Genomic DNA, 72,089 nt, shown 5'->3' with positions numbered 1-72,089 from the left:
GGAGAGCCATTGCTGGATGAGGAGGGAGGTTGTCCTAGTAGACAGATTGCAAGGGAGATGGGGGCTGATGTGAAGGACTTCATGGCCCAGGAGGGGAGTGCAGATGCAACGCCCACCCATCCCTTCGTGCCACACCTTAGTGCATCCACCCAGAGTGAGGAATTGATTGTCTTGTCCGACACTGAGGATGAAATGACTCAGGCCTCCGACGATGATGACAATGGTGATGATGATGACAATGATGATGATGATAATGATGATAGAGGGGATGAGGAGAGTGTTGGACCTTGTGATCAGGATTCAACTGATCCTAGGGACAGACCACCACCACCAGCACCATCACCAGCACCATCACCAGCACCAGTAGTACGTGAGAGTCAAGGGGGGAGGACGACCACCGAGATTCATAGGCTAGAGTTAGTTCACCCACGCAACACAGGATTCAGACCCTACTGGAGCTACATCTCGAGGAAAAAATGTTTCCTCTACATATTCGAGGAAGGGGAAGGGGAGACGACATGACTATAACACAGAGGACACCCCATCATATGGGTCCTACCGTCCAGTTGATGCCGAGAGCTTGGTGGGATCTATGAGATCGATGAGCATAGATGATTCCAGAGACTCCACCTTCAGAGGATCTGGATGGCATGGGCCTGCATAGTCCTCATATGATACTGCTGTGGAGAGTATTGGTTTTACTAGGTCGACTTATGGAGCTTATGGTTATGGACCATATGGTGTCCCTCCTGGCTATCAGATTCAGGGTCAGCCACTAGTGGAGCCTTATGGTGTCCCTCCCACTGTCATCTATTGGAGCTAGCCATTGGAACCTTATTGTCAATATAGACCTTATGCTGACAAACAAGGTGTTCATTCATTTGTTGAGCAGATCTTCCACTCTACACCACAACCAGCACCAACCTTTCCATATGCAATTGAGCCATTTCCTTATCTGAAGATTTAGAACTTCCCATCATCAGGAAATCTTAAGCGTGTGGATGAGACCACGTACAGAGCTGTAGTTGCCAACTACGTCGACAACTATATGGGGCAAACATCATGGGACTTGTATTGTCATTTTATGGGGTGCAGACGGAAGAGGGAGACATGGAATAGAGTAGACTTGTAATTGGTAACATTCTCGCTTCTTCTCATATGTAGTATATAGTTGAATGTTACATTTTTAATGGTTTTTTTTTTTTGTAAACTAGTAGTTTTATAGTGTTTATTATGCTTGAAATAGGTAGTATGCAAGAATTCAAATCATTTTTAGTCCATATGAGGCCCGAAATTGAAGTTTGAATTTCCAGAAAAAAAATCACTAATTTCGACCGAAACATTGAAATTTTTGCATTTTTCAAGATCAAAATTCTAGTTTCGACCGAAATATTTTCCTTGGTCGGATAGTTTTTATTTTCTTAAGTAGATTCTTCTAAATGGGTATGAATACAAGTTGAATTTAAGTTTTATTGACTATTTGTTAACATCTTTGCCATTTTATCTGTGAGGACTAAGTTTGAAATTTAAGAATTTAGCCATTTTGGTAGTTATTTTAATAGAAAATCTAGAAAATAGTCACATATCTCAAGTAAAAGATCTAAACAAATAAGAAAAATAAATCCAAATAAGTGATTAATCGGATAATTAAATTGGATGGATAATAACCGGTAAGAAAGGGGTATTACCATATCCGCACCCTATTAGTAAGGGTGTCAATATGGTACCGAAATCGTTTAATCATACCGTACCGTGCCGTTTAAAACCGCACCTGTACCGATTCAAATCGGTACAGTATGTACTGAAACGGTTTTCTGGAATTCGGTACGGTACGGTTTCGGTTTCAGACGGTATACCATCGGTATATATCGTATATCGTATTGAATTACCGAATACCGAACCGTAATGAATACCGTTTTTGGTAAGGACTCATTGTCTTTTCCTATAATTTATTGAACTACTGGTGTTCAACATGAATGAGTTCTAATGGTTGTTGGTAATAAGAAAACAGAAAAAAAGAATAGTTATTTATGTAGAATAAATGGATACATGGAGGCCTTTGAACATGTTTATTTGTTCCGCTATAGAAATAATTAAAGGACTTTTTTGTTGCCGTGAGATTTATCTTTAAAGATCTATGGAAGATTTAAGAAGCAGAGGCAAGAGTAATGTAGTAAAGGTTCAACAACTCATTCAATTAGGTCACATTATCGTGGAAATTCCAACAGATTCACAACAGATGCAAACGTGAGCAGAAAACCCTTGGCCCTTGGGAACTTCTATTGGGTTTTAAAAGTTCAGAGCTTCCTCAAATTTCTACTGTTATAAAAGCGTTTAAAACTTGTAACATTTTTAAAGCTGGACAGATCCACAATTAATGTTGCTCATAATTTAATTATAGACGTAGCAAGATATGAGGTATAATTCACTGATGGCCTTGTGAACAGTTTATATAGTAATCTTTATCTTATAAAAAATAAAGTTCCACTTCAACATCATGACATCTAAACAGTAACACTAGATGGTCTATGTCGAGAAGTTCAATGAGAAAGTCAGCGCCTACTCTCATCAGATCTCTTCTTCTTCTTCTTCTAAATAAGGGTTCATTAGCAAAGTGATATGATTTTATACCGAATTCGTACCGTACCATATACCGAACCGTTCCGATTTCATACTTAAACCGTTTTTAAAATACCGTTTCATACCGTACTGAATTTATTCGGTTTTGGTTGGATGATTTGAAATGCAGTACAGTACCGTACCGTATCGAATTACCGATACCGTACCGTATTGATACCCTTACCTATTAGTAATCGGACGGATTCGGATATCCCTAAAATGGATGTGGATGCGAAAGCGAATTTTGGTTATCCATTTACACCCCTAATTTAAACCATCACCTTTACAAGTTCCTAAGGACCTAAGGAAAGGATTTTCTAAGTCATTGAAAATGATAAATCCATTTTTTTTTCTGGTTTAACCCCCTGTATTCAGAACCTCACCACTAAAACTATACCCTCTGTTTTGTACAGTATAATCAACCCTCGTTGGTTCCAGAGTCCCTGATGCATAACCATTGGAATCGAGATTTGTTATCTCGAGTTCTACCTTCCCACTTTGCTGGCAGTATTGCCAACACACCCATCTCTGACTCTCTTGATGCCTACCATTTTATCTTCTCTCGTGATGGTCGTTTTTCAACGAAGCTGGCGGCCAAATGCTTAAACTCATCCTCAGATGGTCGAAATTCTTTTGAAAATTAAAAGAATTACTTTCTATTAACAATTTTGGAATCCATATGGATTATGAGATGGATCAAATCAATTCAGTATTGAATCTCTATACGTGAAATTCCCTTGATTATTCTCTTATTTTTTTTGCTATATTATTTTTAATATAATAAAATAATATATGTTTCATTTTATTGGATTTATAAGTGCGGAAAACTTTCCTTAATTTATTTTAGGAAAGTGTTTTTTATGTAGTCTCACATTGGAAACCGAGGTGTCGGAATCCAAGTTAATTAATAATAAATACTACCTATTAACTTTGATTTATAATAATGAGATACGCCAATGCGTGTGCAGTGTATGAGCGAGGACGGTGTATCGTCCGAGCGCGCTCGCGCGGCGTGGGCTGTTTAGGCTTTTATGGCACACACACGCTTGCATCGCTTCGAGCGAGATCAGATCTGAACCGTGTATTTTGATCAACGGAAGATCTAGGGCGATGGAAGTAGATCCATAAATATCTTTTTGATGGTTCAATTTGAACTGTTAGATCGTGTGGCCGAACGATCCAACGGCTCATATTTGAATGTCAGCATTCGTATCCCTACAGAGAGGTGCATCCATACGAACAGAGTCATGACCTGTTCAGAAGAGGCACCTCAATGCCTATAAATACCTTCTAGCTTCACAACAGCAAGATATACGGAAATTCCGAAGTCTTCTAGCTTCTTGAGTTTTGTCTGTGCTTAACAAAACTTGGGAGATTTAACTGAAGTTGGGCTTCTTTGTATCCTGGGAGACAGTTCGCAGTACCTCATAGCACCTTGATGTGAGGGCAAATTATATCTTAAGGAAAGCAACGTTGTAACACGCCTAGAAGTTCCTACTTCCATATTGTGATCTCTTGTTCCGTTTTTCTTACAATTTTTAAGACATAATTCCTTTTTTGAGATGGCACAGTCACTGAAGCAACTTGCGATGGACATCATCAAGTTGGATCGTTTTGATGGAACTAACTTCAAGTGCTGGCAGAAGAAGATGCATTTCCTGTTGAGTCAATTAAGTGTAGTGTATGTACTGACGACACCCAAGCCATAAGAGAAGGAGAACGAAACAGTCGCAGAGACACAAAATAAGTAGAAGTGGGAGACTGATGACTACTGCTACAAAGGTCATATTTGCAATTCTTTGTCTGACACTCTGTTCGACATGCACCATGAGAAGCAATCTGCAAAAGAGATATGGGATACTTTGCAGAACACCTATCGAGTGGAAGATGCGACGAGCAAGAAGTTCCGTATAAGTAAGTTTTTCCGATACACTATGGTAGATAATAGAAAAGTGATGGAACAGTTTTTTGAAATAAAACAAATCCTCAATCATTTCTTTCAACATGGTATGAAAATGGATGAAAACATTGTTGTCTCAACCATTTTAGACAAGCTGCCTCCCTCCTGGAAAGACTATAGGAAAAGTTTGAAACACAAGAAGGAAGATGTCACTCTTGTAGAACTAGAGAGTGATATGCAGATTGAAGAAGATGACAGAATCCGTGATGGAACTGATACCTCTAAAGTTCTTGTAGTGGAGGAAGGCAAAGACCCTAAAGAGAAGAAAGATTCTGACAAAGGTAAAATGAAGAGGAAGGGGAGCTCGAGTTATAATCCCAACAAGAAACAGAAGTTTGATCCGAAGAAAAAGGGTCCCTGTTATCACTGTGGCAAGATGGATCATATCAAGAAGGAATGTCGGCTTCTGAAAAAGAAATCAGATAAATCAGATGAAAAGAACAACCATAAGGAGAACCTAGTGGCTATGATTTCTAAAGCTAATGTTCTTGGTGTTGATACTTCTTGGTGGGTCAACTCTGGTGCTACCAGACATGTTTGTAATGACATAAGTTTCTTTTCTGAGTATAAGTCAGAAGAAGATGAGAGTATTCTCTATATGAGAAATGCTTCCACTGCTAGAGTGAAAGGCAAAGGGAAAGTGCAACTTGAGTTCACTTCCGGAAAAACCCACACTTTGATAGATGTTTACCATGTCCCAGAAGTTAGGAAGAACCTTGTGTCTGCAAGTCTTTTAAGTAAATTTGGGTTCAAATTTGTATTTGAGTCAGATAAATTTATTCTGACCAAAGGTGGTTTCTTTGTGGGGAAAGGATGTGTATGAGGGTATGTTTAAGTTAAACATTGATCCTGTTTCAATGAATAAAGTGAATAATTCTGCTTACATGCTTGGTTCGTTTTCTTTATGGCATGGTCGATTAGGGCATGTGAATTTTCGTAAAATGAATGATATGGTTAAACTAGACTTGATTCCTAAAGTTAACCATGATGTAGATAATTGCAAAACATGCATGCTGACTAAGATTACTAGGAAGCCTTTTCCTAATGTGAATAGAGATTCTAACATTCTAGATTTGATACATAGTGACGTTTGTGATGTGCACAGTACCCCTACTCAAGGAGGAAAGAAATACTTTACAACATTTATTGATGATTGTTCCAAATTCTGTTATGTATATCTCTTGAATGCCAAAGATGAAGTTTTGAAATATTTTAAAATATTTAAAAGTGAGTCTGAGAATTTTTTTAAGATAACCATCAAATGTTTTAGGAGTGATAGGGGTGGGGAATACTATGACCCTGAATACTTTGAAACTATAGGCATAGTACATGAGGTTATAGCACCTTATTCTTCTCAGCCAAATGACTTGGTAGAAAGGAAAAATAAGACTATAATGGAAATGGTGAATGCTATGATGTCCTATTCTGGTTTAAGTAGTGGTTTCTGGGGTGAAGCGTTATTAACAGTCTGTCATATACTAAATAGGGTTTCTTTCAAGAAGAGCCCAAAGACCCCATATGAACTTTGGAAGAAACGAAAACCAAATTTGGTGTACCTTAGGATTTGAGGCTGTAGAGCTATTGTGAAAATTCCAAAACCAAAAAGGAAGAAACTAGGTGAAAGAGGTGCTGAGTGCATTTTCTTAGGATATGACAAAGCATAGCGGTTCATGGTTATTGAACCTAATGACTCAATAGAGTTGAACACTATTATTGAGTCAAGAGATGCCATTTTTGATGAAACCAGATTCTCTTCCATCTCTAGGACCACAAGTTCTTTAACTGTGAGAGATATAAATGAAGAGTCTCAAACACCTAGTGCAGAACCAAGGAGAAGCAAAAGGAAAGGGACTGGAAAATCTTTTGGCCCAGAGTTCTTTACGTATCTAGTTGAAGGTGTTGTATTATTTTTAATATAATAAAATAATATATGTTCAATTTTATTGGATTTGTAAGTGCGGAAAACTTTCCTTAATTTATTTTAGCAAAATGTTTTTTATATAGTCCCACATTGGAAACTGAGGTGTCGGAATCTAGGTTAATTAATAGGTACTACCTATTAACTTTGATTTATAATAATGAGACACGCCAATGCGTGTGCAGGTATGAGCGAGGACGGTGTACCGTTCAAGCGCGTTCGCGCAAGTGCGGCGTGGGCTATTTAGGCGTTTATGGCGCACACACTTAATACACACGCTTGCATTGCTTCGAGCGAGATAAAATTTGAACCGTGTATTTTGATCAACGGCAGATTGTAGATCTATAAATATCTTTTTGATAGTCCAATTTGAACCGTTAGATCTTGCAGCCGAACGATCCAACGGCTCATATTTGAATGTCAGCATTCGTATCCCTACAGAGAGGTGCACCCATACGAACAGAGTCATGACCTGTTTAGAAGAGGCACCTCAATGCCTATAAATACCTTCTAGTATCACAACAGCAAGATATACGAAAATTCTGAAGTCTTCTCTGTTCTTGAGTTTTGTTTGTGCTTAGCAAAACTCGGGAGATTCAACTAAAAGTTGGGCTTCTTTATATCCAGGAGACGGTTCGCAATACTTCATAGCACCTTGATGTGAGGGTGAATTACGTCTTAAGGAAAACAACGTTGTAACGCGCCTAGACGTTCCTACTTCCATACTGTGATCTCTTGTTCCATTTTTCTTACATTTTTTACATAAATTTTGATACAATCCCAAATGTTTTTATCTTCCTGAAGACTCTTGGAATAACCTTTTGGTTGCGCAAACCCAAGAGAATGATATTTTTGGATTGTACCTAGTCGAAAATCAAGTGGATTTATTTTTTCACCCATACTACACTAAAACTCTAGATTTATATAGCTTTTTTTTTTTTTTTCAATCCATTCTGGTGTTCAAGGTAATTGCACATTGCTTAATTATCGGACTAATACTGACACCACCTGCATTTTTGTAAGCACATTGAGGAATCTTTATGGCATGTGTTCTGTGTTGTTCCTAGTCTACTGATACCAACCTGTATCTTGTGCTTAGAGAAAAGAAGAAATTAAGAGGGAGAGAGCAGCAGCTTAGAAGGAACAGGGGGTTGGGGAAGAAGACGAACACAGATGTGAGAGAGAGTTAGAATTGGAAATATCATTCTTCATTCCCCTCTCATGACATACCCTAATCCATTTACATACTAAGACTCTTACTATAATGACCATACAAACCTTTACTAACCCTGGTCTATTTTCCATTAAAACATTCTAACCCACACTTTCTTGTAATAAACCCTATATGAGGGCCCCACCCTTAACCAGTATCATAACATCTACACACATCTGTGCTGCAGGTTCATTAGGACTTTGTCCTTTATATATTAGTTTTGCCTCATTTCTGCATTTCTATTTCCAGATTTTGTGTCAACCATGGCTGGGATAATAGATTACTCTCTTGGATCTTCTTGGTTTTAATGATACCTTGCTATTATATTTGAAACTTGGTAATAAGAAAATCTTTTCAAATGACAAACCCAATCCTAATCACTGCATATACTTGTTGTAGTCAAGACCTGCACCCTCCCTCTTCTCCAAATTGGAATTTAATTACGAAAACTGCACTGTTATTGCAGGTATTATTCCCCTGCAGAGCCTGAAGGTTGGTGGATTTTTTGTATTATGTATACTGGAAGCTGCTGCATTACCAGGATTGGACAGCTAGTTTCAGGACAGCTATGTTTTGCTCAGTGGATACCATGAAGGGCTTCGCACTGCTACAACCGCGAACCTGCAAATCTGAAATCTCTTCTCTTGTGTCCCACGCTGGTTCCTTTGGTTAACAATCCCAACCATCTCTTGGCTGCTACCCTTGGTCCCCTTGTTTTTAGAAGTTTCTTGTTTGATATCACAGTATCCTTTTGTAATTATCCTGTATATGTCAATCATGTACATCAAGTTCTGTTCTTGGCATTACAACAGGGATGTTATACATGGTAAGACCAGTACAGATACTTTGTCGATTTCAAAGATACCCTTGATGACCAATCCAAAACTAGAAGTCAAAAAACTTATGTTCCTTCCAATAGTTCTTAAGACTCAAGAAATTTACTTTGTTGGAGTTGAATCTTGGTGTACGCCTTGCTAAGCTTATTAAGAAGGATATATCCTCAATAATTTTGCCTAAAAATAGTAATACTTAGTTTCGTGAAAGCTAGCATTGTGGACTTATATTAGCCTCTCTTTTTTTTTTGGTAAAATTGGTACGTCCAAAATTTACAAAAAAATGTGTTCGCAACCTCACAAACATTTTGCAAAGAAACTGTTTTAGTATTCCAAACTGGTTGCAACATTGTAAATTAACTATTGCGCTTTGTAGTGGGTGCAAGTTTGATCTGATGACCCCAATATGTTTTGGTCCACCTTGTTTGAGTTCAAATTTTTGACCTTGAGGGTCAAGTTAAGCTAGGCTAGGGTGACCCTAATTAGGTTGAATGTTTGACTAGGTCACTAGGGTCGACTTAATTGGCTCAGCCTGGCTCAACCTTGTAAGATTAGGGTTAGGATTTTGAAAAACTTGGTCAAATCTCATCCTGTTGCAGCTGTAGTGCTTTAGCTTGCTGGCTCAAACCGAATCAATACTGGCAGCCCATCTTCATATGTAGATGCACGAGATCTTGATTACATACATCAAGAAGCTAGCAATCGAATATAGACCATATTGTCTTACTTGCCAAAGTTGGGGCATTTCTAGCTAGATTATCCGCTACCATATTAGCGGATCTAGAAATAGAATAGATCGACCATCCGTAGTTAGGTTGTTGTGCTCTTTTTTTGGGGGAAGAACCTCCACATACATGCAATTTTCAAGCCTCAACATTTTTTCCAACTATCTAACAGAGAAAATCTCTTGGTAATTAATCAATATTAATTAATCATTTATGACATTAATTTTCTATTAATCATTTATGACATTAATTTTCTAGTACCAATTATTTTTACCCTAAAAGCCAACATTTATTAAGGAAATAAATCCGAGCCAGCAAATTCTATTCCATATAACTAGAAGGCTAATCAATACGATTAGCTGGATTGTGTGAAATTAAGGCTAACCTCAGATTCTCCCTAAAATAAGGAAATAAATATCAGCTTTGTAATGGAAAATTTCAAGTAACTGGAGAACAAGATAGCCAACCAAGAAATTTATTTCTTCAAATATTTTTTAATCTTTAACTTCCCTATATATTGGCTTATACTTGAAAGATTGAAATTAAATGATATGAAGGCAAACGAAATTTGAGTATATTTAGACATATTTGAGATATTAAATGATATTGAAGGAAAGAAGGCCTATAAATCCACCCACCATCTTTAGCTTGAATCTGAGATCAAAGAAGAACAATTTCTCTTTCTTTCTATCTATCTATCTATCTAGTGTTTCTCTTTCAAAGAAATGACAAAGAAACAAAGCAAGGGTCGGCAAAAGATTGAGATCAGAAGGATCAACTGTGAGGCTTCTCGACAGGTGACATTCTCTAAACGCAGATCAGGACTATTCAAGAAAGCGAGCGAGCTTTCTACTCTCTGTGGTGCCGAGATAGTCGTCCTTGTTTTCTCTCCTGGAGGGAAGGTGTTCTCTTTTGGCCACCCATCTGTGGAATCTACAATTGCAAAGTTCCTGCAGAACAATGAAAACATTATTAATCCACGACGGGAAACTCATGAAACTGTTGAATTGCCTCTTGTGGAAGCTCACCGTGGAGCTAGTCTTCGTGAGCTTAACAGAAAGTACACAGAAGTGCACTACTTGTTGGAAATAGAAAGGAAGAGAGCTGCGGCATTAAACCAGTTGGACAAAGAAGCTAGGGAAACCGAAGCATGGTGGCTTGGACCCGTCGAAAATATGGGATTGCTTGAGCTTCATCAGTTGAAGATTTATATGGAGGAACTTCAGAAGAACATGACCAAAAGAGTTGAAGAGCTTGTGGCTAAATCTGCTATCACCTCCCCTTTCCTGTCTATCAATTCAATGGGGATGGTAGATCGTCAATATGCAGCTTCAAGAGCTTCTCTAAATCCAAATCATGCTTCTTCAATCCTATCTGATCGATATGATTTTGGTTTTAGTCTTAGATAATGTCTTTTTTGAACTACTCTTGTTCACTATTAATTTCCTTGTGTGTTTGTTTCTTGTCGTTTTATAATTGAGTCTATATGGTTCCGGTTCTTATATGTTCATATGAATAATATTGCATGAATTTTTTTTTTCGTTTTCAGTTTGGTCTTTTAAATTATATAAAGTTGAGAAATGGAAACAAGATGAATATCGAAAGAGACATGGAAATAGCCTCCCCACAAACTTGGGTGTAATTGTTGAGATAGTTTTGTGGCTTTTATCCACTTGAACTCAGGAGGGCTCATCTATATCGGCTCTTGAAAACGTTGTCTTATTCATCTCCTCCAGCGCCTCCTTCTATTCCTATAGAGGGTCTAGGGATCGGCAAGATGGGTTTCTCAGAGTTGGACCTTCATAATTTGGTGGCAACTCACTTCTCTTCATCTGTTCAGGAGAAAGGTAAAACGACATCAACTTTTGAATTGCTTCCTTGTAAGCGAAAGTTGCTTCTGCAGGAGATGCCCAGAAATGGGATGTCGGAATTGATGGGAGAAAAAAAATAAGAAAATGAAAGTGGATCAAATATGGTACAAATTTGAAGTGTTCGGAGGTATTGATGACCAACCTCAATGGGTCATCGGCAGGAAAATGAATGGTGTAATGCTCAACTGTAGAGGGCTGGGTCGGGCCTCTATCCAGAAGGAAATAAAGGTTCTTATCTCAAAATTCCGGCCCTCTTTTGTCTTTCTGTCTGAAGTTAAGTCGGTCAAAGTTGATGTTGGTGTGTTCTGTAAAAAACTAGGGTTTTCTAAATGTGTGTCGTCTCCTCTAGTGGGCAAAGCTTGAGGTCTTGTATTTTATTGGCTTGACTCTGTTAATGTGGATGTGGTGTGGTTTTCTTCGTGGTGTGTTCATCTCCTTATTTCGGATTCTGGCAAATTGTGGTATTTCACTTGCATTTATATGAGCTCTATTCCTTCCATTCAACAATATCAATGGCAAACTCTTTCAAATTTGGCTTCTTTTATTGATAAGCCATGGGTTATAGGTGGAGATTGGAATGCTTATCTTGAATTATCTGATCGGCAAGGGGGCGGCCTTTAACCAGCATATCTTTGGCCCCGTTCCAGGGATTTACAAATGAATATGGTTTGATTACTATTCCTTTCATAGGGTCCAAATTTACGTGGTCAAATAAGCAACAAGTTTCTCATCGCATTGAGGGGTGCCTTGATCGAGTCATATGTAACATGGACTGGCTAGAGATGTTTCAGGAGGCTCATGTTCAACATTTATTGGTTTCTCATTCTGATCACAAGGCACTACTTCTACATCTTGATAAAGCTCCTAGTAAGAAATTTAGACCATTCGGATTTGAGATGTTTTGGCTGCAAGAGCATTCCTACCTTGACTTATTGCATCATTATTGGACTCTACCTCTCAAAGGCTCTCATTCTTTTGTTTTGACATTCAAACTGTCAAAGTTTTCTTGTGCTCTTCGATCCTGGAACAAGAAGACAGTTAAAAAATTGGAACTCAAAGAAGAGGCACTGAGACATTCCATTGCTTCTCATGAATCCACAGATTTGGCTTCTCGCTCAGAATTCTAGTACATTGAAGAAAAGAGGAGACTTTCTCTCTTAAAGTTGAACTTAAAACAACAAACTGACAAGTGGAGCCAGAAAGCACATATCTCATGGCTGTTGCAGGGTGATAGTAATACTAGATTTTTTCATCAAAGTACTATGGTGCGCAGGGCTAAAAATAAGATTCGGCAGATAAAACACAATGGCACTATTTTTCGAAATCATGAAGATATTGCCCATGTGTTTGAAGGGTACTTTAAGAATATTTACTTATCTTCCCAGCCTGCCATCCTGGAGTCTTATCTATCTCCCATCGCCAACCCCCTTTCTGGCAAAGACAAGCTCTCTTTAATGTGACCCTTTACTGATGAGGAAATTCAGGACGCAGTGTTCGGTTCTAATGGACTGAAATCCCCTGGCCCGGACGGTTTTCCAAGTCTTTTTTATCAGCATGCATGGGAGTTAGTTAAACCTGACATTACATCGATGGTCCATCAGTTCTATAATACAAGTACTTTCTCGTTATCTCATAATGCTACTTTCATCACTCTCATTCCCAAGCATGACTCACCACAGGAAGTTAGTGATTTTAGACCGATCAGTTTATGCAATTCAAGCTACAAGATTATTTCTAAATTGTTGGTGAATAACCTGAAATCAGTTATTCCTCATTTGGTCTCTTTTCCACAAAATGGCTTTGTTAAAGGCGCCATTCAAAATAATATTCTTATTGCCCATGGAATCATGTCCAAAATACATCATCATACAAAGTGAAAGAAAGGGCTTATGGCAAATGAATTAGATATGAGCAAAGCCCATGATAGACTGGAATGAAGGTTTATCAAGCAAGTGTTACAGTCTTATGGGTTTCCGACCATGTGGATAGACTGGATTATGTTCTGTGTTCAAACTGTATTTTATTCGCTTCTTATTAATGGTTCAATGGAAGGCTGTATCTCGCTATCCCGGGGACTTAGACAAGGGGATCCTCTTTTCCCCTATCTGTTTATTTTATGTGTTGAACTGTTAACTTCTCATTTAGAGTTGGCCGTGTCACGCTGCAAACTTAAGGGCATTCAATTGTCTCATGGTGGAGAGAAATTATCTCACCTTGCTTTTGCCGATGATTTGATACTCTTTGGCCAGGCTACAAAACAAGAAGCATATCTTTGGCAAAATCATTCAGACATATTGCGCGCACTCTGGACAAGAACTCAATTTGCATAAAACTAGAGCTCATTACAGTCCTAGCACATCATCAAGTATAAAGCGAGATCTATCTTCATGTTTCCATATCACCCCCACTTCGAGGCTGATATTTATTCTGGGAATTCCTCTCTTCTCGGGTCGACTGAAGAAAAAACATTGCCTTACTCTATTGGACAGAGTCAATAAACGACTTCAGGGTTGGAAGGCAAAACTATTATCTTATCCGGCGAGAGTAGTTCTACTCAAGGCCATGCTCGCAGCAATTCCAAATCACTTTATGTCATGTTTTCACATGCCGACAACAGTGCTCAAAGATATGGATAAAGGGATGAGATCCTTTTTTTTTTTTTGTCTAATGGAGAAAAACAACATGTTCACACAGTGGACTGGTCAACAATTTGCAACCCCAAGGCATTTGGGGGTCTAAATTTTCAAAATCTTCAAGCTTCAAACCTGGCTCTTCTCGCTCAGAAGGCATGGGAATTACTCATCCATCCTCACTCTTTATGGGGTCGAGTAATGACAGAAAAATATTGTAAACATCACTCTTTTATGGAAGTACAACCCCATCCGATGGACTCTTGGGGATGGCGATCCATTTTGAAGGGAAGAGATCTTCTCAAGCAAGACATTTTTCTACAAGTTGGCAATGGGGATCTCATCAACCCTTGGACTTCTAATTGGCCCCCTGATCATCCACCTGATGTGGGTTGCTTTCCTTTTGCAACCAATGGTCCAAATACTATGCCACAGTTTATTAATCCATGTTCACATAGCTTCTCGCTTCTTGGTGGCCAGCAACAGTGGAGAAAATTCTGGCTATTCCATTACCACACTTACCCATCCCGGATCGTATTATCTGGCGTTGGACAACTTTGGGAATTTTCAATGTGAAATCGGCATACAGGTTGGCTTTTAACTCTCTACATGCTCAATATTTGTGTCCTTCAAATCCGAAGGTTTGGAGTAAACTGTGGAGACTCCCTATTCATCCTCGATCACTCCATTTCCTATGGAAATTGTTGCATCAAAAGCTGCCCACTGCATCTCTTCTTGCAGCTAGAGGAATTCCTTGCCCCACTCAGTGTCTCTTTTGTGGGTATCATGATTCATCATTGGATCATATTCTCAGGTTATGTCCTTCTTCTAAACAAGTTTGGAATGATCTGCACTGCTCAGAAATGACTATAGGAGATTCGATAACTGATAAGGTTGTCCAACTCCTAACTCTCTGGCCTTATAGGGTTGCTAGCAGGAAAACATTGGACATTCTTCTGGTACTCTGGCTCCTATGGAAATCCTATATAGCTCTATTGAAATCAGACTCAAATAGGCAGGTGGAAGCCCGCAACTTTTTGGTTTGGAAAGGCCTTCAATTTTATTCTCCAAATACATAGAAGGTTCTAGAAGTGAAGCACCATCACTCTTTGATCAAATGGATGGCACCCACTTACCCTATTATAAAGATCAATGTTGATGGGTCGTTATTTAAAGAGACACATTGAACTGGTTTTGGAGGTATGGCTCGCGATCATGTGGGTAAGATGTTATTTGGTTTCGGTCAAGGTACGAAATGCCAGGATGTTCTTACTACTGAAGCGTTGGCCATGCGCCAAGCAATGGTATGGGCAAAAGACTTCTCCTTAACCCATGTGACCATGAAAAGTAATAATTTTGCCCTAATTGCTATCCTTAAGAAACAGCTCACGGAGGTGCCATGGAAAATTTTTCCCATCATCTCTGATATTCAAGGAATGTCACAGGAATTTCAGTTTGTTTCCTTTTCTCGTGTCCCTAGGGAAGCCAATATGGTGGCTGATGCTCTGCTAAGGAGGGTGCTACCACTCAGGAAGCCTTTCTTTATACCCAGATCCCTCCCCCTCATTTACATTGGCTTTTGTTTTTTGATATACTGTCTATCGGTTGTACTCGTGGTTTTCTTTATAATAAAGTTTGGTTATACCAAAACAAAAACATGATCCATATTTACATTGATCCAAAATCAAATTAATGAAAAATGTTCGTGCTTGAATTATCAACAAGACCTGTTATATTACTAGGAAAAAAAGAAAAAAGAAAAAGAAAAAAAGTGATCATTTTAGTGGATTCGCTACGTATTAATGGATAAAGCATGAATGAAAAAGGAGACATGGAAAACGCCTCTTCAGAAAGAGGGCAACAGTGAAGTGCAAATTGTAGCCTTCACCATTTATAGTTTTTTCTTTGCTCTGACATGCTTTACAAAATTAACGCCAAATATGTGTTTGAGTTGTCAAATTAATCTCATCAGAATTATTTATGACCTCAAAACTGTAGTTATAAACATCCTACATCATAAATGACTTCCCCTAACTACGTTTGATCATGTCAACTCACTAGGTCTTTTAGAAGGCTAATAGAGTCAGAAAACCTAGTTTTTCAATTATGACTAATTTTTAATTATTCATTTTTCATGTTTTAAAATAATATTTGATGCACTCCTAATTCTTCTCAAAAATGAGGAAGCTTTTGACATTTTTTTTCAAGAACCAGCTTTTGATATTCTGGAATGGGCAACCAGGAAAGAAGAGGCAATTAAATATTATCTCTTGGGAGAAATTTTGTCAACCTAAAGAAAAGGCGGAATGGGATTCAAGAAGATGGAAAATTATAATTCAGTTTTGTTACTAAAACAAGACTGGAGATTAATCACTCAACCTCAATCATTGTGGGTCAGGGTTTTGAGAGCAAGATACTTCAAAAATTGTTTGTTTTGGATCCCAAAATGGGTAAAAGAAAAGGTTCCTGGATTTGGAATAGTATCTCAAGTACCTTTCACAACTAAGAACTATGGTGAGTTGTCAGGTGGGGAATGGAACTCCACAACAGGGAAATGTTGTCAAACTTACAAGACTTCTCACTTTGGAGAAAGCAGGCCATGGTTGTTGAAGTGTTCAACGACTTGCAAATGCTTGACGAGGGGCTTTCTTCAAACTCTTCTAACCTTGCCCCATTATAAATTTGCCACTCACTTTGACACCAACATGATTTATGGTCATCTCGGCTTCCCCCGAATGGGGAATTTTCGGTTAAATTAGCTCTCCGTGAGATAGTTAATGCTCGTTCTCCACTAGAGGCAGATTAGTTTGCTGTATGGTGGAAGTTTATGTGGAAATTACAAATTCATCCAAAATTTAAAGTCTTTTTCTAGTGTGTTTTGCATGTGCCAAACTTGCTCAATGGATAAATATTCAACCTGAATGTGTATTATGTGGGAAGGGAATTGAAACTATATGGCATATTTTTATCTCTTGCAATTGGGCAAAAATAATTCATGTTGCTAGACCATTAGGCTTGTGGACAGAAAATTAGAATGATACATCTCTTTTAAGCATTGTCAGAACTTCCGTTTTCAAATGGATAAGTCAAAGGCTACCTGGCTATTCTCAATTTTTATAATCACTTGTTATTTCATATGGCAAGAAAGGAACTCTCGAGTATTTACACAAAAAATACATAATCCATTGATGATACTCTCTCAAGTAAATTGATAGATTGTAGCACTACAGCTACAAGAAAATATGAATGAGGCCCCTTATACACAACAAAATGCCACACATGATAATACTATGTTACCTACATGTGTAGACGAGCATATTTGTCAATTTATACCACATTATACTAATATTGTGTTAATGTGTGCATGGATATTTAACAAACGGATGAAAGTTGCAAATATGCTCATCTACATATTGTATTAATCGTCGGAAGTGTTGAGTGGAAAATCGGTGGGAGGAGTTGAGTCTTTGGATTGGGGTTTTAAGAAACGGGCAGATATATATGGTGAATGAGTCTCAACTCTGGGTTTTTCCCACTTGAAATCAATCTTTTCATCTTAGCCTTCTATTCGATATATTACACATGCCACTTCGTGGTAATGCACTATAGTGCGCAGCAAAGGATGTTTAAAAATAACCTCTACTTCCTGATATTTCAAAATGACCAAATTACCTTTTAATTTAGTGTTTTTTTTTATTGTCTTCAGGTTCTAACAATTGCTGATTCCCTGCTACTTGATTAAGATCTCGTGTTGTCCACAGGTCTTAGACCTGATTTTCGTGCCTCCAAGGGTTCTAAAAATCAAACGGGCACAGGAAAGAGGGAATTAGGAAGTGCTGAATCATTTCTTGTGCAACACCTTCGCACTTGTCATATGTTGAAGAAGCCTATATACAGCCATACAGGTTGTAAATTTAGTTATTTAATTCATTCAGAACTATTCGATCACACTAACACTAGGGCAGACCAATATGCAGAGCCAGAAGGGGTGAAGGTGATGGGCAGAGAGAGACCAGCGGATACTTGCACATAGATCTTTAAACCATGAGATGAGAGGATTTTCCTTGTTGCTCTAGCCAATACCTCAGTTACTGACTTGCAGGAACAAATCCAACCCATGAGTTTTGTTCGTTTTGTTCTCCAATGTATATGCTCTTTCCCCATAGAAGAGCAACATAAGTAAATTTAATACCAAAAACACTACCATGAATGTCAAAATTATGATTCATACATCACAATTCCAGTAACATGGAATTAATTTGGGGTTACCCAATTGGAAAATTTCCGTGATCACCGAAAAGCTAAAAGAAAAAGAAAAAGGTAAATCCCTGCAAGATTACACTGGAAGAGCAAATCCTCGGAGATACTTGGAATCCACCCCTGATTCACGGACCAGAGCGACACGTCCAGTTCGTGCAACCTTCAAAAGGGAAGAACATTTGCAATGAGACAGCAGAGGAGACCAAAGGCAGAATCACAAAGCAAAAAATATATGTGGAAATATTAAAAGAAAAATGAACTGGAGTTCCTAAATCTCTTGTCGGTTGTGCATTTTGGGGGCTCAGGAAAGCAATAAGGCCTCAGAACAGCCTCAGTTACCCAGTTAACATAAGAGTTCTTCCAGACCAAAGTCTGGCTTAATAATCTCCAGTTCTGGCCCATGGATAGCTCCAGATTGTCTTGGGTTTGGAATTGCTGGAAAGCCCCAAGACTACTATCAGGACCAAGGCCACCTAAGAAGTCTTGTGGGCGAAATCCAGACCAAAAATTTGGTTTTTATGATTTGTTTTGTCCAAAATGCAACTCTGGGAGGTCAACACAGCATAAAACTGCATTTACTGAATTATAAATGAAATCTGGCAACACGCTTATATTTTAGTCTTGTGTTTCATCTTCAGTTCATTTTGAGGTTACTCGGGGAGAACCAACTCCATTCCACTGCCAACCCCACTCCCCACCCCGAAAAAAAAAGAGAGGGAAATCAGGATCAAAATCTAGTGTAACGTCCTGGATTACAGCCTGCACAAAAGTAGTCAGCACTCAGCAATGCTGATAGACCATGTATGGAAGACAGATTTTCTTTTTCTTTTTTGGTGACATAAGGAAGACAGATTCATAGGCCACATAAACAAAACTATAGCATATAGACCAACTTTCAGAACTGAGACTAGTTCATCAAGCAACAACAGAATGAGACGATACTTGCCAAGACTTAACTCTAGGGCCTAAACCAGCAAGCATATCTATTAGTGGAAAACATCCGTGACAAACTGATATCTAATAATAGACAAAAGTGCAACCAAGATGGACCTGAGAAGCATGGTTAGTTGACTACTAAACCCAAATGGAACAATGATGAACTTGAGTTTCGTTAGAAGACAAACCTCGCAGATACCATACGGTTCCAACAACCTCTGCAGTGCAACCATCTTATCCAAATCTCCAGAAAGCTGTAATGCATAAGGAAAACCTTATAGTCGGTACCAATGACAAAGAGAGAAAAAGCAGGGTTACAAGTTCATTAGCAGCATGACCATATGCTTATTGGACTCTCTAAGAAACTATTGTCTTCAGTCATCAGCTGAATGCGGTCAAGAGTTTTCACATTAAGTGTTGTTGCAACCTTATACAAGTCTGGCCAGAGTCCTGGGAAGAGTGGACTGGGGTTGTTCCTAAATTCTATTTATTAACTTATATTGTTGCACTAAGTTTGGCTATTCATGTATCAATAAAGAGTTAAAAGACAAAATGGTGATCTTTCTGGCCATCTCTATATCTTTCCAAGATCATCTTTGATAAATAGATAGCTAGTGATGGGGACCAACCAAACCTAAAGCCAAAATGGTTCACTGAGATATGAATATTCATTCGCAAATGGGTTTCTATAACTCTCTCCCAGAAGCTTCATGGTCTGATTCATTAGCTTGATGCTAATCCAGTTGAAGCAGCTATGGATATCACCTTTATTTGTTGTAGACTGAGAGAACAATACTTTTCCTCCATTCATTAGTGCCTAACTTGTGCAAACAATTATGTTACACAGATTAGTTAACCAATACACCCGCAATCTCATAAGGTTTTCCATGCTTCTGGTAGGATAGTATCATATTGGCTTGGTGTCTTGCTTGCTTTCATTATTTTGGAGGCTATTTTAACTTCCACCACACTAACATTTGGTACTAATCTGTGATGTGTGTTCTTTATTGAATACGTCAGTGTATAGTATTCATTCACTAATACGGCTTATTAACAGTCGTGTTACACAGATTAGTTAACCAATACACCCGCAATCTCATAAGGTTTTCCATGCTTCTAGTAGGATAATATCATATTGGTTTGGTGTCTTGCTTGCTTTCATTATTTGTGAGGCTATTTTAACTTCCACCACACTAACATTTTGTACAAATCTGTGATGTGTGTTCTTTATTGAATATGTCGGTGTATGGTATTCATTCACTAATATGGCTTATTCCACTAAAAATTCTAAAAAACCACACACACGATCCAATTAAAACAATTGAAATATGCATTGCATGTGAGTAATATGGAAGAAGAATACAAATTTTTTGTATGAGTTGAAACCAGTAATGTGAACAAAATAGGTTGAAACTTTGATCCAAATTGTGAATTTTATATTTTTGAAACACTACAAAAACGATATTTTTGCCCAAACTATTGTTTTTTTCTTTTTCTTTGGGGGGGGGGGAATCATGTAAGGTTTTGTTTTGACATCTGGTGAAACAAAAATATTTGGATACCACTTCAACTAATAGGGATGTTGCAAAATCCAATACAACCTGATAACGGTTTCAAGAATAAAGAGAGAAATATTTATTTACCTGAAGGGTGATTGTATGATCTGACACATCAACAGCTCTGGCTCGGAAAATGCTTGCAATGTCAAGAACATCTCTTCTTGCAGTTGTGTTTACAGCAATTTTAATCAGCATTAGTTCTCGCTCAGCAAATGGCAAGTGAGTAAGATCTTGAACCTGAAACATCAAGTGCGGTTGTCTTCTGAGCATCTGAACACTCTACATAAACTCAATGTGGGTGGTCCAAATAGATGCCGACCCTGACTAAAGATATTTCCGAAAATAAAAACAAGAGGATAATTGCCAATTGGAATCCTTTAATCAGTAGCATCTTCTTTTGTATTTCAAAAAGAAATGAGAAATACCCAGATTGGGGTTCAACAACTGGGTGAACTTCAGGTTAGCCAGTCAACTGAGAAGAACAAATTAATTTTTTTGCTAATCCCACAGTAGCTCCGCAATTTGGTTGGATAGGAATGAACATAGAAAACCATTTTAATATCCCATCGGTAATATTTAACGGGAAGTACCACAGCTTGGTATCTAGTGCAAATATCACAACATGCCAAAAAATCATGACCAGTGGAGTGAAATACGAAAGTCGAGTACTCCTGACCTCATGAATGTCAACAAGCTTATACAGTTGTTGAACCAATTTTCCAATTGACTCATCAGTTCCAGGTACAACAGTTGTAATCCGAGAAGTTCCTTCCTTTTCTGCAGTACCAACAGCAAGACTCTGAAGCAAGAAGTGAAGACACTCAGAAACATAAGGATGCCATGAACAGGAAGGAAGAAAGGCACTAAAAGGTACCCACTAAAATTATACAGACCTGAATGTTATACCCTCTCCGAGCAAAAACTCCTGTAACAAGGTTTAAAACCCCAGGACAGTCGTTTACAAGCATAGACAAGGTGTGTGAACGAAGCCCACTAGACTGCAAGCAGCAAAATCAAGTATAAGAATAACTGGCAAAAAGTTAACTACCAGGGAAACAACCAATTGAGCAAAGAGTTGATCAAACAGCATCCACTTTATTAGGACCTGAAGAAATTACAAAAGCCCAATGAAATACAACTAGCACAGAAGATTAAATCAGAGGGGTAACCAAGATAATAGAAAAGAACACCTCATTTCCTCAAATAGTAGTTACTCTACATGAAAAAGAGAAAAGAATCCCCCTTAAGGATACATGAAATTTCTTACATCTTCATCATCAAGAACACCCCAATGAGCATCCAGAACCTGATTCACTGTGAAGCTGCCCTCGTAAGGTTCCACGGGATAGACATCACCCTTCATGTAACAAAGGAAAAATTAGCATATAAATAAATCTTCATAGTTGACATGAAGAAGATAAAGCTAATAAAAGGATAAACAATACCATAGCGTATATTCAACAAGGTATGGTTGGAGATTGTTAACAAATAGTGGATGACCCTTGTGTACTGTGGGGTGCACATGGGCCATGTACATGCTCATTACTACCTTTTTCTTCTTCTTCTTCTTCTTTTATTAATATTTTTTTCCCATTCTCTCTATCTTCAGTTTGTTCCTTTTTCTATTTTTCTTGTTGGTTGGATGTCAAGCAAGTCTAGGTTACAATAACAATATTTGTTTATTTTTCAGTATCTGTAATCAGATATGAAGATATGAACATCTTTCTAATCTGGAAACTTTGACTTATATAATACACTACAAGAGGTGTGAAACTCTCCTTTTCCTCCTGCTCCGCCACTTCATCCACTTCATTCTTCTCCGCTATGCTGCTCTCTAAGTGGCCTCTATCGACATGGTATCAGAACATTGAAGAGATCCTTCTCAACCCAGAACTGAGACTTCAGTGACTGCCAGTTTCAGAGTCTTCTACAACAACTCCCTGCTTCTTTACCTGCCGCAGCAACCAGCTGCTGTTGCTGCTACATGAATTAGATCTAACTAAGTTCTACATGAAGGTTTAATCTTCAAAGTCTGACTCATTCCTCCAAGGCTCCAACTACCTAACATTACTGTTCTGGTTGGATTCCCACCCCCCCCCCCCCAAAAAAAAAAAAGATTACAGGCTGTCTTGGTTCCACCTATTCAATGATGCTGCTCTTTTGAGGATAGATTCCACATTCCAGAACAGAGACTGAATTCAAATTTTGTAGGATTCTCATGGTTTGACCATCTCCAACTGGCATAATAGCATGTTGCTGGCAAGGTGTTCTTTTTTCCTGGTTGTGCTTTCTACTGATGCATGATCTTCAGGTGATATCATTTTATCTCTGATTATGAACCTCTGTCAGATTCTTCTTTTCTTTATTAGTACAGCTCTTGTGTGCCACTTCTTGCTGGTTATACTGCACTTATGATTCAAGAATTTATTCCTCTGTTCTTGGGAGTTGACCTTAGGTTGTTGCATGCTCTTTGTGAAAATTTTCTGCCACTTCAACTATGCCTAATCCTAAACCTCCAGCTGATTTGCTTAACGTCCAGATTTCCACTGTTGATGATTACATCTTATCATGGCCAAGACATGGTGGATAAACTTGGCAATGTGCAGTTCAGTTGTTGACAATATAGGTTTTATTCATTTCTCTTTGTTGCAATATATATATATTTAATATATTTATTTATTTATTTATTTGTTTATTTATTTTTATTTTGTTGAGGTGGCGGGGGATAAAAAAATTCATTAACCAAAAGAAGAGAGGGGGGGCGGCAGGGGGAAAATTACAACAAGAGAGCGAAGACCCCTTCTGAAACCAGCAAAGCAAAGAGAAAGAAACTACGCACAAAATCAATGACTTTAGCTAGCTTTTCATATTGTTCTTCTTCTTCTTTCTAGAAGACTTGAGCTTGACAATGTATCTTCATCCAAGTTATAGCATCCTTTATTCGAATGAATGTTTCACCAGTTGCTACTAAGTGGAGAGGGGGTGTAACTATTGGAAGAACCCCCCCCCCTCCAGCCTGCCTGCAGTCAATGACACCCGCGTGCACCAGAATAGGATCATATTATGTGACAGAGCCTCAGTTAAAGAGGAGAAGCAGATGGGGAGCAGAATAGGAACCTGGGAAATAAGGGGATGGGTTGGATTGGTAGGGAGAGCCGAGACAACGAAGGGGTTGGAGTGGGAGGTGGAATGAGCCTAAATAAAGGGGGAATGGGCTGGGAAGCAGGGTTCGAAGAGGTGAGAGAGACAGGCCAAGAGGCCAGGGAGGGCAAGAGGGGTGGAACCACGACAGACGCAGAATGAGAGGGAGGAGAGAGTCAACGGGAGGGAGGAGTGTATAGGGTTTATGTAAAGGGAAAAAACAAGAAATGCAGGAGGTGGCTGAGTAGCTGGAAGGGGAAGGAAAAGGCTTGGCGGTAGGGAAAGCAATAGGGGGCGATCGAGGATAGGGGTAGAAGAGACGACAGAAAAGGGCACTGGGAGAATCGCAGGAATGGTAGAACGGTCAATAAACAAGGGCTCAACTACAGGAAGCAGGTCAGCTAAAGGAATAGCAGGTGTAGACAGGGGGCCAGCCATGACACGGTGGCAGATTCACGAGAGCGGTAAGGTCTACAGGGCAAGAAGCGGCAGATCCACAGGGTAGGGACTCTAGTTGGCGGATCCTCAGAAGAAACAACAGTATCCAAGGTAGTTTCGAAAGCGGTAGACAGCAGGAGAATGAAGTTGTTCTAACTCATGGCAGCAACCGGTGATTTTGCAGGCCAGCTACAATGACTTTTACGGTTTCTTTGGAAGTGGCAAACTGTCATTTTTCTCCTAACGGGTTCTCTGGGACCATCATCAGGCGAGGGTCGGATTGACAGTAACCAGGGGGGTGGTGGTGCCGGGGATGCTTGAACCAGTCATCTTTGAGAAAGTATGATGATTGAATAATTTGCATACGTTGCACTATGGAGGTTTTCAGTTAAACATCAAGGCCTGGGTGAAGATGAAGCCAGATTCTTCAATGACCAAGACAGACGAAGGCAAGGGAGCATCTGCATGAATTTCTACACATATGTGGGCATAGGAAAATCTATCTTGTTTCAGGGTCGTGGCATCAGAATATAGAGGGTTCTGTAATGTTGAACCAACTAAGCTCAGGCCTTCAAAGCAGTGGTAACAGAGAGGCAAACCAGGGAGGGAGACCTAGGGTGGAAGCAAGGAACCGTCTTTCTAGTTAAGTTGCAAGTGACGGTGCCATTGTCGGAAGAAGAGGGTCGCCTTTGAGGACCTTATGTTTGTCGTCATCATCAAAGAAATCGAAGATGATGAAGCAGTCATCCAACAGGAAGATATGCAGTGTGCCGGCATCCCCCATTGCTTTGATAGTAAAGATTGCACAACGGGAAGAGCGGACGAGAACCCAGAAAGTGTCCCACAAGGCAACAGATCCAACAGGAAGCTTCAATATCAAGTATACTGGTGGCAGGGCAGAAGAAGGTTGTCTACCAGCCATCCACCAAGGGACATGGAGTCTGGCGGAGAGGAAGACCAGCATGGGGGAAGGGAGGAGAGGAGAATATAGATGACTAAGGGGCGACAGGCGCAGAGGATGTTATGTAGGACCCACGGCCAACCCAGGAAGACCCAAGGAAGGCCTAGGGTGGCTGCCCAACACCTTTGGCTCTGCCAGCAGCCTAAGAAGTTTTCAACCAGCATGAAGGGTATTTTGGTAATTTGGGCAGTCCTAAGCAAGCCCAGTTAAGTTTAGTTGCAGTCAGAGTTTTGTTTGGAGTCCAAATATGTTTCTATTTTAATATTTGAGTCAGCCTATGACAAGTAAGCATCCTAGTCTAGTTAGAAGTTCTATCTAAAACAGAATTCCTTTAGTCATTATCCTAATTTCGGAGCCTAGTCCTACTCTTATTTGTAATTCGAGTCGGTCTATGCTGAAATAAGTGAGAGTCCTTACCGGAATAGGAGTCCCAATTAAAGCAGAAGTCCATTGTTTTGGTTTCAAGGTTAAGTCCAAGAACAAGTCCTTCAATGTAGGCTATAAATACAGCCTTACACATATAACCAAGAGGATACCTTTTTTACAGTCTGATTAGTTCCTGTCACACCGGCAATGGAGTATCTTTTTGGGACCAGTTGAAGCCTGCACTTCTGCTTGTTTCAACCAGCTGATGGAACCACATATCAGGGGTTTATCTACTACTCACAGGGACTTTTCGATGCAAAGACATATTACAGCCAGCTATTTTTTTCCAATGATTTCTTGGCATCCATTCTTTTATTAAGGTAATATTCGTTATCGTTTCCTTCGCCAATTGAATGCAAAGCCTTGAAGCTTTCCAAACATTTGCACAAATGATATCTAATGGCTGTTGTTATTCCAATCAAAGACTCCTTTGACAGCTGTCTCATGTGAACTCATTAAGAGAGTATTCATATATTTTTAAATTAATGATCAAGTATGGGTGCCTCCATCTGATACTTGTCACACTATTTTCATTTATTTAAATTTATCTTTTCCAATGATTCAAAAGTTTCAGTCAAACGATAAAATTTTGCAAACTATTTTGTTTTCAACCCAATTAGAAATGAAATGTATATCAAAATTGCGGTGTTTATATGGATCTAAATTTGCCAAATGGACCATCACTGAAATACTTACGTTTCAACAAACTGAAACACAGTCAAAATCCAAATTTTTAAACCTTGTTCTTATTCACAAAAGAGGGGGGAAGAACTGGACACTGTTGGTAGGAATATGAAGTTATAAACAGTTTACCTACCCCTGAGGATACATCAGAGTCTTGACTAAGTGTTCTATTAGTGGCCCCAACAAAAGCATCTGCCTGCATTGAACTTTCAAGGTCTGGGTAGGAAGCTGCAGAAAATCTCCAAAAGGGAGCACTTTCCCCTATCTTTTCCCGTCTCAAAGCAATCTGTAATAAGCAAAAGATTAAGAGTCTATTACATGGAAACTGATTAATTGCAAACTTTTTTAAAATAACTTAAATATCTATCTGCAATAAATACTGAATGGGAGGCAGATTATCACGTCAATGACTTAGATGCAAACCTTTCCAGTTCTTGCAATTTCTCTAACTCCGAACTTGCTAAAGTTTTTCAAAACAGCAACCATCTTTCCAGGATCCCCAGTTACCTGAATCAGTGACATCAAAAGTGACCAATGAGTATAGGATGTTAAAAGCAGAAGAAAACAAAAGGAGACATAGATTTATGGACGAGTAAATATTAATTACTTCTAGAAGAAAAGAACATTATCATCAGATCAACAAAGGAAAACTAAAATAACGACCAACCTTTTTCGAAATCTAATCCCACCAAGGTTTGAAACCTTGGTTTAAACACAAATACTTCGGGAAAGAAGCAAAATCTGCTTCAGGTGATGGTTTCGAAGGCAATTTTGGTGGTCAAACAGCCATATTTGGTCTGAAACTTCAGGGAAAAGAATCATAGAACCTTTAGAGTGTTAAAAATTCACACCCAAAATGGTGGTTCGATTTCCATAGTTGTCATGGAGCCTAGATAAGCCAAGGAGTTAGATAAGATCAAAAGGAAAGTCAAAACCAACAAGGCGGGAATGGCATCGAAGGCACCTGCCAAAGACCAAGGAGCCCAAGTTGGTTACAACCAAAACCAGATTTTTGTGGGAAGCATACACTTACAGTAAAATATAGAGATACAGAGATCAAACTAAGATAGCAATATCAAAGAGAGCTTGAATCAATTTAGTTTATTTAACTTGTTTCCATCTTGACCCAATTTTTCCCAAAAAAAAAAAACCTTCGCAAGTTCTCAAACCATGGGTAGTGCAAGCTGCACCATGCTATATATGTTCTCAGATATAGCCTACTCTACCCATAATTCAGTATTAGAACTTTCAAAATCCAATCTGCTAGAAAACAAGCATTAAATAATCAAAACAGCAGCTGAACTTGAACAAAGAAAAGAGAAGAAGAAGAAGAAGAAGAAGAAGAGAAGAGAGATGAAGAACCAGTAGAAGAGGCCTGTGATTCTTGGCTAAAGAGTCTAGAATCGCAGAGTCCTTTCATTTATAGCTTCTAATGAATTTAATACAACTTGAAAGACAAGAAATTGTCCTCTAGAAAAAGGAAACAAAAAATTACAGCTTTAGTAACTTCCTAACTCCTAAAATAGAAAGTTCTGAAAATAGAAACTACCACCAAAATAGAAACTATGATTTCTAAAAACTCCCAAAACTTATGTAGCAAGACTTCTATAATAGAAAGTAGAATAACATCAATAGCACGATACTATTCATGTGAACAGTACCGTGAACAGTAAAAAACATATTTTATTGTTCACATGAACAGTACCGTGAACAGTAAAAATAAAATTTACTGTTCACGTGAACAATACCGTGAACAGTAAAATAGCCCAAAGTACATATACTTCAACACTCCCCCTCAAGCTGGAGTGTACACAGAAAACTTCAGTTTGCAAAATAAGAATAAACTTGAAAAGTAGCACCAATCTTGAATCGTGTAGTAATAGCAAACGTCGATAAACACTGAGAAAACTTCACCCATGAGATAATCGACACCAACTTTAAAAAAAAAAAAAAAAAAAAATTCTTCATGTCGTAAGAACCATATCGACGATGTTGAAGACGAACAAAGTCCATAAAAATAGCAGGATCAAAGACACTATCCACATAATGCCGGTAGTAGCGAGAAACATCCACACTAAATCTTCAAATTGTAACTCCAAAGTCCATATAAATGCTTCGTAAGAAGGCAAGTAGTAGGTAAGAAGAAGGCACTATTCACATAATGCCGGTAGTAGGGAGAAATATCCACGCTAAATCTTCAAAATTGCAACTCCAATGTCCATATAAATGTTTCGTAAGAAGGCAAGTAATAGGAAAAGTATGGGTAGGTAAAAGTCAATATTGATTACTGTGGACCAAGTAGGTAGGTAAAAAACAGTATAGGTAACTAAGGACCAAGTATGTAAGGTAGTATGGGTTACTACGGACCAAGTAGGTAGGTAAAAGACAATATGGGTTACTGCGGACTAAGTAGGTAAGGTAAAGACAGTATGAGTTACTGCGGACCAAGTAGGTAAGGTAAAAGACAGTATAGGTTACTGTGGACCAAGTAGGTAAGGTAAAAGACAGTATGAGTTATTGTAGACCAAGTAGGTAAGGTAAAATACAATATTGGTTATTGTGGACCAAGTACGTAAGGTAGTATGGGTGATTACGGACCAAGTAGTTAGGTAAAGGACAATATAGGTAAAGGTAGGTAATGATATTGTTGTAGAATGCCATAAGATGAGGACAAAGATCTTCACAAATAATATCCATCAACACATCTTGAGTAGATATAGAATAAGGTACCATTCTCCCCCTCGCGTGTAGCATTACACGTGGACAATTAATGATGACCAGTTATAAGCATCTTAAAGTATGAGTACAAAAGAAACCCAAAAGCAAAAGTAGCAGCCACAGAGTAGTGTATTATTCAATAATAAATCTGATCAAGCAGCAGTAAATCGTTTCACAGGACAAAGTCTTGATCACTAGGGGGTTAAAAAAATTCTGGACCACCACTAACCCTTAAATAGGTCAGGAGCAAATTAGATCAGGAGAGAATTACTAAACTAGTTGGAATCTCAGAATTGCAGTAGTCGTAGCAACAATCCACTCAGAAGAAGTGCAATAACAGTAGTTGCAGTAGTAGATAAATCAATTCTCGGACCATAGCAACAAACTTCAGCTAGATTTGAAACTCTAACAGATCTCGATATGAAGGAAAAGTAGTCCTCTAGGCCTTCATAGAAGTATTAGATAAAAAGAAGGCTAAACTTGAATCTGAAATAAAAAACGGAAGTAGTAGTAAAGCAAGATGGTCGCAGCAGAATTTTTCAGAACAAAGAAAATCAATGAAACAGGGGTACTAGTATATGCCTTGCAGCAGCACTTATAGCACAAACAATGGAAGACAACACTTAGGTCTTGCAATCCAAATTATGGGCATATCTTCGCAAGAATCAAGAGGAATCCCATGACATCAGTATAGCGCAGATTGAACTTCAGATTTGCACAAAAAAATAGGGTGGTAGTAGCCTCAGTTGAATCGAATAGGTAGACATATCCCCAGAAAGCTTGGGCCTTTTGTAGTATTAATACATAGATACTTGGTGCTTCAAAAGTCAAAGAAGGACAGCCATTCACAATTACTGCAGCGAAGGTTGGGGCTGCCCTAGATAAGAAAAAGGAAAAAAGAAGGGAAAAAAATTGGGCGGCCAAGAGAGAGAAAACGGTCCCTAGGTTGATTAAACATGCTCTGATGCCATGTTAGAAAACAAGCATGAAATAATCAAAACAGCAGTTGAACTTGAACAAAGAAAAGAGAGGCCTGTGATTCTTGTATAAAGAGTCTAGAATCACAAAGCCCTTTTATTTATAGCTTCTAATGAATCTAATACAACTTGAAAGACAAGTAATTGTCCTCTAGAAAAAGGAAACAAAAAATTACAGCTTTAGTATACTTCCTAGCTCCTATAATAGAAAGTTCTGAAAATAGAAACTACCACCAAAATAGAAACTATATTTTCTACAAACTCTCAAAACTTATGTAGCAAGACTTCTATAATAGAAAGTAGAATAACATCGATAGCACAATACTGTTCATGTGAACAGTACCGTGAACAGTAAAATAGCCCAAAGTGCATATACTTCAACACAATAGAACTATGAAATGCATTAGGAAGGAAGAAAAACTACTTCATATTACAGAATGTCAAAAATGTTAAGTAAACGTACATGTAGACAAACAACACTAAAATACACCTATAGAAGTGTTCCTCCAACTCTATGTCACAATCATATAGTGTTCCAAGAAGCTTTGAAACGTTTGGAGGAAATTTTATACCTCTAAATCTGACTCAAATCTTGCTCAATTGTGGCAAATCATCACTTTAGAGCCATTGCAGGAGTCCCCAATATTTTGTTCCACCAAGAAAGCCAAAGATTTCTTCCCTCTAACAGGCAAAATCACTTGAAACCCATTAAATGGATCAAAATGTTGTATTTTGTTCAAATTGTGCTTTTGTATGCATTATTTTGTACCAAAACCAAGTCAAAACCAAAATGTTTTGTGAAATCTTGGTGGTTTAGAGTGAGATTTTGAATCGTTGCCAACAAGCTGAACTAATAATTTGACACAATATTTAAGATTTCACCATGAACTGGCTCAAAACAGAAATACCATTGAAATGGAACAAAAATATGGTGGGAAAAAAAAATAGGACCCATTGATTCACGTTTAGTTCCACTTCAACAAGGGTTGAAACCACAAAATTTAGTACAGAAAATTCTACAATGATTCTACAAGCTATAATTACTCTAGAACTGAACCCAACACCCCCCCCCCAATAAAAAAGGAAACGATTAGAACTATCATATTTTCTGAATAGTAAGAATCAATGAAGTCAAGTTTCTCGATCTTGCGGTTCAGAAGTGACATGGGATAAGAATGTTTAAGAAGTCAGTTCCCAAAACTGGCTTCAACCAGCCAGAAACTGAGATTTCCCAAGTTTTAACCATATCATGGTACTTCGTCAAGGCCAACTCAAAACCTTGGAGTCAAGGTAGATTATTTTACTTTTTTTTGGGCCCTGACCCTTGCTGTGATACCTATTTTTCTGGCAGTTTCAACCCAAACCTAGCATTAGCTTCACAAAGCGAACTCCTGAACAACACATGATTTTGACCCAAGTTTGATAGCGTCAATTTGACTATGTAGGATTGAATGGAAAGTGTTGTGAGCTGAGGATATCAGACAACTGTGTTTTACTCCCAGCTCCTAATGGTTTACGATGAGTAATTGAGACAATTTGGAGAAGGAAAGGGAATCACAAGTCTGAGAAGGAAGTGAAAAAACAAAAGACACTCATACTAGGAATCCTATGATATATTCCCACTAGAACTAGGAATTACAAAAGGAAAAAACAAAGGGAAGAGTCGCTCTTGAGGGCTGGCACCAAAGAAGGGAACTCCTGATCTGATGACACTCCCCTCAAGTTGAAACATAGATATCACACATGCCCGACTTGGTCAAAAAGAATAAATGCACGTCCACCGGTGAAGACATTGGCTATTTGATCTTCAGACTTCACAAATGGCATACATACTATACTGCTTTCCAATTTTTCTTTGATGAAATGCATGTCAATCTCCACACGGTAATGGATTATGGCAATGCTCATAACTGCTTTGTCACAATAGAGAATCATAAGAAGTGAAAATAGCACACCAAGGTCTTCAACAAAGGTCTAAATAAAAGGCCAAAAAGGTCATATTACTTCTTTGAAGGATAACATGGCTATTTGAAAATATTTTTGTAAGACATTTTTTAAAACTTAGCGGTCAATAGTTAATGGGCTGTACTATTTGGTAACTTGGACACTGTCAAGGGGGTGCAGGCGATATGCAGTTTCTCGGAGTGGCACACGTAATAAGGTTGAAGTCCAAAAGATGCATGTGAGAAACACAAAATGGTATTGTTGTCCTTTCTATTTAACAAATAACACAGCCTTAAGGCCATAAACCCCTAAACATTAATGGAGTTTTTCAGGGGGGGATGCATGTGAACGGCTGTTCTTCGAGGGGGTGCATGTACAAAACACACAAACACACAAACACACACACAAAAATATGCAAGATCAAAAAGCTACCCTGGAACAAAATTCATCAAAAACATCCGAGACAAGAAAAATTAAGAGACAGAAAAGAGCAAACAATGGAACAGTGGATATTGCATATTATAGGCATTAAAGTGACAAGCCACCATTTCATACACCAGAGCAGGAACAAGAGTTTGATCCAATCACCTCGACAGTCACCGAATGTTCTGAAATATCAACAATTTTCGCTCTGAAGATGTCCACCAACCACATTATCTGAAAATCAAAACCAATAAAAATAGTTGGCAATGATCCAGCAGAGAGGAGGAGAAGAGTTATAGGGAAACGAAGTCCAGTTTTCTAACATCTTATTTCTACAGAATACATATTACTCATTATATTTCAGTCTGAAGAAACATTACAAGTGGAAATTTGAACGTTATCAGACTAGTCGAAAAACCACATCAATTTGTGAAAACCTAAACCTCAAGTACCATTAAATGAAGTCTTGGAATTCCATGGTTTGGCAACACAATTTCAGAGGCCAATGCAGTGGTCCATAAAACTGAGTTGGACCCAGATCTCGCTTGCCTCAAGGAGGTGCACTTTTTTCTTGATATCAAAAATCCAGGTTCGGGTGAAGCATAAAAGTACACTAAAGTATCAGATATCTTACCAAGATATGTTAACTTGCAGGATATCTTCACTTGGAATCCCCCCCCCCCCCCCCAAAAAAAAAAAAAAAAAGAGGAGATATTACTAGATCTCAGCGAGTTCGCATAGTATGTTAAATATTGCCAGATAAATACTGCCAGATTTCTGTGGTTTCACTCTAGAACAGAATGGAACCTTGATAATAAAAGCCTCAGATGAAATTAGGAAAATGAAAATTAAGAAATACAAAGGAACAAAAATATAGTTCGAACAAATTGACACTTTATTTCCTATTTTCTCAGTTATGCAAAACTAAATTGGTTTGGTTGGATTGCGTTCGGTTGGACAAAGATAGGGATGAGTTTTTTTATAGATCCTTGGGTCATATGGTTCAGGTCTGGTTCACTAAAGAACCCAGAAATCCTGGTTTTTTAATTTAACTAGTTATTGGGTCTATTTAGAAATCGCAGTCACAGAGTCACAGCCACAGCTGGTAAGTACATCCATTAGAGTTTGACTTGAAGTGCTTGAGTCTAAGGATGACTCATCCAAAAGCATCCTGCAGCTTATTTAGTTGGAATAACTGCTAGGTACACCATCTCCTGAAACAACATGAACCAAGTAATCCAGTTTGGACTCACCACTAAAATTTGCCAGGACAGCAAGGTGAAAGTAGTCCAGAGATTACTCAAATGCCCTTCGAAGGTCCTGCTGCACACCAAAATATCATCAAGAAACTCTAATATAAATTTCCGTAAATGATCCGAAATGCCTCATTCATAAGGGCCTGAAGGTTTCCGGAGCATTGGAGTGCCCAAATGGCATTACCAAGAACTCATACTGCCCATTATGAGTGCGAAAACCTGTCTTCTCTACATCTTCAGCAGCCATCCTAATCGGATGATATCCCAATTTCAAATCCAACTTGCTAAACACCTGTGCTCCCCCCAATTCGTCTAATAACTCATCGATTGCTGGTGGAAAATTTGTCTGGTATTGTCAACTGGTTTAGTGCCCGATAGTCCACACAAAACCACCACCCACCATCTTTTTTCCGAATCAGCCGCACTGGACTAGAAAAGGACTAACGCTTGGCTGAATCAAACCAGCTGCCAACATCTCACCCACTTATCATTCCAACTCATTATTCTGAGCATGGGGATAACGATTGGGTCTAGTATTGGACGGATGGCTTCCCTCTACCAGGCGAATCCTGTGGTCATGAGCTCTCTCATAGGGGGTAGCCCTGTTGGTTCTTGAAACAAGCCCTCAAACTCAGCCAGCAAATCTTATACTTCCCTGTTCCCCCCCCCCCCCCAAGATTTTTCACCAAGTGCACCTTCTGTTTCCATAAGTTTCAGGCAGTAGCCTTCCCCACCTGCTTGCACACTCTTCCATAACCCCTTCAAGGTAGCCTCAAGCCTGAGCAGAGCGGGTCTCCACTCAGCATCACCTGCTTGCCATCCCACCAAAATTTCTCGGTTTGAAGTTTCCAATTGCTGCTAATTTCTCCCAGGGAAGACAACCATTCCACTTCCAGAATGATGTCCACATTTCTGAGGTTGAAAGGGAGTAGAGCCTAACACATAGGCGACGGAACATTGCAACAAACAGCATGTCTTACCACACTTTTACTGCGCCCAATGTTACCTGAAAATTTTTCCTTGTGTGGTTAGTCCTAACGCTCCTACCAGCTCCTATGATATGGAATGACCCACTACCACACTGGTACCGTCACCCAATGTTACCTGGATTTTTTTTTTTCCTTGCGTGGTTAGCCCTAACGCTCCTACCAGCTCCTGTGATGTGAAATTATGGGTCATTCCACACTTTTACCATTGCCCTATGTTACCTGAAAATTTATTCCTTGTGTGGTTAGCCCTAACGCTCCTGCCATCTCTTCTGGCAACTATGCTTTGATCATTCCCTTGTCCATCCCTCTTATTTCCGGCATCTATGTATTGTCTTCCTCCTCTTGTAATAGCAGCACCTTCAACTGTTTAAAACAACATTGATGAGACTTGGAATAGGGAGCATCACAGTGGAAACAAAGTCCCTTGTCCCTTTTTGCCTTAAAATCCTCCGGAGACAACCATTTAGACCTCTGATTTCCACCACCAGAGGTAGTTATACCTTGAGAAGACATTGCTGTTGATGCCATTGTTGGTGTCATTTGATTTTTATTGAGCCAGTCCAGTGGGGTTTGTGATTGAGGTATTGGTTGTCGCAAATACTCAGTTGGCCCTTGACCCAACCAGACTGGTTGAACTGGGGCCCTCCTATGTTTAATACCATGGGTTTTGGTATAATGGGTCGTTGCCAACTTCTGAAGGCCCAGTTCCTCGCCGCTATGGATTGGGTCAGATCCATTACCAAGGCTAGCGTCTCAGGCTAAAACATTTTCACTTCGGCCTGAATCTCATCACTTGACCCCAAAAGAAATGCCCCTCGAAGCCAATCTTCATCTCGAGTGCCGACCGGTGCAACCAAGGTCTTAAATTTCTCTTTGCAAGTTGCGACAGTGCCGGTTTGTTTCAAGTTAATCAACGCTTCCTAAGGACTCTTCGACTGCAGCGATCCAAACCTCTGATTCATGACTTCCTTCAAATCTTTCCATGAAGGAATTGGGGCCAACAACTCTTGGAACCTCAACCATCCCAACGCAGCTTCATTGAAGCATAGGGTTGCTGCTCTGACCATCACGTCTCCATCAAGTGCATATAATTGGAAATACCTCTCGGCTTTGGCAATTCATCCCAATGGATCTTCTCCTGTGAAGATCTTCATCTCTAAATGACTTGACAAAAATTCCCGCCACTTCTCCAAATCTCCAATTTGTCGAAACTCTTCGTAGTGATTTAGCCATCCACTAATTCCAACCAGAGGATCATTATCTCCTAAAGCTCTCCCCACTGAGTTTACTAGCGATTGGGAGTCCACATCGATGGTTTTTCCACGTTGCAGGTATGTAAAGCATCTCATTACAAAATTCTAAATTGGTTTGTCCCTCTTTCTCCATGCTCTAAGTTAGGATGCTCATCTAACCATGTAAGTCTCACACCATTGCTTCTAGATCTTCAACTCTTCCTTCCATCCTACTCTTGACCATTCCTTGAGATCGATCAAAGCTCTAATACCACCTTGTTAAGACCCTGTTTAACAACAAACCAAGCACCACATAGAACAACACACCAATAGAAGATCGAAGCTCAAATTAGGAAAATTACCTGTTGCCTTCGATTTCATTAGCTCTCCCTAAATTAGCAGCATCAGAAACCTCCATTCTTCCCTTCTTTTCTCATATCCCCAGAGCAAAGCTCTCTCTACCTTTACTCACCCAATCCTTGTGTTTTTCCCTCATCCATCCAATTCTGATTACAAGCCCCCAAAAACCTAACTTCCATGTAGGTCATATTGTTGCTCCTTTCCACGTAGGCCTAGCTATTCATCCCTCTGCATGTTCATGGGTAGTTTGGGGGTGATCCCTTTGTTTGATTCATGTGTACACCTTTGACACTAAGGGCTTATCAGTTTGCACATCATTTCTTCACGATATATTATTGTGTTTGCGCATTAGATATTCCCCTCATTGAGCTTTGGTGAGCTCACTCTTGTGTTTATGTATGCTACATAGATCTTACTGTAGTTGAAGATGTCAATCATGTTATGCTGAGTTTGCGCCTAGGCACCTCTCGGCACATGCATCGGCTAGTGGGGATTGGAGTCCCACTCCTTTTGATCATGGACGTGAATATATATGCGATGCTTGCACCTACAATAGGCCTATGTAAATCACATGCAAAATCTGGAGATATAGTAAATATTGGTAAAGTGACATCACTACGACTTATAAGTTACGTTTGGTCCATGCATAAAGAGCGATTGTGACATCAAAGTTTGTTTTATTTCCTTTTTGTTGTCTGTGTCACTTGTTTGAGGATGGCATCTGGTATATCTTTTTGTGATGTGCCCCAACATTTGAGGTTGCGTATATATGTTTCACACATGATATAAATGAAATAACATAAGTTGCTCCTTTTCACCCTTGATGATTTGTTATCATTATTGGTCTAACCCCAATAGTTTGTTTTGGTTGGTTCTTGTATTTAACGGGAGCATACAGCAATTTGGTCCTAGTTTTGATTGGGACCAGACCAATAAATATTCCAAGAGTTGCATACCAATTAGCAAAATTAGGGTGTGACAGAAATGTTGTCATCATTTCTTTCGGGGTTTTCTTATGATACTAACTCCTGTCATGCCCCCATTTACTAAGGTCTGGTGGGGGTATGACACCTACTAGGAGATACAGCAATTAATTCCTTCATTCTTATATTGAAAACAACCGTGACCAATGTCATAATGCAATAGTGAAAACGTTTATTCGAAAATAAAGGGCAAGTAGAAAAATCTAATAATCTGATGGCAACTATCACTGTCTAAGTATAATTACCCCAGAGTTACATTCCTCCATTGCTCAAACTGCATACCCTTTGAACTGAACATTTCTACCGTCTTACACAAAATCTTAAGGATATAAACATAACCTTCAAACCCAAAAAGGAACATAAGCTTTCAAACATGTTCATGGGCTGGCTACATCCTTGTCCTTGTCCTACGTCCGTCTATCTATACATGGTAAGGGGGAATGAGCTATACTAGCCTAGTGAATTTTACAACACAACCACGCTACGAACAAAAACATAACATGTATATACATCCATGGTGGGAGATCTCGCGAGATATCTCGTTTTTTCACCTTGGCGAGACGAGATGGAGGTCTAGATCTGCGAGTTGGGATATCTCGCTCGAGATCTCGCCATATCTCGCTATATCTTGCCATATCTTGCCTTGGATCTCGCTGGAACTCTCAATTTTTGCCTTTTTTTTATGGATTTTGGTTGGATTTTCACTTGCAACTACTCATAGCACATCTACAACAAGGAAGATCAATCATTCTCTACTTGTCTTATGAATTTATGATTTAATGACTTATATAGAACTTCTAATGGTTGTATAATTATTTTATTCTTGAAAATTGAGATTGTGATACTCATATGGATGGAATTTTGATAACATTTAAGTTAGATGATGCATTTTATATACTTACTTTTCATTTATATGCTTTAAAGGTTCTATATTACATGTTATATAACATTGCATTCCCTAATCCTACTACATTTCGGTTTCACACTATGGGTAGACTTAGAAATCATATATATGGTTAAGGCCACCAACGTGTTCAAAAGACCTTAAATAAGCTAAATACCGAGTTTGAACCCAATTGGGACCCTAAAACCCACCGAGATGGGCCACTGAGTTGACGCCAAAAAATTGTATATCTCGACCGAGATCTCACCGAGATGGTCGAGATCTCTCTTTTTCAAGGTAGCGAGATCTCTCTCGAGAGCGAGATCTTCTACCATGTATACATCATCATAATGAAACATACAATTTCTTCTCAAAATATAAGTTAACATATATGTCAAAATAAAATATTCAGTCTCTACAAAAAAACACTTGTTATGGAAAATATTCACAAGATATCTCTTTTCAAATCCTTTCAAAAAAATTCATCTCTGTTTCTCTACCTATTATAGAGAAATTGAAAAATCACTTAGAAATACTGAGTCATCATATAATTTATGAAATATCTCATCATGCATTACGATCATACATGAAAAAACGTATGATACTCACATCATACACTACAATCATAAATAACCATCAGCTGTGCTATAATCATTACATGTCTTTCCAATCCAGATATCCTTTCTTTGAAATCAAATGGTTTCCTGTTACTTCAAAGTATATTCCCTATCCTTGTAGGTGTTTACAATACCTTTACAATCCAGCAACCAAGGTAAAAAATTCGATCGAAATGAACATTTCGACCTTGGAAAAGGTCGAAATGAACATTTCGACCTTGGAAAAGGTCGAAATGAACATTTCGACCTTGGAAAAGGTCGAAATTTTGACCGAAACTGGATACTTTTTTCCTGATTCTTGAAAACTCAATTTCGAGCCTCAAATGCACTCAAATTGATTTGGATTTTTGCATACTAGCTATTTCAAACATAATAAACACTATAATAACTACTAGTTTACTAAAAAACTACTGAAAATGTAACATCCAACATTCCAAGTATATAGTACATGATCAGAGAAGAAGCTGTATTGTTATTACTTACAAGTTACAACTTACAAGTTACAACTTGCTTACAAGTCTATTCTATTCAAGCCTCAAGGTCTCCCTCTTCCGTCTGCACCCCATACAAATGACAATATAACTCCCATGATGTTTGCCCCCGCCCCATATAGTTTTGGACATAGTCAAAAACTGCACCTCTGTATGTGGCCTCATCCACATGCATAAGATTCCCTAACGGTGGGAAGTTGTGAATCTCCAAAGGAACTGGTGGTGGTGGGCCTTGTGGCTGTGGAATAGTGTGGAAGATCTGCTCAACAAATGAAAGACCACCCTGCCCCTGGCTCTCAGGACTAGGAGAAGGATAAGGATAGCGATAAGGTCGCGATGGCTGACTCCGATAATCGATAGTGGGAGGGACATCATAAGCTCCATAGGCCGCTCCATAACCATAAGGCTCTAGTCGAGGCTGACTGGCCTGACCCTGAATCTGATAGCCAGGAGGGACACCATATGGTCCATAACCATAAGGACCATAACCATAAGTCGACTCGGTAGAACCAATACTCTCCACAGCAGTATCATATGAGGACTCTGCAGGCCTATGCCATCCGGATCCTCTAGAGGTGGAGGAGTCTCTAGCATCATCAATGCTCATCGATCTCATAGATCCCACCAAGCTCTCGGCATCGGATGGACGGTAGGACCCATATGATGGCGTGTCCTCTGTGCTCCAGCCATGCTGTCTCCCCTTCCCCTTCCTCGAATATGTAGAGGAAACATTTTTGCCTCGAGATGCAGCTCCAGTATGGTCTGAATCCTGTGTCGCGTGGGTGAACTGACTCTCTCCTGTGAATCTCGGTGGTCGTCCTCCCCCCCCTTGACTCTCACGTCCAGCAGGTGGTGGTGGTGGTGGTCTCTCCCTAGGATCAGCTGAATCCTGATCACGAGGTCCCACACCCTCCTCATCCCCTCCATCATCACCATCACCGTCATCATCACCACCATCATCGTCATCGCCGGAGGCCTGAGTCACCTCATTCTCAGTGTCGGACCAGAAAATCAAATCCTCACTCTGGGTGGATGCACTAGGGTGTGGCACGAAGGGACGGGCGGGCTCTGCATGTGGCCTCCCCCTCCTGGGCCATGAAGTCCCCCACATCAGCCCCCATCTCCTCTGCAATCTGACTATTGGGAAGACCTCCATCCTCATCCAGCAATCCATCTCCACTATCCCTGATCCAGTCAACTACTGGGTTATCATCATCATCCATCTCAAATATGTCGGCCAACTCGATATTGGTGCTCTCTCTGTCCATCCCCTGTCTAATATGATCCTCTCTCAGTCTCATATTATAGTGTAGGTAGACAAGGTCCTCTAGACGCTTCACACCCAATCGGTTGCGCCTCTTTGAGTGAATGAGGCTGAAGGTGCTCCAATTTCGCTCACAACCAGTGGCAGAACATGTTTGGGAGAGCACTTTGCTTGCAATCCTACTCAAGTTGTGTGAATCACGTCCAAATTGCAACCACCACTCAGCTGCAACAAACATAGACTCCAAGTCATTTTAATACTTAAATAACTAAATTAAAGATAGAATCATAGAATATAATAATTAAATGTATAATGTATAATGAAATAAATGAATGAACTTGCTGCGTAGGGGCGGTTTCCCGTCCCGATACAGCCATAAGACACGACCGAAGCTCCCAGTGGCATCCCTAAAAGCCTTTATCTAATATATAAAGAGAAAAAACAATAACTAGTTAGTACTTAGTAGTTACTAGTTACTACTTACTAGGTTAATGACTTAGTATAAAACTACGAATTGTGAATATCAAATGATTCTAATCACTATCTCACCTCCATAAGGATGATTTGCTTGTTTAGTTGTATCCGGTTCGAACTTCTCCACTACGGTTTGGACAGCATCCATCAAATCTTGCCTCATCCCAATATTGTCCTTGTAATGGTACTTGGGATTTAAATAGTATCTTTGTGTAAGAAAAAGTATGTCATAAAAGGGAATAGTTAATGCTTAAGCCTTAATAGTGTGATAACATAATGAAAATTAAATTAAATACTAGACTTAAGTACTTAACAACTTAACAACTCACCAGCCTTATGCAGTGGATGCTGCAACATAGACTCCCATCTACTGTTGATGATTTGAAGGACTTTCTTGTTGCCGCGTGGGTAGACACGAGCAACTTGCTGCTTCATCCTATCTACTGCAGCAAATATGTGTGCTAGAGTAGGTTTTCTTTCTTTGATCTACCATCCTCAACACATTCACCACAGGCTCAAGCATCTTCACTACTATCCTCACATTGTGCCGAAACTCTCATCAAGGATAGTCAATCGAGCTCTCCTTCCTCCCACCGATGAAGAACCCTCCCAGTTAAACCACTCCTCTGATGCAAACATACTCCTAAGGCCAGTCTTCCTACTCTCAAAGCTCTGCAGTGCTATCCAATTAGTAGCAAATCTGGTTATGCCTGGCCTCACTAACTCACCCTGACACTTGTCCCTCATCATCCTTAATGCATAGGTGTGGTTATATATGAAGGTGCTAACATGTCGAGCTTGGTCCACCGTATTCTTCACAAGCTTGACCTTTCCAATCTCCTTCAACATTAAGTCAATGCAGTGAGCAGCACAAGGAGTCCAAAAGAGCCTATATCTGTCCATCCATCAAGGCATCAAGCCATCAATACAAAGTTATAAAGTGTACATGTATATGTGTAATGTAAATATATGTATTTACAAATGAAAATTAATACTATATGTTTAGACTTTAGATACCTGGAGTTCTCTTGCATCTTCAACCCCGACTTTCTTGTAGTTGGAGCCATTATCGATCCACAATTTGAACTACATTTTCCACTCCAACCTCCTTCACCACTTGCTTGATAATTTGTAAATGTATTTTGCATCCTTCTTCTCACCGGATGCATCTACTGACTTGAGGAACACTGTCCTCCCATCACAATTCAACATGAAATTGATGATGGACTGTCTAGTGGGACCAGTCCAACCATCAACCATCAGAGTCACTCCATAATGATTCCACATGGGCTTTAATCCCTTAATGTATTCATTTATGTCCTCTTTATGCTTAGGCAAATACACATTGTATATCTCATATAGAGTGGGGCCCCGTACACCACTCCCGACCGCCTATCTCGCTTCAATCATATCTCTGTAGTAGGGCCCCGAGCTGTATGTCTTTGGAACACTATGGTAATGCGCCCATTTGGAGAAAGCCATCCCCACTTTCTCCTTCACACTCCCCCATAAGTGCTTCAACTTTCTCTTGTTTATGCTCGGGCCTCGCAAATAGGGCCGGATCATTGCGAAGAATCTCAAGATCCGGATCGTAGGATGTCTTGAGGAAGCTCGACCCCTTGTAGGGGCCCGTGGGATAGGAGCCTCCTGCCTGACACTCTGAGACCTCCTCATAGGGACTTAGGAGCCACCTATACCTCCCATACCTACTGGCTCTCTAGAGGACCCACAACCCGGACCCCCTCGTTGCCTCCCCGATGTCATCAATCCTCTGTTGCTCCCTACTCATCATCATCGCCCTCCTCGGTGATCGGCCTGCGGATCGGGGTCCTTGTCTCCTGGCTCATCCCTACCATAACCCTCGGGATCCTGGAAGGTCATCTAAGCGAGCATCCTCGAACTCATCCCTCTCGTGTTCTCTTCTCTTTCCTCTTTTGCTTTCCACCACTAATATATGAGGCCATTGCCTTCTTGACCTCTACGGGCACCTTTGGGCACCCTGTTACATCCCCTGTTGCCACCAGCTAGATGCACCTTCAATCTAGTGGCCCCACCTCCTCCTATTTGTTTCTTGCAAGTAATTACACTCACTCTTCCTCTTATCAGCTGTCAGTGGCCTTCCATGATCCCAAGCTATGTCTGACATCTTTAAAATAGAGTGCCTGATACAAGAAACACATACTAAGTATCTTGAAAAGCTCCACAATATGCTCCAAAAATGACATACATGCTTCTAATAATAACCTCCTATTTTTAAATATTAAAAAAAAATATGTATAACTATATAAGTATTTTTTTAATATATAAATAATTTTAAAATATATAAAATACACACTAACTATCTTAAAAATATCCACAACATGCTCAAAATATTGCATACATGCTTCCACTAATACTCTCCTATTTTTAAATTTAAAACAGAAATTAATTATTTTTTTAATATTTAAATATATTTTTTTAATTATTTAAATATATATTAAATACAGTAAAATTACATAATTAACAGAAAAAAAAATTAATTCAACACCATCACAGCAATATGGTGTCTCAACTCTCATATACATCCATTTGAAGCTTATACATGTACTATACATAAACATTTTTAACAATATACATAATTTAGTAAATAATTTTTAATAACAGAAAAATAAAAAAATAGTAGGAAGAATCAAAAAATAATTTTGACACTACAAATTCATAGATTATCACTCTAAAGTAAACATATATAAATTTGGAAGCAATCTAACATGATTTAAGGCACAAATGAAACAAAAATCAAAAAATGAGGAAGTTGGTTACTCACCTTGCAAGATTTGAGAAAATGCACAAATGGAGGAGCAAATCAAGTGTTTGAAGGAAATGGAATACTAGAAATTAGGTGTAGAAGCGGATGAAAACAAGAGAAATCAACAAAAAATTCAAACACAGCTCGAAATGGCTCTAGCGATATGGCTCGGTAGGTCGAAATGCCGTCGATATGTCGAAACTGGGTCGAAAGTGGGTATTTTATAGCCTATGCATGTGTCGTTTCGGCCCGATATGGTATCGGGCCGAAATTTCGACTCGTATCGACCGAAATTTCGGTCGATACGAAACGAAATGGATACTTTTTGTGCCTACTACTCAATTTCGTTTCGAGTTGGATTTTTGCAGGCATTTCGATCGAAATTTCGACCATTTCGATCGAATTTTCTTCCATGCCAGCAACAAGGGAAAATTTTTGGTTGAAACCAGGATTTTGACCCAAGAAAAGGCCAAAATTTTAGGTTTCGACCGAAATTTCTCAAAACATATGAACTTTTTTGTTTTTTTTAATTTCGACCCTAGGTTTCAAGCCTTATATGACATCCATTTCATCTGACTTCTTGCCTCCTACCTATTTAAAGCATAATAAACACAATGGAACTAGTATTTTGCCAAAAAAAAAAACATTGATAAATCTATCATTCAAGTATACCAACAAATGACCCGTTCTGACAAGTACAAACTGTATTACATACAAGCATAGAATCATCAGCATACACGAATTATTTGATAGAATGGTTACATATACAACAAGTCAACAAAATAAAATGACCAACTAGATCAAGTGAAGGTGTCTCACATATATTAAGTTAAAGCTAATATATCATATATACATAAAATAAAAATACATAATTTAGAAAATAATTATGAAAATCAGAAAATGAAAAAATGGTAGCAAATAATAAAAAAATAAGTTTAACAAAACACAATCATAGATCATAGTCCTAGGCTAAACATATATTAATTTCAAGGCAATACAAGATCATTTAAGGCATGAACAAAACAAAAATAAAAAAAGGGGAAGTTAGGAACTGTTGGGTATCACTCATACTCCACATTCTATTGCTACCAGAGTTTTCTTTGTAGTTGTTGTGGCTTAGGAGGCGTTTGGAAGCAAAAGATGAGCAAAAGAGATACTTAAAGGCAAAGGAGTCTTGGAAATTAGGTGGAAAAGGGATAGAAATCAACAAAAACTGAGGAAAAAAGTTGAAATGTTGAAATGGTCAAAATTTCGGTCGAGATGGTCGAAATTTTGGTCTAAATCTCCAAAATTTCAGTCGACACTCGTAAAATTTCTGGAATAATTGGAATTTCGTTTCGGTTTTCAAAAATGCAGGCATTTTGGTCAAAATTTCGACAATTTCGACCGAAATTTCTTCTATGCCCAGCAACATATAGTTTATCAGTTCTTAGATTCAACTCATAGGTCCACCAATCAACCTAACAGTTGATTAACAACCCCATCTTAGTTACCCTGTTTAATCCTTACAAAAAATCCTTTTCTATAACCTCTTTACAAATTCGTATTAGTCAAAAAACAGGGTTCTAGGGGCCTTAAGCCAAACCCAACAGGTCAGCAAGAGACCAAATGCATAACGGAGTCAAAGTTATAGGTAGAGCATAAGTGGCAGCAATATGCCACAGGCCATGATCTCTACTGCACTTGTTTCAGCTAATTTCTTTGGGGTCTATGGATTTCTTCATCTTATAAGCTGGTCCTTGGTTTGTTGCCCAAAAACTGGAGGAGTGGGGTTCAAAAGAATCAATGATGTAAATTCAGCACACAATCAAAAGTTCCACTAGAAGATGGCTTCGAATGACAGTGTTTGGGTTAAATGGCTATATTTTGACCATCTAAAAGAGGGCATCATTGGACTACCCCCACTCCTTTAGATGCTTCTTAGTTTTGTGCAAGATCCTATCTTTCAGACCTAATGCTTTACGAGGCATGATCTCTAGGATTGGGAATGGTAGGAGCGCTAGCCTATTGCTTAACCACTGACATCCAAGAAGCATCATTTTCCACTCAATCAGCTTCAATGCCTGTACCACTGCAGTGGTACCCATGAATAGGCCAAGGTTGCAGACATATTAGGTTCTTCGAGTATGGAATCCTCCTCCTCTAGGCATCCACCAGTGAATGATCTTTGGAATTTGCTCCTCACCATCCAAAGTAGACCTCTTACCTCACGAGACAAAATCAACAACCCAACTCCTCGAGCCTGTTCTCCTCCAACTTAACTTAGCAACTCATTAGAGTCCTAATATAAATTGGAAGAATATGGTTCAGTTCAAGAACCATATTCCTAGGCACATATTAACTTTTTGGAAAGTATCCTTGAATTTGCCTTTTTATGCACGCCTTCCTTTAGCATCGTCACATATAGGTCCCTCCCAACCATAGTTGTCACGGCAACGAGGCGATGCGAGGCGATTTTGGCTAATTGAGGAGATGAGTCAACGAGACACCCCCCGAGGCGCTTTTGAGGCGGTCGAGACGTTTTAAGTGAAAATTTTAGTGTATACACTCTAATTCATTATAAATTTATCATATCTTTTATAATTAGTAGACTATAAGCTAATAAACTGGTCTCAGTTAGTCAGTTATACTTAATAAGTTATAGGTTATAACATGGTTAAAACATAAAATAAAATATAAAAAAAATGCCGGCGACATATCATCCCCTGAGAAGATGGTGAACAAAATCACCCGGAGTTTACTGCTATTAGCGTTAACAAAATCTGTTAACAGAGAAGAAAAAGAAAAGCAGAAGAAAGAAGAAAAACAACATCGCCAAGTTGAAGTTGCCAACCTTTGCCTGCGACGCTGCGATGCAAGAACTGCCGGAGTGCCGCTGCTGCTGCAACTTCAGATTTGAGGGTCGCTGCAACTGCAAAAGCATTGGTACCAGACTTTTTAGGGGGGGGGGGAAGCAGAAGAAAGCAGAAGAAAGTAAGAAACAACAGCGGAACCTTCGCCTGAGATGCTACTGCCGGAGTGCTGCTCCCACCGCCTGAGATGCTGCTGCCGCTGCAACTTTGTACCAGACTTTTTACAAAGAAAACAAAAGAAAACAGAAGAAGAAGTCGCCAGAGATCAAAGGAAATGGTCGCTGCAAGTTCTGCAACAAATCGTCGCCGTCGTCATTCGTCGTCGTCACCGTCGTCGCCATTGTCAATCGAGAGGAAGAGAGTAGTAGAGGGCCAGAGGCCAAGAGCTTAGGCTTTAGTGCTTTACGGGAAGTTTTGGTTTTGATTCGAGCAGCTCGACTTTAATTCTCCAAATTTTTCTTTTTTTTTTTTTTTAATTTTTTTGTTAATGTAACAATGATCCCATGTAACACCTATATAAGTATTCAACCATTAGTTGATTTTCAATCGGAATGTAATTTTCAATTCCTTCTCTACCTTAGATTTGGAATCATAAATATTGTTATTTTTTAAATACACAAAGGCAGTTGCCTAGGGGTCCAAGGCGCCTGAGGCGACCGCCTTATGGGTTACAAGTGAGGCGACGCTCGCCTCAGGGGCTCCACGAGCGCCCGGACGCCAAGGCGACGCCTTGACAACTATGCTCCCAATGGCTCTCTCTGCTAGAATGCCCTAGAACTAGAAGACTCAAAGCATCTCTTCTTCACCCGCCCCTTTGCTGCCCCTGTCTATAAGGGTATCCTTGCTAAATGCTGGCAAGATCAAGAAGAATCCTCCATTTTGAGAGAGAATGGATTTGGGTGGCATGACCTTCCAAGGCTTCTCCAACTACGACCTCATAGGATTATTAGCCTTTGTTGCCACCACAAAACACATTTGGATGGAGGTTTCTCCTCAGAAAATGGACCTTCAACTCCAGAACTTTTCATCAAACTTCGGAATCCATCTCCTTTGATGTAAAAGGAAAATGTTCCTCTATTACTATTTCTTGTAATGGCTCCCCTAGGAACAGCCATATTTTAAATTCTTGTAAGCTGCTTCCTGTTGTGCTCCTTTTTGGTTGCCCTCAGTTTGATGTCTTAACTCATGGCTTTTTATTTTGTAGGGGGATTAAAGGATGTCTATCAACTGTATATTAAATGTATTGGAATGTACCAGACCTGTATTAGACTATATCGATCTATATCAATTCATAAAATTAAAAACAAAAAGGAATTGAATCCCTGCCAATACCTAGTTCAAAATGTGATCCTTACCAATACTAAGCATTGTCTCTTACATAAGTTTAGTTTTTCCAATGCTTAGTTGCCAGGACAGTGCCTTGGTGTCCGGGCGCTTTGCTTTGACCTGAGCTTCCGAGACAGGCACCTTGGACATTTACTCGCCTGACAACTATGTCTGAATATAGTAATTTAATACAAGTATGTTCACTCATCCTGACCTTTTATGAATTTTGATCTCCATATTAGTAAACAGCTAATATTTTAGCAAAGACTTACTCCAAAGCTGTTCATGGCATATAATGAAAATGAGAACTCACTGACACATTTTGTCTGAGACCTGTGAGTTAATATCTCACATATCTCGGTAATATCTAGGTAATATATTGGTATAGGCGAGACACATAATTTTATGCTTCTCACCCAAATATGGGGTTTGACTTCACCAAACAAAGAAAAGATCTGCACTACCTCAATTTTTGGACCAAAGAGTAGGCCTCCAAAAACATGTTCTCAAACTATGGTGTGTAAAAGCCAACCCTACTAGGAGGTCTAAGTTCAAGCTTCCTGCTTCTCATCTTACCTCTTCCCAAACCCTCCACACACACCCCCCCCCCCCAGCCCACCAAAAAAAAACCCAAAAAATCAAAAGGGCAAAGAATACTAAAAAAAATTGAGGAAAAGAAATGATTGAAGGAAAAGACAAGTTAAGTTATGTTTCTCAAACTGAAACACATAGAATCTACAGGTAGAAAAGGCATTAAAAAATACAAAACAATCATGAAAACATTTATATAGTATACTACTAATGATGCAGCCTTACTCGAGTAGGATTGTTACTTCCAAGATCCTTGGGGCTAGACTTGTATTCCAGGCTCAAACCTAAATTTCAATTAGGGTGATTCCCAGTTGGTTCCAAATAATTGTCCGCCAATTCCCTGAGTTCCGCTTGGTTTGGTCATTGGGATAGTGGTGGTTAAGTTTGGTCTGATGGGATCTTCGGTTGAGATGGGGTAGATGAGATATGGGATGAAAACTCAGGGAATTGGATGAAATTAAATTTAGATTAGATTTTATTGCCTAAAATGTATTTTCAAATTTCCATGGGTTCAAATGGGTGGATTAGGAGATAGTAGGTTTCATGATTGGGAAAGAAATAGGATGATAGGAACAAGAATGGGCAGACCTGGGAATTAGGCTGTCTGTTTGGGCTGAAACTAGGATCAAAGGTTGCCTGTATGGAGGGTGATAAATGGTTAAATATGAGCTGAAACATATGGCTGGTTACAGAGTTCTAGCAGAATTAGGGTTAAAGTGGGAGAGAGAGATTTCAACCAGTTTTCTAGGGTTTAAAACAGACATTTAAAGCTGCAACGGATGGGGCTAAATGAGGCTTCCAGTAGCACCTGTTTAGGAAGTCGAATAGAGCATCGTTGAAGCTGGATTTTGCTTGCGGATGGATGTCGAAGGCTGTCCTATACAGCCATTGTCAAGAGTCCAAGCTTGATCTCATTTCAAAACAAGGTCGTCAAAGCGACAAAGCGATGAAGGGCTTCCAAGGCACTGAAGCGACAAAGCGCCAATAGAGCGATGACCAAGTGGTCAAAGCGTTCTAGTGTTAATTTTTTTATATTTGATCCAAATATCAAAAGTTACAAAAGCATTTAAGTATGAAACATTTTGCAAACTTAATGAAAAGTTCTTTCATATAATCAATACATAAGATTGGAAAATGCAACATAGTCATTAACTTCAAATATAAGTATATAACATCAAAGTCACAAATCAAACTTCAAAGTTTAACAACCAAATATCAAAGCAACTAAACAACCCCTGGGAGACAAAAAGTAACTCAGACACCTGCTGAATAATTAACTTAGGCATTATGCATTCACTTCCAGTTGATAACCAAGAAAAGTAACATTAAAAAAATAATTTTAAAAAAAAAAAAAAATATATCAGAATCTCAAGTAAGAAATGCTATTTTAGAATCACAGAGATGTGATATTGGATTTATTGTTGGTAACCAAAGATGTGATATACTGATATTGGGTCTACCAAAGAAGTATTATTTCAAAATCTCAAAGAAGTAAATAGAGAAATTGCAAAAAAAAAAAAAAAAAAAAAAAAAGAGTGATTTTTAAAGAGAAGCGCCAATGAAGCAGTGGTTTGGCGACCAAGGCGCTCACCTAGACACCTAAGCAATGCTTTGGCGGACAAAGCGACCGCTTTATTGATTCCAAAAAAAGTCGCTTTGAAATCGTTGAGAACACCCGGATGCTTTGACAACTATGCTTCAAAAATTCCTAGGGTTAGGATCTTCAAACTGACCGACAGAATCAGAACTCCTAATGCTTGGATATTCAAACTAATTGACAGACCAGAATAAAGCACACAAAAGTGCCTAAAGGGAAGCTTGCTATTAATTCCTTAAAATTACTCTCCAATCGAGTAAAGGGGTCTTATTTATATGTAAAATGCTAGGATCCTAATCTGATTTGGACTCCAAGTTGGATTCAAACTCAAATTAGAAACTAATTCACGTAGACTAGGACACCTAAAACTAAAACACATTAACACATAATGGAAATCCTATTCTGCCTTAATAACTTAAGTTGGACAGGATTATTCATAATTGGATAAATTAAATTAATTAATTAACCAAGTTTCGTACTTAGCCTAGACATTAATTTTTTGGGCCCATAAAGTAAGCCCATGACCCCACAAACGTATTAAACAAAGGCCTAACTATCAACCTTAGATTAATTTCAAAGGAAAATACGCCAACTTGGTGCTGGAATGCATCAGCTAATGGAAAAAAATTTAGGAATGACCATGTCTCTAGTTACCTCTGCACGGTTGCTCGGTTCACTGTTGAGTTTTATAAGCATTAGTTCACGTTCTACCTGTGGCTCTCTTGAAAGATCTTCCACCTGGCACACCAGATAAAGAAGATTTTTAGTAGTAAACAAAGATATATTAAAAGAAAAGTGGATATATATATGTGCCCACAGACTTCGTGAATTTTGACCCCAAAAAAATGCTTAGTGGGATGGAACACACACTCACATATGTAACATATTACCTCATATAAATATTTTTTGCCTTTCCTATTTTACTTAAAAGTCTTTGAGGATAAAATAGTGTGCATTACAGCAGAATTTTGAATTCCTTCATTTTACTTCTAATGCAAATAAATTCCACAGCTACAACTTTTTTGTAACTTTCCCTTACCGTAGCCAATTTAGCAGGAAGAATAATAATAATGGGGCTTAATCACCTAATAGAAATTTAGACCACTAGTCATACATAACAGAGCACAGCGATGTTGATGCATGCCAGGAAAGTGAAAATTCACAAGAGACAAGAGTTTGATGATAATGATGATCATGAAGCTGATAATGACAATAATGACAATAGTAATAAAAGCAACAAAAATAGTGACAAAAACAATTTCCAGAAAAATTAAGTGTAACTATAAAACTTATTCTATACTCTTGTATCTTTTAATGAACATGCACGACAAAGAAATGGCAAAGAAGCTTATTCAGTTTTCAGTGGCAGAGAAAAATATTGAATCATATAATGTGGGAGGCATCTTGATGTAGACCCAAGGATCCACATCTGCAGGAGCTGAGCAGGCAGCCTAGCAGTCAATTTCCCTTATTTCATTATTTATTTTCAAGTCATGATAAAGAGGAGCATTAGGGTAATTTCATTTTAATTTAAATGTAATAAGGCTTGTTGGTAAGGAAAGATGTCCTTTAAGAAAACTTGTTAGACAATCCCCCTTTTAAGTAGGAACAAGTTTTTTCAGTCAACTCTAGTTGTTATTTCTTATCACAGCTTTTGTTATAAACCCCACTGAGGGATAATGAAGATTACACTTGATCAAATATATTTGTTTTGCATTATTGTCAGGTATTCTAGCATGGGATCTAGAGAATGCAGAACAGCCACTGCCTAGGTAAACTATGAGAAGCTATAAGGCACATAGATTACTGCATTTCCCTTAAGTCTTCAACTGACTGCATCGATCCTCACAGCCATCAACCATCCCCCCCCCCCCCACCACACAGGTACAGCAAATCCCCCTCCATCCTCTTCCTACCATACCCTCACCCCCAAAGGAGGAAAAAAAATACAATAATTCCTATCTTTCTGGATTCAAGAATCCCCATTTGATGCCAACCTTCACTGTCACATATATGAGATTTCAGCTATCAGATTTCTCCCAACCTCCGATGCACGGATTCCATTCCTCTCCCCTGACCTTCAATCCATATCCAAACCCAACTCGAATACCCTAGCTGTGGTTATTGTGAATCATGCCCCAAAACCCTAACTTTTGGACTGGAAATCAAGAATCTTCATAGCCTTCAAAAGAGCCATTCCAAAATTGGAGGATATTACGCAGCCAGTAAACCACCCAGTCAATTCCAATTTCACCCCATAATTAATCCATTTGACCACCTATTAAGGCCCATTAGGGTTTTTTCCCTATTCCATACCTTCCAAAATTTAACTTTCTCACCTGAAACCTAACCGATTCTCATTAACCCCAAACTAAAACCTCCCATTTGAGATCACCAAGTCACTATGTATTAAATAGCCAATCCTATAATGATAGCAAATTTCCCATCAGAATATCACTACACCCAACTGAGGCATCCTAACCAAACACATCTTGGAGCATCAATTTCAAAAGCTCTTCCTAGAGTTACATCTGATTGAGATCTTGGTTGTTTGATCTCATTCAGTTGAGGCCATTGTTCAACTTCGGTCGATACTGACTAAATCTCGACCAATTACGAACCGAGATGAAACTAGCAGGTAAAAGAAAAAACTCAACCAACTTGATCAAGTCCAAGATGGACCAACGTGACCTGAGTTGGTCAAAAAACACTTTTAAGTGACTTAAAGTCACTTGCTCCGATGAGATTTGGGAGATCTCAACAATCTCATATGGTCTTGGCTCTGGTTCTGACAAATCCTCCACATCTCGACATGAAATCTTGGTATTTACAAGAAGTTCCAAGATCTCTTCAACATTCAAGCTCCCGTTGGCCCTTGGAAGGTAAATTGATTGAAGGTGTTTACTAGGCCACACAAGTAAAGTGATAGTGTTGTTCCCTTCTACCAAAAAAGATAGTGTTGTTCCCCAAAATCCAATTCTGTAGAACACCTATAATACATGTTAGATGTTGTTGAGTTCAATATATGTTTGGTTTAGAGGCTCAACCAATGATTCTATGGAAGTTAAATTTTCCATACAACATATTTAGAAAGGGAAAAAAAGGTTATTTATGTATGATCGATGAGATTCATTTAAATAAATGTAAGATAACATTACCTGACCTACGCCGTGTTGGCATTGATTTCTTTTTCTCGTTATTATTTATATAACTCAAGTAATTAGATTCCATTTTAAGTGATTTGGTCAAAAGGGGCAAGATCCTTATCCATTAGGGAATCCCAACCCAAGCTAGTCTTTTTTTTTTGGGGTGAAGGCTATAAATAGCCCATTAGTTCATTGTAATTTACAGTTTTGATTGAATAAAGAATCTAAGTGTTTATTGCCAAGGTGTGGCAAGGTTCTTTTGGGGGACCCTGCGGTTATTTATTAGAAGCACTCTAAGCTTTCAGCATTCAACATCAATTGCATTCTTCAAGCATTCAAACATTCAATCACAGCAGTCAAGTTACAGCAGCCTTCAAGCCTTCAACCAGCAGCCATCACCCATTCTACGCAGCCCCCAAGTAAGTACAATGCTTCCCCAAACCTCCCCTGCCTTCCTTCTTGTCTTGTCCACAGCCCCTCCCCACCCTTCCCCCTTCTCTGCGCAACTGTAGAATCCCCTCCCCTCTTGCACAACCCTAGAAAACCACCCAACCCTATCGCAAGTACTCCCTCTCCCTTCCCCTTCAGTTATAGCCAAGCCCTACCCCTTCCCCTAGCAACTGTAGGCCCCTCCCCTTTTCCCCTTTGTCCTACGATAGCAGCCGCACCCCCTGTTAGATCCACCTTCCCCAGTCCCTTTGGACCCCTTTCCCCTTCCCCTGGGGTCGCACCCAACCCTAAAACCTAGCCCTATCATTAAGTTCCCAATTAAACCTAATCCCTTAATCTAGAAAGTTTCCGCACTTCATCTACTTCCTCGGAAATTCTGCAGAATTGTTAAAACGCTAAAATCTGGACCTTTTCACACTTCAGGCCATACTTTATAATTCAGACTTATAGACACCAGTACTGAAGTTGCAGCACATACATCTACTGTTCTACAACTGCAGGACAGCAAGGTTGCTTCCCTTCCCTAACCCTATCCAAACCTAACATAACCCTAATTTTGGCTGTTAGTTCAAATTTCAGATCTGAAACATCTATTACAGCAGCATTTTGAAGACACTAAAACCTCCGGGTTCAGCCTTCCTATTTGCTGGATTTCCTGGGAGAACTTAAATCTAGGGAAATTACCTTAATACCCTTAGCCCTAGGTCCTAGATTACATCAGTCTTACTCGAGCCAGCAAGGTCCATAAATGAACAAAAGAAGGCCCAGGGTTGCAGCCCAACACCCTGCAATATTACTTAGCAGCACAGGAAGTTCGGCCCAAAAGAGGGCAATTTTGTAATTTGGATGTCCTAGTCAAGCCCAATTAGATCTAGTTGAATTTGGAATTGTATTAGGGTCTAGTCCTACTTTTATTTTACTATTCAAGTAAGTTTAGGTTGAGTTAAGTAAGAGTCCTATTTAAGACAAAAGCCCTTTCTTGTTTATATTTCAAAGTTCAATCCTAGTAGAGGTTGTCTAAAAAGTGCTATAAATACATCACCAATGCTTGTAATTAAATCAGTTTTGATTAATAAAATTATAGCAGGACAGTAAAGGATTGGAGGTTCAGCGAAGCTTTCTGTCATTCTCCAGCACAAGAAGGTCCTGTAGCTGCTATAGTTTTGGCGTTTTTCACCTGAAAATCTTCTCTCTCAACCACTAAAAGCAGTAAGTACTCATCCCTACCCTTTCCCCCTCAACCCCATCGCACCCTAGCCCTTCAACCCCTCTCCTAGTCAGCAGCACCCCCCTGATGTAAACCCGAATCTAGGGCTGGGGCTAGTTTGGTAATTTCCCTAGATTTAAGGACTGCCCAGGAAATCCAGCAAGTAGGGAGATTAATTTAGGGTTTTTAGGGTACTCTTGAAGCTCTAAACTCTGCTGTAGAAGGTGATTCAGATCTGAATTTTAGAAATTAGGGTTTTATGGAAGTTGAAAATTCTGCAGAATTCCTTTAAGAAGGAAGATGAATTTCAAAAAACTCAGGAGACAGAATATAACTTAAACTGCAGGATTAATATCAGAAGGGTGAGGCAACCTAAGGGAAGAGGAAAGGAGCTGGCTGAAATTGAAGGGGAAGGGGGAGGGGATCTTTGCGATGAGGTTGGGGTGGGTTTCTAGGCCTGGGAAGGGAGGGAAAGGGGCTGGGATGTGTTGCAATGGAGGAGAGGGTCTGTACTTACTTGGAGGGAGGCTTGAATTAGGTTACTGCTAAACCTTGAAGAAGAACAACTTCCAAAATTGCACAAAACATCGGCACAATCAGCCGCAGGCCTCCCACCTAGGGACACCCACAACTGCACTCAAATCTTTCTTTAACTCAAAACTGAAAAACCTCAACTCTAATGGACTATCTATAGCCTTCAAAAAGAGACTCTGACTTGGGTTGGGATTTCCCTAATAGATAAGGATCTCAACTCATGACCAGAACACTCAAAATCGAATCTAATTACTTAAAAACCTCAACTCTAGATTTGGAATCTACCAAACACGCATGCTTAATTAAACTTTTAAGTTAACTTAAAAGCACATGTGAATAAGGTAACTTAGGACTCAAACAAATAACTCCCAATAAAACTCTTAAATAACTCATAAACTAGGACTCTAACTAACCAAAGAAAAGTAGAAAAGGACTCCACAAAAACAGCTGGACCTATTTCCAACTATATAGGACTCGAACTAGGGGAGGATAATGACCAAAACACCCCTGTGTTGGTTTAGCCCCCTCTAGGCTTGCCATAGGCTGCTAGTGGGCCTGGGCCCTCTTTCGGCCCTTCTTAGGCTGTCCCTGGCTGGTCACATCACCCCCTCTCCTAGGTTGCAGCAAACCCCCCCCCCCCCCCCAAAAAAAAAAAAAACCCAAATTTATATAACTCCCAATCCCCACTATAGAAATCTCTCCCTTTATAGGATCATTGTCCCCTCACCTACCCTAGAACTGACCCCAAGTAGCAACCCTAAACCTCCACCAAAAACCCGAGAAATTGAAACCCTAGTTTTCCTAAAACCTAACGCTGGGAACTTGAATCTGAAACCACAGCTTCAAGGCCCAGATTTTAGATTTCATCAACCCTAAGCCTCTACACCATGACCAAACACTAATTACCCTCTTTTCAAACCCTAAAACCCTAGCCATAGGGTTTTGAGAAACCCCAATTTTGCATGTTGATTCATTAATTGATCCTGGAACTTGGCCCTCATCCCTTGCTGCTACTTCATTTTCCTTTTATACTTGGGTTCGTATTAGACTACCAGTGGTGTTTTTTTACAATAATTAGTGTGTACCCTTGGCAACAAATTGTTATGATCATTTGCTGTGGTACAACTACAAGTATTGAAGTATGGGGTATATTGCTTGGTTGCATAGGCGACCATGAGTGCACACAAAATAAAAATCGAAATGTAATTACTGTAAGTAGTTAACTAGAGGAGGTGAGGCCACTAGATTAGAGTAGCATCTAGCTGGTGGAGATAAGAATGTCACCCGTTGCCCCAAAGTTCCAGGACAGATAAAGTTCACTATGTCACAACGTCTAAGGGGGGTGGAATAGCAAAAAGGAGAGAGAAGAGGGTAGCTAGGGAGGAGTTTGAAGAAGCATGTCTAAATGATGTGCCTAATCTAGGAAAGCAGGATTAAATGAGGACGAACCAGATGAATTTGGTGGTGCACAATCTAGAACAGAGGCAAAGCAGCTAAGATCTAAGGAATTAGAAGAACTAGGGGTAGACCTAAGATGACCTTAAAAGAGGTGGTGCGAAATGATATGAATTGCTTAGGCCTCAAATAGAACTGATTGAGAGGCAAGGATCCTACCCCATTTAGTTGGGGAAAGGATTGCTCTTGTTGTTCCAAAGCCGCTAAGAAGAGCAACGCTCACAAATAGAGCGCCACAAAGTGGTTCAACTAGGAAGATTCTTCAACCCACGCAGGTAGAACAGCTTAAGCCACCATCTCTAGTCAAAAGTTCTAGGATAGTCTGAAGAAAGTCCTACGGATTTTAGGCCCCATACATTCAGTACTAAAGTTGGCAGATCAACAAAGTAAGCCAACTTTACTACACTTGTGGGCCGCAATTGACATGAAGAAAATGCAAGTGGAGATGATCTATAGAAAGGACAATAAGAAATTCCTTATGATCATCTAGGACAGAAGGGAACGGCAACTGCAATATCCACCACATATGAATAGTGAGTTGCTAGCGCATTGTCTTCAAAACAACTCATTGTTAAGGTTAATTTTAGTTTTTTTTTTTCTTGCAATCTTGGTAAGATTAATTTTATACTAACTAGTATGTCAATGTTAGATGAAGGTGAAGGCTTTTGGAGATGCCGGAGTTTTGACCAATTAGTAACAATTTCAGCTCATGAAATCACTCCTACCAGTTAGTCCAAATAGTTACTCTCTAATGCTGACTAGGTTGGATCTCCAATGGAAAGAAGGTCAACTACTGGGTATTGTACCCATAGTGTTCCCGAATTTCAGCTAAATTTTGCTGCAATTTTTTAATCTTTATTTCAAATTTTGGCCTTAAGTTTCATTGGGTTTTTTAGGTCATTCCAGTCTGATTTTCAGTGTCCAACTGAATTTGAGGCCAATAAACACACTAGGAGTATAATTTTTTCCTAAAACCAAACCCAAAGTGGTGTTTTTGACTGGCATATGCCCAGCTGTATGCAAGCAAAACTGAAAGTTTGGAACAATGATGCAAGAGAACACTAAGATCTTCATTAAAATGCAACAAAAAAGACAACTAGAATTCACTATACAAGTAGTCAAGTACAAATATCAAAATAAGTAGTCAGTACTACAACGGTTAAAACAGTGTGTATATAACATAATAGTATATGAATGAATTACAAATTATAAATTTACAATACACATCACACCTATGAATAACCTAATAATAGCACTTGCGTCGTGGTGGCTCCACTGTCTCAACCTCGTAGGCCTGCCTCTACAAAAGGTAGACATACTCAACTCTTGTCATGAACCCATATAGTGCTCCCTATAGTCAGACACTACCCTTTTGTAGGTAGCATCATCCTCATAAAAAAGCCAACCCATCTTAAAGAAAGTGTCATCAGGGTAAGGACTGCTGCAATGCAATTATGGTGAAATTTCGACCGAAAAATTGACTTCTTTATCTCGAGTCATATTTCATTTCGGTGTGGACCGAAACACCAAAATCTCGGCAAAATTTCTTTGAGATTTCATGAAATTTTAAACTATGATTGTACCCTCGGTAGAGGGAAATTATGTTTACTGGATGAGAAAAAACTGAAGTGTTATTGCTCTTTCCATTGCTGAATTAAAACACAGAGATATCACACATCTAGCCTGTGAAATGCTATGGTTGCAACAGCTTCTTCTGAGTTAGCTTCAAGATTCCAACTCCTATGCAACTGTGGAGTGACAATCACGTCGCGATTCATATTGCTTCAAGGTATTCAAGGCTGCTGCTGCCTAGGTAGTTAAAAACCTAGGAGAAGCTACAAGGTGCATTGGTGAACCTTCACCTTCAATAAACTTAGAATCAGTCCTCAACAGTCATCAACTCATCCTACATTACACAGGTTTAGTTTCCTTTTTTTCATTTCTGAATTTCAGAAATGCCATTTGATCCCACCTTCATTGTCAGAATTCATTTATCAGAATTCTCTCAAACTTCATGCACACATTCCATTCCTTATCCTGACCTTCAATCCAGATTCCAACCAACCTAAAAACGTAGCTCTGATTCTTAGGAATCTATTATTTGACTAAAATAAATCAAGAATTTACGTAACTCCCATACCAGCTATCTGAATCCTTCCAAACTTGGAGGACATCACCTGGCCAGTAAACCCTTCACTTGATCCCAATTCACCTTATTCTGTATCCATTTGACCACCAATCAAATCCAATTAGGGTTTTCTCCCTAGTCCACCCCATCCAGAATATACCATTTTCACCAAATCATTGATACGAATAATATCTAAATACCAAAGCTGTTCTCTATATAACCTCTGCAAAAGAGAAGAGGCTCTTGGGAAGATCAAAGAAAGAACTTCTTCTTCCTCCGTAAAGAATTCTTCTAATAATTCCAAACCCAATCTTTTCAAAAAAGCGCGTACAGTACTTTTGTGTTTACAAGCCAAAGTTCTAGCACACGAAAGTCGAAGTATATACTTTATTTGGTACAAACTCTTTTTTTCTTTTTTTGAGGATCCACTGTGATAATGAGAAATATTTTTGCATATCTGCCCAAATCGATCGATAATATCAAAATCGGATGAAGCGGTCCGGACCGGTTTACTAATGGGATGCCTGTTATATCATTAAACCCAAACCAGAACCTTCCATCTGAGATCACCAAGCTTCTATTCATTAAACACTCAGTCCCACAACCATGGTAAACTTCCCATCAAAACCCAAATCACCAAACCCACCAAAATAACCTAACCGAACTGTTGACGAGACTATCTTAATAGGCCAAGATCACGACGAAAATCTTGGTCAACTAAGGTGTGTAAGTTTCCTAATATAATATATGGGCACTTTCTATTTTGTTGATTTTCCTTTATTCTCATTACTTCCCATTTTACTTCTTACTTGATTGACAAGTAATCTCCGTAGGATAGTTTATTTGTTTGTAGAGTTGGGAGATTCTATGCAATATGTAACTTTCTTTTTTTGCTGTAACTCAGTTTAGGAAAGTACTCCTAAACTGAGATTGAACCAAGATTACAAATAAAGTAAAGAGGGGAGAGCCAGCAACCTGCATCTCCCTCTTTTCCCTTCTTCTTCTTCTCTCTCTCTCTCTCTCTCTCTCTTCTCCTTCTTCCTGCTATTCTGAATTCCTCAGTTGCAGGAACTGCTACATGGAATCCAAGCATTCAATCTGATCCTGTCTCAGTTTCTGAAACTGCAGTTTTGAGAGTATCCTTTTTAACTCCTTCTTTTCCTACCCTACTACCAAGTAATGCCTAATTAGACCAGTACGATATAGAGGGATCGACCATTTTTTCAGTACTTAACTATCTGCAATGGAGTATATTTTTTGAAGACCATTTGAAGCCTGCACTTCTGCAGCAGTAGATCAGCAGTTTATCTACTACTCTTAGGGACTATTCAATGCAAAGCCATATTACAGTCAGTTACTTCATATGTTTCTGGGTATTGGTTCTTCTACTGAGTCCTCCTCCACTGATTGAATGCGACGCCGGGAGATGCCCTTGCTGCCCCTGGATCTCTGTTGATCATTCTAGTAAAGTCCCTATGTGAGTGATGTGCTGTTACCTTTTTTTGGCAAGACTTACTGCTGTTTTTTGACTGATTTACGAAGTCTAATGCTATTTCCTTACCTGTGTAAAGTCCCTAGTTGACTCTGAAGTTTTGCGGTACCTTGGTATATTTTCTTTTCAGCTGGGTGTTGAAACCATACTACTGTTAACATGTTCTGCTGATTGCTGCTTTTCGTCCCTTGCTTGTCTCTGTTCCTTTTATAATACTTTGTTTAGATCAGCCTGTTGCTGTTAAATCCTGCTGGTTCTATAGTGCCTCGTGTTGCTGCTGATCTGCACCTCAAAAAACCCCTGCCATGTTATGGCTGAACCTGAACATATCGATACTCTACAAGTACGGATCACCACAATTAAGCTGAGTGGTGTCTCTAACTATTTGTTACAGGCTCAGGCTGTTGAAGCCTATATCCAAGCCAGGGGCAAACTTAAATATATCAAGAAAGCTCGACCTACACAGCTACACCTGACCATAAGGATCCCAAATCTGTGGCTGCTCATGATGAATGGATGAGAGAATCTGTTGTCAAAGTTTGGTTGTGCTATTGTATTGACTCAATTGCTGCCAATGTAATGTTTCATACTTTAGCTAAGGGAGTGTGGGAAGACCTCCATGAAAGCTACTCCCAACCTCAGAGAATATTTCATAACTATGCATTGAATGAAATGATTTTTCATTCATCTCAAGGGGACAAATCTTTGAATGATCATTTCAGTACTTTTAAGGGTTATATTAAGGAACTACAGGTTTACCATCCCATCACCACTGACCTTTAAAAACTGAAGGAGCAACAGACCGAATTTTATGCAATTTTTTTGTTCGACTTCTCCTGATTATTAGACAGTCAAAAGTCAATTACTTACTGGAGAGAAGGTGCCCTTACTCAGTGAAATCTTCTCTTGATTGAATCAGCTGGTTCCTACCTCTTCTAAATCCTCAACTCTTACCCTAAGGAGAACTCTGCTTTTGTGGTTGATTGTGGAAAATCCTCCTCAAGAGGTCATGGACAATTTTGTGGAGATCTTGCCAACTAAGGTAGTTCGTCAACACAAACCAATCTTGGACCATCAAAAACTGTTCCTGGTGTTATATCTAATTGAGATTTTGGATTAGACCTCATTCAGAGGCTACATCACATCTTCAATCGGTGGCAAATATAATTATTGACCAAGGAAAATTGACCTCTTTTGGCAAGAGACCCAAAATTAAATTGGAAGTTGTTTCCAAAATTCCAATACAGCATTTTCAATTTTTTTTTATTTAAAAACATATTTTTTTTGTGAGGTGATTCCTGTAAAATGCAAAAACTAGAAGAAGAGGAATATAAACTATGAAACTGAAAACATGAATTCACAGGAGGGATCATAACCTTTATAACATTTACAAGCTTATTAAGTTGCTCCACAACTTGCTGCAATACCCGTTCAGTTCCTGATACAACTATTGTGAAGAGAGCCTTGTCCTCGTTTAAACCAACAGCAAGGGACTCAATGTTATACCCCCTTCTAGCAAAGACCCCTGCAATTCGATTTATCATTCCACTTTCGTCCCCAACAAATACAGATATCGTGTGGCGTTTTACCCTGCATTAATAAATACAAGGCCCAATGTTGGAACTTCATAAGCAAGATGCAGGACAATGAAAATTTTCTGCAGGTACTGACTCAATTAGATAGATGGGTTCGATAATAAATAACATAGATATCACATGAAATGATAAAAGCATCTAGAGAACGAATGGAGTCAAGAGGTCCACATAGTAAATCCCTACGAGTTGTTTGACTGGTTGCCTCTTCAACTGCAGTATGATATCCTCAATAGATGCACCTAGGGGTGGACAGACTGGTGTCACCTTCAGCTAACTTACACATCTGTAGTTGAACTCTCAATTTTAGAATGACTCCTTGAATAGCTGCCCCTAGGTGAGTGACTTACTGATGTTGAGCAACCTATGCATGTGTCCGTTATTCATATGCAAGGAATGTGGAATGCCAGATTAAAACCTGGCTGTTGAGAACCTGGCTGTTGAGAACATCTTCTTGCATGCATTACTTTATATTTGCAAATCCATCAATAGAGAAGGATTAGGATGACCTTGAGATTCACAAAAGCAAATTCTCAAATGGAACATACCACTTAAACCTGTCATCCCCTGATGGAAGAAGCTCCTTCACAAAACCCTTAATGGAGAAGAAACTCTCTTACTCTCTGCACCTTTTCTCAAATCATAACAGTCATTACCAGGCTATCATATTTATTGTTGAATCTCTTCAAAATCAACAAAGTGATAGAGCCAAGAGGTGCAAAACAAAAGGGTGATCCCACAACAGCTCTTTTAGCATATATAAAGACAATGCATGTGAAATGTAACCCACTTTAATCCCAAGGGATAGAAACTTTCATGACATTTAATTCCTCAACTTGTCAACATCATATAATGGAAATGTGGAAATCAATAATTGGAAATGAACACAGGAACAAACCATAATCTGCCAAACAGCCAACATCGTTCTTGACTGGTTAATGGACACAAACATTTTTAAAATACTTCTGAAATATAATTATATATTTATAGTAATGCCCAAAACACTTTACAAATCTGTCGGGTCCTGGAATTTTAATCCAACCTCAGTCAACTAACTTGCTCTTTAGATGTTCTCCCTTTCAGATGGTAGACACAATTTTAAGCATCTCCTCCATCTATAGAGGAACATTGTATGCCAAGCACAACGATATGAAGCCAGCACAAATGTCAACCTTCGTATACCACATCAGCACAAGGGTAAGGACCTTTCAGGCAAACAACCAGAGGCAGCCCATGCAGATACCTCCAATGATGATAAATGTTTAACACACATACAATATGAATGCTCATTTATATTCTGCAATCACACTGAGAGAATATACAATTTGACAACCATATGAACAGAATGCCCAACTATGACCCTAGCTTTAAACACTTTTAGGTCATAGGAAATCAATGCTGGTAAACCAAATGAATTTGATTGACAGACACATATAACAATATACATCCAACAAAATGCGACAAAACACTTGGGTAGCTTTCTAAGAGATGGTTCCAAAGCTTCTTTCAATTTATGGATCAACATAGCACAGACAAATATAAACGATTTTACGTTTGGAAGTTTTTTTAATTAGAACTCTCATATTACAACTTATAGTTTTCTCGAAGTCCACTTTCTTGGGTGGACACTGGCCCTGCAGTGAGGGGAGAGGTGAAGAAAGGGGGTTTGTATTGAAAATATAGGTTCAAACAAATCAAGGGACATAAACCTGTGCATCAACTCAGGTGATACACTATGCAAAACTCTAATTCGACCAACGTAGCTTCAGACCCATATAAAGAACTAAAACCAGAACTGTTCGTCTTAAACAATATATCCAAATAGATTGATACCAACCGTAAGGCTGGATGTAAAGGAATAGTCAATCATAGGTGCTCCAAAAATGTTATAATAGAAGTTCAAATTATAGGCATCAGCCAATCAACAAGAAAAAAGTAGAAGCAACTGAAATCCTAGAGCAACTACTATTTATGCTCCCCAGAAGGTGAAAGAGAAAGGAGAAGAGGGCAACCAAACCAAACTTATCGCAGCATTTTGCGGTATTTATTTAGCTAACATAAGAAAATTTAATTATTTCCTTTCTTCAGGCAAGCTAATCAATAACAAACTCAACATATGAAGGTAAGCAGATCCCAGAGTACACTTGAAGTTACATACAGCACGAAATAATAACAATAATAGGAAATGAAAATGTAAAATCATGAACGGTTCCTACAGAAGGAAAAAAAATATAAAATATAGGAATGCATGAGGACATAAACTACCACTCACAAAAAGATAGATAATTATTTCGGTAAAACAAAAATTTTGACAATTAACATGCAAAAATTATAAACGGTTCCTATCCAAAAAGGAAAAAAGAAATACGACTATATGAATGCATCCTACAAATAAAAAAGCACTGACAAAAGGAGAAAAAATGAAACTTTGAAGCTAAAAGCCCCAAAAAAAAATAGAAATTACAAGTAGCCTTACTTAGAGCTCGCCCATGGAGATGGAGAGTCGGTTAAAGGCAACGCATTGTCGTTGCTCTGTTTATCTACGCTAGTTGCAGAGACTTGTAGTTCCTTGATCCCGAAGGCCCTAGATTTCGAAGTGAAGCGATTAATCGTTCTGGGAGAATATGAAAATTTGGAAATATTTCGACTGAAGCCAATATCACAACCAGACTGCAAATTCTTAGCTACAGTGAGGTGAGCCAACTGAGCCGCCATTGTTGTAGAGCAGAGAACGAGTGTCGCTGTGCTTGCTAAACCCGAATATTTAAGAATCCAGGATCTCTTTCACACGTTTAAAAGTTGCCAACTGGGATTAGAAGGGTATCACTTGTTCGATTCTTGTCAAATCAAAATGGTGGTGGGACCCATGGCTGCCATGAATCACGACCGCTGAGGTCAGGGTTATTGTTATTGTTATGGCGGCAAACTAATGTGAATGAATAGATGATTAGATGATTCAATCAAGGTATATTTGTTTGGCTTTCTCAATTAGAGTAAGCATTGGTTACCAATAATAAAAAAATTAGGGTAAGCATTCATTCATCGTGTTCCCCTTTGATGCGAGCACAAAGTGGATTGGGTCCGGTGTTATTCTAGGGACAACACAGTTCCCCTTTTTGGCAATGTGAGACAACATCCACTCTTGTGGTGGAGGCACTGGCTATGCGTCAAGGGCTCCTATACAGTGTTGGTGAAGGAGTTGACATAGGAATTTTATCTAGAAATAAGAAATAGACCATTCATTTTCCTCTAGATGAAGGATACATGTTCATAGTCATATCCAAAGGTTCAGATTAAATTAAAATAGAAAAATTTATATATTCAAAATATTACCTCAACCTTTGATGTGATTAATTGACATGTGTCTTTTCATCTAGAGAGAAATGAATAATCCATTTCAAAATGGACCTAATAAAGTTTTGTGGACAAAACACATGTGGAATCTAACTATAGTGAGTTGGTTACTATGCTCGTGGGCCTAGGTAGGCCCATTTATACGGAATTAGCACCTCTTGTAGAGGATATCTTCCACATGGGCTTCTTTTTTCAGAAGTGATATTTCCATTATATTCCTAGGAGGCTGAACTCAGTATTAGACCCCCTGGATTTCAAGTCAATTACTTCTACCACCTTTGGGCAAAAATCAATTACAAATGCCCCCTTTTGTTGCGTGTTGGGCTAAATGATGATGTTAGTGATTAACAAATATATTAAATATTGTTATCGCATATGTGATCGACTTGAGAAATTACCAAAGTAAAGCAAGAAGGAGACAATGGTTTGATGACGGAGTTCGGTCCTAGGACCTACGTCTCCGGGACTCAACTACAAATCCAATCTAATATGGGGATTGTTTGAAATACTTACAAATCAAAAAAGAAATCATACAACAAAGAGTAATTAGACAAGAATCAGATAGCTCCTCCATCAGGTGTTGAGTGCACACCAAGTTGCCGGACAATCTCCATGTTTTTTGCAGTGGCAAATCGCCTCTTCAAGAACAAGATTGCAACCGAAGAACAAAGGAGAACCGAAAGAGCTCTCGTGTGAGACCCAAAACCTCTAAATCTGATTTTGCATACACACACCTAAACCAAACTAGCCCTTATGAATATATACATGTTATGAACCAAGCCGGTTCAATATGTCACATCCCTCCAACCGATACCCTATCTAGAATACCCGAAGGTATGATCCACAGCCCTAAAGATCAAGTTTATGAATGATCATATCCATTTAGCACAATAACCTAATCAAAAGCAAGAACAAGTCATTGTATTCAAGTATTTTAATAAACAAAGTCAAGAAAGGATCTCAGAAGGATCACTATGCAATATTAGAGTGCGGAATAACAGGATATCAAATCAAAAGACAACTGTAAAGTATAGTGAAAATATACCCCACAAACATATGCGGAAGGTATATCTAAAACTAAAACAAAGTTCAAAGCTAATACAAGTAAAAGAAAAAGTCTAGAAGAAACAAGATAATCTAATCAACATCTTCAGTCGGCTCTTCTTCTTCACCTTTGGGTCATGGTCTTGCAACTTCAGATCAGCATCTAGCTTACGATCCCATCAGCGAACAAGACAATCCCGGCTGCCGTCAATAGGAACCATCAATGCAGTCCAAATTTGAGCATTGGCTGCCCCGCTGGTCATAACCTTCTCCAGAGACTTTTGGAGTTGTACCATATATAGAAGGGTCCTCCGTACTATGGCACGGGTTCTCTTTCGGACCTACAATGTCATCTAAAAACAAGTCCCCGAAAGGGTAAACTCAAAAGAACTTAGCAAGTAATCCAAACACAATAAGCATTTTCACATGCAATCTCAAGCAAACATATATGCAATGATATGAAACAATATATGCAAGTATGATTCTAACTCTATATATGTATACTGGTCTATATTGGCAGACATGCTTTAAGCCATAGCACCGTACGCCTCTGGGTCTAGTCCAAGTCACTCTCTTCGTTTGGTAATGGGTCCGGCATTCCTCAAGACATTCCATGGCTGGGGTTTAGGTCACCACTCTCTCACGCCACTGTTTGGTCTGAGTACTGGCGCATGTCAGGGTCAAGCATAGCCCAATGCAGGTGTTCTACTTAGTTATATCAACTTAGATCCAGATACATCCATTCCTTGCCCTAGGCGATCCTTTCCAATATCCTTCTCACTAGAGTCAGCGTATCCTATGGCTACAACCAACTCGAACTATGGACTCATTAACCCTATTGGTCATCCACAAATAGCAAACGGGAAGCTCTTATGTCCTCTCACGGGTTGGTTACCAGTTTTGAACCCCCATGAGTCTAAGTCTACTAAATGCAACCCTACCAATGAATGGCCCCCATAATGTGATTCATGTCCTCTCACGGGTTGGATACCAGTCTTGAGCGCCCGCATTGCTACCACGGGTCACTAGGTCTCAATACCCTTCTGAATCGGGTCTAATATAACATGGTATTCCTAGCCAAACACTGCTAGACCAATCCTATGTATGTCAACCAATAAGGGAACGAGACAAGGGGCACCATAGGAAAGCATCCCATACCACCTCCACTGGTGTCCAAAGACAGAAATGCCAATAGGGCATTCCCCATTCTACAACTACAACATAGGCATTCACATCACACCATGATTGCATACGTATCATATTCACATTCATATCCACATCATAGTACATATCACATTCTTATAATCAATTCTAATATGTAATTCACAATATGGACAAGCTATTGTCACTACAGAAATATCATGATGTAAAGAAAACAAGGTAGCAGCAGCTAGATCATGCATTCATGTCATAGTACATAAAGGCATGTAAATAGGCATATTATGAGTTGGAATACTCACTTTGTAATCCGAAATTATAACCTTCAATTGAGAGATCAAAGATCAAGACCAAAACCACCTAAATAAGCTTGACAAAACATGTATAGGTCATAAGAAGCAATTCCCAAAAGATTGGAGTCGAAACAGAGAAAAACTGAGAAATTTTGCTGTCAGCAGCAGCCTTGGTCGATGGCCTTGATTGATGGGATCGACCAAGCAAAACTAGTACAGACAAAATACATTGCTTTGGTCATAACTTCTTCGTTTGAAGTCCGATTGATTCGAAATTAGAAGGGGACCCTCACACAAGCATACTAAACTATCTAGCATGGATTAAACATCATTCATGGTCAAAAATCATAACTTTCTAATTTGGAAACAACATGGTTTTCATAGCAAACACACCATGGATTCAAAGGAGGAATTACAGAGAACAAGGCTTCACTCTAATGGAATATTAGCAACATATCAGAGATAAGAACTATCATAAGAATGGATCAAATCATGCTAGAGAAATAAGATCAAACATGCATTCATGAAGATATCCATGATCTCTTTTAGAAAATCAAATAGGAGAATCATAGCATCATTGGAATGAATGGAGATTCATTCACAACCTTAAAGATTGTAGAAGAGGTGTTTGCAAGGATACAATACCATCTTCAAAATCTCAACAAGAGTAAATTAAATGGCAAGTTAAGAGAATACTAACCTTGAATGGGAGGATCCAAAATAGAAACTTGCTAGAATGCTTAAATCAATGATCAACATAGAAATCTAGAATGGCTAGAATGATTGGGGATTCATTCAAAGAGATGGAATATAGTAGATCAATAGTAGAGACCAAGAATAAACATGTCTAACATTGATTAGAGAGGAAAACTACAGTAGGATGGATCATGCTGTCAGAACTTAATCAAATCATGGAGAATTGTCGTATGGCATCAAGGAATGCATAGAGTGATTGGGGATTCACTCTAAGACACAAGGAGATCAGAGGATAGGTAGTTACATTAGTGTAATACCTTCTCCACAAGAAAAACATTAAGCTAGAACAGTAAGGAGAAGAGATCAGAGAAGAAGGAGGTAGAATACTAACCTTGATGAAGATTAATCAAATTAGAAACTAGGAGGATTGCTTGAGGATCTTCCTTGGCTTGAAGAGGAGGCTCTAGGGTTCTTCCTACATTCACCAACAATTGAGAGGCCAAACAATAGGGTTTAACACGAGGTTGCATTATATAGAGGATCCCAAAATAAAAACTTTCAAAAATAACATATTCTGTTCTCATAGCTGCCTTGGTTGATTCCTTGGTCGATGGCATCGACCAAGGGGTCTTCCACCATCAAATTGCTGAATTTTGAGTCTCCAGGGTTAAATCCAACACTTGGGCTTACAACCAACTTAGGGAAAGATCTTGACTTTCTAGGACCTTCTAAATCTATCGACACTGAACTCCGGGTCCCACTTAAAGGTCAAACATCCACAAGTCACTTCTTTATCCCAAAATAGATAGGGTGTCTAGGCTAGGTGTGGGGCTAGATTTCACACAATAGAACTGGGTCAACCAGAAATGAACCGAAACAGATTACCGCTTGCAAATATCCATTTTGCCTTTCTTTCTTTTGGGCCCTTTAAAAGGTAAATTACACATGATCTCGTGGATTTCAAATCAATTACATCTACCAACCCTAAAAAAAATCAATTACAAATGCCTTTCTACTATTAAGTGTTGGGGTTAAATGATAATGTACTATGCTAACCTATGTTTTAGGAATTCTTATACTACTTCATTTAGGTTATTGTAATACATTATCATTTAACCCCAACGCTTGACAGTAGAGGCCTAGAGAGGCATTTGTAATTGATTTTTTAGGGGTAGTAGATGTAATTGATTCAAAATCCATGTGGTTTATATGTCATTTGCTCTACAAAGGGCCAAGAAGAAAGAAATGCAAAATGGATATTTAATATTTGTTAACCGATGACGTTATCATTTAACCCAACACTTAACAATATGGGGCATTTGTAATTTTTTTTCCAGGGGTAATAAATGTAATTAATTTAAAATTCAGGGGGTCTATATGTAATTTGCCCTATTGTAATACATTATCATTTAATCCCAATATTTAACAGTAGAGGGATATTTGTAATTGATTTTTTTAGGGGTAGTAGATGTAATTGATTTGAAATCTACGGAAAAGGGTAAAATGAGTATTTACTATATTTGTTAACCGATGACATCATCATTTAATTCAAACACTTAATAGCAGGGGACATCTATAATTGATTTTTTAAGGGTAGTAGATGTAATCGATTTGAAATCTAAGGGCTTTATATGTAATTTTTCCTATAAAATTGATCAAAACATGCTATAATCATAAACAAAACATTTATAGAAGCCTCAAATTATGAAATCAAACATTAGAGAGCAAATGCCCTAAATCAATTCACCAAACCGGGCCCAAACCATGGCTTTGATACCACGGTTATAACCTTTGGTGATTAATCCATAATTGCAAACCAAGATAGAAGTAAAGAAACTAAAGAAGAAGAGGATATTTGATGACCAAGTTCGGTTAATTAGCCTAAATCTCTAGGGCTCAAGAATGAAGCTTGATTCACCATATCAAGTAGAAGTTTAACTTACAAATACATAAAATGAGCACCATCAAAGGTAGACCATGCTCTTGCAATCTCAAAGCACCAAATATCCTTTGAAATGAGCCATCATATATCAAGAACCAAAGGGAAACCGAGAAGGAGAGGATGGCTTCTTAGAGAACCTTAATCGCCATCAAGAGAAAGGAGAGACAAGAGAGAAACTCCAAAATTACAAAATGAATAGACCAAACAATGAACCAACCCAAGGGTATAAATACCCCGGCCCAACCCAAACATAATGGCGCCAATTTAGATGAGGTTGAACCAAAGTACAAACCCATGGTTCACATCATTGCAAGTTTGCAACAATCGAGGGGGAAATTACAGATTAGCCCCCTCAGAAGCCAACTGTGATGAAGCATTATTGGTTTACTAGAACGTCTAAAGAGGCTTCAGTTGGCCTTTTCTTTTCAAACATTGAATGATACCCTCATTGGGATTTCTGTGAAGCGTCTGATAGAACACAGCTCGTAGATAGTTCGTCAAATGACAATTTTTCTTACTCATAAGGGGAGAAATCAAGTAGACGAATGGTTGATTAAGTCAGAATAAAAACAAGTTAAAGAAGTTGCAAAGATAGTGATAATGAAAGGTACCTCAACATCTCCAGCTGCTGTGGTTGCTATGGATGAAAAAGTTACGAAGGTAATGAAAGTTATCTCAACATCTGTTGCTGTGGTTGATAAAGATTAAAAACTTGAAGATAAAATCAATGCTTCAAAGAGAAAATTCAATGAAGGGTATAAATAATCGAGGATGCTAGGAAACGACATACGGTACAGGTCTTAGAATTGAAAGATCTTCATTCCAGTGAAAAGCTCTGGTTCATTCAGTACCATCGAAGAGGTTTTAGTTTGGTATTGATAGTAACAGGTCGCCTTAGATTGTAGTTAATCATATTAGTTGATTATGAGCATTGTTTTACACAAATGATTGTTCAATCAATTGTATTTATTGTGGGTTACTTGCATAAACATGTTGTAGAGATTCTTGAAAATGTATATAATTTGATCTTAAAAAAATGTTTCTAATTCTATCTCTTACTTTCATTTGAGTCACAAATTTCAAATTAGAAACAAAGTATTTGAGTGGCAGCAATATAGTTTCAGTTTGAAGGAATTTTTATTTTTGAATTAAGGGATGAGCATATTGCTGGTTTTTACATATGTTGGGATTTATTAATTTATATTAATAAATTAAATGCCCAAGGGCAAATCTGGAAAACCACTTTTAGGGCGATTACAAAATATAACTGTATCACTTGAGAGAACACATTATTCATACGAGAATTTTTCCAGAAAAGAGGCGGCGCCCATCTCTCTCTCCTTCTCTCCTAGAAACGCAGGAAAGGAGTTCCTTGCTTTAGATCTTTATACCATTCTTTCCACAAGGCATTTGGGTTGTGGAATTTGTTCCATTTCTTAATGATTGTGGAATCACCTCGATGGAGCTTTGGTGGTGGAACGAGGACATGGAATCTAGATTTCTCCCGCTGCAGATACTCTAAAATTAGGAAAGCGAATCCAGGTAAGGATCTTTCCCATCAATTATTCAATTGATATATATGGAGTATAACCCACATTGGTATCAAAACCTAAGGTTCCCAAGGTTCTTTGTTCCTCCCCATTGTTTATTTTTTTATTGAAT

At 38.8% G+C, this 72,089-nt stretch overlaps 1 protein-coding gene and 1 pseudogene across 1 annotated transcript; one reads left to right on the top strand and one right to left on the bottom strand.

Annotated features, from left to right (window-relative positions):
- The first annotated feature begins 9,993 nt into the window (after window positions 1-9,993).
- LOC149022024 (agamous-like MADS-box protein AGL62 pseudogene) lies at window positions 9,994-10,677 on the top strand (annotated as a pseudogene).
- A 7,381-nt stretch (window positions 10,678-18,058) lies between these two features.
- On the bottom strand, window positions 18,059-64,748 carry LOC149022023 (acetolactate synthase small subunit 1, chloroplastic-like). Its single transcript, XM_089150221.1, has 12 exons — window positions 64,417-64,748; window positions 61,725-61,938; window positions 50,591-50,674; window positions 32,402-32,470; window positions 26,598-26,681; window positions 26,308-26,460; window positions 21,792-21,881; window positions 21,418-21,522; window positions 21,201-21,323; window positions 20,609-20,761; window positions 19,154-19,219; window positions 18,059-18,189 (listed from the first exon to the last, which is right to left on the bottom strand). The coding sequence occupies exons 1-12, from the start codon at window positions 64,653-64,655 to the stop codon at window positions 18,106-18,108; spliced, it is 1,464 nt and encodes a 487-aa protein (XP_089006347.1). The 5' UTR covers window positions 64,656-64,748; the 3' UTR covers window positions 18,059-18,105.
- Window positions 64,749-72,089: the final 7,341 nt, after the last annotated feature.

This window comes from Hakea prostrata, chromosome 3, assembly GCF_041222555.1.
Source record: "Hakea prostrata isolate BN-2017 chromosome 3, UWA_Hpros_2, whole genome shotgun sequence".
NCBI classification, from domain to species: Eukaryota; Viridiplantae; Streptophyta; class Magnoliopsida; order Proteales; family Proteaceae; genus Hakea; species Hakea prostrata.
This window is presented reverse-complemented; position numbering and strand designations above follow the sequence as displayed.

Excerpts from the sequence above, each read along its gene's own strand:
- LOC149022023 (XM_089150221.1), bottom strand. The coding sequence starts at position 64,655 with ATGGCGGCTCAGTTGGCTCACCTCACTGTAGCTAAGAATTTGCAGTCT. Across the intron at positions 26,461-26,597 it reads AAATTGCAAGAACTGGAAAG|ATTGCTTTGAGACGGGAAAA; the intron begins GTTTGCATCTAA and ends TGCTTATTACAG. Across the intron at positions 21,882-26,307 it reads ACTCTGATGTATCCTCAGGG|GGTGATGTCTATCCCGTGGA; the intron begins GTAGGTAAACTG and ends TGTTACATGAAG.